This window comes from Pseudophryne corroboree, chromosome 1 (genome assembly GCF_028390025.1).
Source record: "Pseudophryne corroboree isolate aPseCor3 chromosome 1, aPseCor3.hap2, whole genome shotgun sequence".
Taxonomy (NCBI): Eukaryota; Metazoa; Chordata; class Amphibia; order Anura; family Myobatrachidae; genus Pseudophryne; species Pseudophryne corroboree.
The window spans coordinates 1,234,616,010-1,234,688,098 of NC_086444.1; the positions used below are offsets into that span (position 1 = coordinate 1,234,616,010).

The window sequence follows — 72,089 nt, forward strand, 5'->3', positions numbered from 1 at the left end:
ACAACTATGGCACGTATAACCTCCTCCCAAAAAATCGACACCAAGGGACATAGCCATATCATATGCCAAAAGTCTGCTCCCAGACTGCCACATTTGGGACATTTTGAACTGTGGGATCCCCCTTTATGTGACAGTCTCAGAGGGGACATGTATACCCTGTGTAGCATGAACAACTGAATTTGTTGATATCGGACAGATGATGTTGAAAGCCGGCACGATCCCAGAGCACCCTCCCATACATCATCCGACACTGGACCTAGATCAGATTCAAACTTGGTCTTGAGGGCGCTAAGGGGGTCTATATGATGCATTTGAAGTAAACGGCCATATATTTTGGAGACTAAATGACCGGATCCCACCGTCTGCAACAGCAATTTAACCGGGGAATCAGTAAGCGCCGGCGGGCCATCGGGGAATTGGGCAGACATAGCATGTCGCAATTGAAGGAAGCGAAAAAAATACGCAGAGGGGACGTTAAATTCCTGTTGAATCTGCTGGAAGGATCTAAAAAACCCGTCAGTGTATAAGTGTCCCAGTGAAGTTACTCCCCATGGTTCCCACACCTCCCTGACTTGAAGCTGACACAACTCCGGCAATCCATATTTATTGTCCAGCGGAGTGTCAGGGTCAATGCCCTGTCTTTGCATTATCCGATGCGCCAGCCTCCAAACAGTAATATATTGTTTAATGAGTGGTAGTGCCGATACCTTGACGCTTCCACAGAGAAGCAGTCTCAGTGGGGAACCACCTGGATACTCCTGCAATACCAACTGTGAGTGCAGACTTGAAGTGTCAGAATCGTTAACCCATTCCCATAGATGTGCTAATTGTGCTGCAAAGTAATAAAAACGAAAGTTGGGAAGAGCCAGCCCCCCTGAAGTTTTGGGCCTGGTCAAAGTATTAAGTTTCAGCCGTGCCCGTTTATTAGCCCAGACCAAAGAGGACATCAAACCATCTATCTGTTTGAAAGTTTTCTGGGGGATGTATATTGGGGATTGTTGTAGTATGTACAGGAGTTTGGGCTGAAAAACCATTTTCACCAAGTTAACCCTCCCTGTAACTGTCAGGGGCAATTTCCCCCAGACCTTCACTTTATTGCGAAGATAAGATATTTGCGGTGTAATATTAAGGGAAGTAAATTTATGAGGGTCGTTGGATACCCAAATGCCCAGATATTTAAAGGAATTCACCCATCTTAGTGGGAGAGCAACCAATGGGGAGGCAGGAACCTCGCCCTGAAACGGGATAATGGAGGATTTCTCCCAACTGATCAGGAGCCCGGAGTAACAACCGAACTTATTAATAATATCTAAAATCTTAGGCATAGACTCAGCATAGCGATCCACAAATAGCAGGATATCATCGGCATATAGAGCTATTTTCTCCTCCCTGGTGCCCACGGTGTATCCAATAATCTCAGGGTTCGCTCGCAGAAGACATGCAAGGGGTTCAATGGCTATAGCAAATAGGGTAGGGGACAATGGGCATCCCTGACGAGTACCTCTAGACAATGGAAAGGAATGTGACACAAATCCATTCACCGCCACTCTAGCCAGGGGATAGGAATACATCAAGCGGACGAATTTGATAAAGTTGGGGCCTATACCAAACTTGTGCATGATACTCCACAAGTACTCCCACTCCACGGAGTCAAAGGCCTTAGCGGCGTCCAATGATACTACTATGGATGAGGGTGCCTCACGGGGGACATGGAGATGGGTAAATAATCGTCTGAGATTAATGGATGTTGATTTATTGGGCATAAATCCCGTCTGATCTGGGTGTATGATCTGTGTAATGACCTTATTTAATCTACATGCCAGGATTTTGGCCAGAATTTTAATATCGGTCGGTAGAATCAACCTTCCTATGGTCCTTATCGGGCTTCGGAAGGACAATAATCAATGCCTCTGCCATAGATAATGGGAGGGATTCCTGTGTGAATATATGATTATATAGCTCAAGTAATTGGGGAACAAAAAAATCTAAATGACGTTTATATAGCTCAGACGGTATGCCATCGAGCCCTGAAGCCTTCCCATTGGGGGCAGCATTGATCGCATCCACAATCTCCTCTGGTGAAACAGGTGCCTCGAGGAAGTCATGCGCCTCACAAGTCAGCAAGGGGAGCTGTATAGTCTGTAAATATTCGTCTAATTGCATCAGGGTACAGACTAGTTTAGAGCTATATAATCGCCTATAATACGACACGAATTCCGACGCAATCTGTGGGGTCTGCAATACAGTGGTACCGTCTGAGGCCTCTATTTCAACTACGGTGTTAGCGGATCTCTCACCCCGTGCCAGGGAGGCTAAATAAGATCCCGGCCTATCCCCGGAGGCGTAAAAGGCGTGAGAGGAGAAGAGGAGTCTATGCTGAGTCTTTTCCATTAGACATTCCCTCCACTCCCCCTGAGCTGTTAACCATGTAGATTTGGAACTATCCAAGCAATCCTGTAAATATTGTACCTCTGCAGCAACACTTATGGTCTCTAGTTCGGACTCCCGGTGCCTGAAAGAGGTTTTTAAATTAGCCACTCGTTTAATTAGGGTTCCCCGCAAAAAGGCCTTGAACGCATCCCATAAATTAGAGATAGGCTGCCCGGCCTTGTTTATCTCGAAAAATTCCCGCCACGCAGTCACCAAATCGGAGCCATCTCCCATATGTACTAGCCAAAACAGATTAAACTTCCACACTGCCTGGCCTCTAGAGCAATTAAAATCCAGGGTCAATGTTAAAGAGGAGTGATCCGATATACCCCTAGTCTCATATTTGCTATCCTGGACCCTAGGAATCAGATCGCTCGAGAGAAGAGCCAGGTCAATCCTAGAGAACGAGGAGTGGGAGTGTGAGAAGCATGAATATTGTTTAACAGATGGATGTCTCAGTCTCCAGGGATCAACCAGGCCCAGCCCCGACACAACATCCGCAAAATCATTTCTACCAGAATGTGGACCAGAGGGATTAGAGGGATTAGTATAGAATCTATCCATCGCTTTATCTAATACATTGTTGAAATCCCCCACACAAACCACGGGTATACCCAGTGACAAGGCCATAAACCCTGCAACCTTTTTCAGGACATCGGAGGAGTACGGGGGAGGCACATACACGGACAGCAAAAGCAGAGGGGTACAGTGGATTTTACACTCCAAAAACACATATCTCCCCCATGGGTCCGTTTGTACGGACTCCATCACAAAGGGAACAGTCTTCTTTACAAGGATAGAGACCCCCCGTGAGGCAGAAGTGTGTGTAGAATGGAATGCCCATCCTACCCAAGGTCTCTTAAAGGCTAGGGTCTTGTTGCCCACCAGGTGGGTCTCCATAACATATATCACATCAGCAGCATACTGCTTAATTTGTCTAAGCACCAGAGATCTCTTAATCTTGTCATTGAGTCCCCGCACATTCCATGACACTATCCTAAGTCCAACCATGAGGGGTCGTTTTGATAATAATAGAGGCTACAGCCCGCAGCCAGCCAGATCCATCTTCTCTGCATACAAGTACAAGGCACCACCGCTCAATGAATAGGTTTGTAAGCCACACACACTCAAATTCTGAACATCCATACCAAAAACAACCGTAGCCTATAACTTCCCCCCTCCCCCCACCCTGTACACTACTCCCAACCTGCAGCATACTTGGATCCCCTAACCTAACACCGGCTCAAGTCCAGAGCACACAACTTGTTATACTCTGGGTGGAGCCAAAAAAAATAATGGCCCTAAGAAAGAGAAAACAAAACACAAACAAAACATCCCCAGCCTTTAGACTAAATCACCCCCATAATATAGAAAAAGGGGCGAAATATACAAAGTCACTCCCCGGGACTTAAGAGCAAAATACAATCGGGTGTATTCGGACCACAGATATATACCTCCTCTCCCCCATCCCTCCCACCCCACACATCCCAGCAATATAAGTATAATAATTGGCCTGTATGAGAAGGATAACAAGACAGAAAATCAGGTAAGTAATTATCCCCCCCACCACCCTCACATCCTCAGGGAGCAGCACTTAGATATTTATACATTTTCCACATCCTGCATCCCCCCAGTAGATATGCAGATAATCTTATCCTGTACATAAAATCTCTTGCAACCATAGTCACAGGAATTAATCATGGATCAGCAAGAGCCCGTCTCGCCGGGAAGCGTCTATCCAGCCATATCATCGCCTCTCGAGGAGCCACAAAAAATTTGGTTTCACCATCAGCTACCACTCGTAATCGTGATGGAAAGAGCATGGCGTATGGCAAATCAAGTTCCCGGAGTCTCCTCTTAACAGGCAGAAATTGAGCTCTATCTTTCTGCACCTCCACCGCAAAGTCTGGGAAGACCGATATTGGCGACCCGTTCCATTTTAGGGGGCCTTTAGTGCGAGCAAGCTTCAGAACAGTGTCCCGGTCGCGGAAGTGAAGGAACTTGGCGATGAAGGTATGGGGCGGAGCCCCCGGAGACAACGGACGCATCAGAACTCTATGAGCTCGTTCTATGGTGAAATGAGGCGAGATTTCCTCGGGTCCAAATGCCTTCCGAAGCCACTCCTCTAGAAATTCCTCAGGAGATGAGCCCTCCTCCTTCTCGGGCAAACCGATGAAACGGACATTGTTGCGACGTAGGTGTCCCTCCATATCTGTTAGTTTTTTGCGCACATCAGTCATTTGAGACTCCAAAGTATCAGTACGCCGTCCCAGCGGGGTGACAGTATCCTCGACATTGGAGATACGGGTTTCGGCCTCACCCACCCTCTCTCTCACCCGTTGTAGGTCCTGATGTATAATGGAGAGATCAGACTGCACCTGCCCAATTTTATCAGCCAAACGGGCCTCACTAGCTGTCACGGCATCCAACACTCTTTGTAACGCAGCATCAGGGGTTCTGATGAGGCAGAGCTGTATGCTGGAGAAGGGGGCGAAGACTCAGCTTGTGTATTTTCCCTCCTCTGTTGTTGGGGACCGGGGTTGCGGACAAACTTTTCCATTGCGCCCGCCGCCGCGTTTTGTTGGCGGCCTTTCACCATTTTGGATAACACAATGCCGCCGTATTCGACCAGTTATATATCAAAGCAATGCAGGCAGAGAGAGGGGGCGCAGGCACTAACTCGCTGTGTGAGGGCCAAGAGACGCAGGACAAATATATATATATAAAAGGACCAGTGTTCTTACAGTGTTGCTGCGTGTCAGCACTATGAATTGGAAGCTGTGGTCAGAATCAGGGAGTCAGGCAACTTCCCACCTGCACAGACAGTATCTTCCCGAGGCAGAGCAATGCAGGTCTTCTTAGTATCCTTCACCAGCCTCCAGTCATGTCCAGCTGCCCAGGCTGCATATAGTAGACACTTCCAGCAGGAGAGGTGTGGACAGGAACAGAGCCGAGCCTGCTGCCAACCACAAGATGGCGCCCGGAAAACCCCACAGTCAGCCCAGTTGATGTTATAGCCCTCCAGGTACAAGGGCTCCTGTAGCAGGCAGCGGGGGTGTTCTCTGCTCGGCGCATAGGCCGCTCCAGGTTTATCACAGTGCTGTCAGGGGCGGGTGGCGGAGCTCCGTGTACACGGCCCGCCAACTGCAAGATGGCGCCCGGCGGCTTCACGTAGTTTGCACGGCCGCGACAAGCGCCCTGGTCGTCTGGCGGGGGAATGGAGCAGAGCGATGTATTGCTCAGGTGGCGGGGCCCCCGCGGTAACCACTCGCCGGCCGCAGGGCACGTCAGGAAAACCGGGTGGGAGACGAATGGCACAGCTCCCCTGCAGCACTATCCAAGATGGCGCCGGTCTCATGCAGGTCAGGATCAGCTCATCCGTTCTAACGTTCCCTGCAGGGACCCTGGACACAAGATCCACTTGAAACAAGGTCAGATCGGGCAGCAGATAATCAGATAGCCGCACAGGGCCACTTATGCAGTCACTTAGGGGGTGTCAGGATATTATTAGGATGTTGTCGGCTGAGGAGCTGGGAGAACATGTCCTACTCCATTACCCGTCAGGCCACGCCCCCCCATTATAGTACCCTTTATACTAGATTTAGCCTTTGGGTTTTTGAGACCCAAGTGCATGATTTTGGATTTTTTAGCATTAAACTGAAGTTGCCACGTTCTTGACCAATTCTCAAGCCTACCTAGGTCATCAATCATTTGTTTTACCCCTCCCGGTGTGTCTACCCTGTTGCATATCTTTGTATCATCTGCAAAAAGTCATACCTTCCCTTCAATACCATCTGCAATGTCACCAACAAAGATATTGAAGAGAACTGGACCAAGTACAGATCCCTGGGGTACTCCACTGGTAACATTACCCCACATAGATTGCACTCCATTAACTACAACTGTCTATTTCCTATCCTGCAACCAGGTTCTTATCCATTTAACTGTTTTATTATCCACCCCCACGCTTTCAAGTTTATTTAGCAGTCTGCGATGTGGGACATTGTCAAATGCCTTACTAAAGTCTAGATATGCTACATATACAGCTCCCCCTTGATCTATTATTTTTGTCACAGAGTCAAAAAAGTCAATAAGATTTGTTTGGCATGATCTGCCACCAGTAAATCCATGCTGTCTTGGATCCTGTAAGTGGTTTGATTTAAGATATTTCACAACTCTTTATTTTAATAGTTTGTCCATTACTTTCCCCAATACTGATGTAAGGCATACTGGTCTGTAGTTATTTGCTTCTTCCTTGCTTCCACTTTTGTGCAGTGGAACTACATTTGCTTTTTTCCAGTCCTCTGGAATAGCATCTGTATCTAGTGACTGGTTAAATAATTATGTTAATGGTGTAACCAGCACATCTTTTAGCTCTTTGAGTATCCTTGGGTGTATCCCACCTGGTCTCATTGATTTATCCACTTTTAGTTGTGAAAGTTCTCCTCTGTAAATGTACTTTCATCTACCTTATTTTTATGAATGTCCTTGCAACTTAACTGTGGCCCCATCCCTTCTTCTGTAGTACATAGTGAGCAAAAATAATTATTTAGGTGATCTGCTGTTGCCTTGTCACCCTCCAACAAATGCTCACTTTGTCTTAAGTCTTATTATTCCTCCATTTGATTTTCTCCTTTCACTTATATACTTTAAAAGTTTTGCCCCCTTTATCTACTGACTGGGCCATTTTTACCTCAGTTTCTGCCTTTGCACGTCTGATCACTTTCTTAGCATCCTTCCGTCTGTCAAGATATACCTCTTTGTCGTTATTATTTTGAGTCTGTTTGTATTTCCTAACAGCCATCTTTTTTGCTTTCACACAAGTTGATACTTCTTTTGTGAACCACACTGGCTTCCTTTTCCTGGTGCATTTCCTAACCCTTTTGATACAAAGATCAGTTGCACTTAGTATTGCACTTTTCAGTTTTTCCCATCTTCCAAGTTCCACCAGTCCACCAATGAATCACTTAAACATCTCTCCATTTTTGCAAAATCAGCATTTCTATAATCCAACACCTTTGTTTTTGTGTGACAGGAATTGGATCCTGTCTTTATACTAAACCATACTGCTTGATGATCACTGGATCCCAGGTGCTCACCCAAATATATGTTGGATATCCTATCACTATTTTTTAAGAATTAAATATAATATTGAATCTTTGCGAGTGGGCTCCGTCACCAATTGCTTGAGAGATGCTCCCTGTAAGGAATGTAGAAATTTGCCACTTGTAGCTGAACTTGCAAAAGACCCCTCCCAATTTACATCAGGTAAATTAAAGTCTCCCATGATTATGACTTCTCACTTTAAAGCCATTTTAGTGATGTCCAACAATAGGTTCCTGTCCAAATCCTGCCCCTGGCCTGGTGGTCTATAGATCACCCTAATGCGAATAACATCCTTCTCCCCGGTTTCTATGGTGACACAAAAGGCCTCAGTTTTGTCTTCAATATTTTGTATTAAAGAAGCATTTATGCTTTTTTTCCACATACATTGCTACCCCTCCTCCTATTCTTCCTATTCTATCCTTCCTAAATAAAATGTATCCTGGTATAGCTATGTCCCAGTCATGATTTTCATTACACAATGACTCTGTAATTGCCACAAAATCCTGGTTATCCCTTGTCATTATTGCAATTAGCTCTGAAATGTTGTCTCCTAATCTCCTAGCATTTGCACACATAGCTTTGAGAATTTTGTTTTCAGTAGTATCATCATCAGTGCTCAGCATCACTGCTCATTGTCTTGTGATGCATTGTGGTGGTCAGTAACATACAGCACATTACTTATATACTAGTCCAGTGTCTTGTGCTGCATATTGCTGCTCAGTGTCAGTTCTCAGTAGTATCATCATCAGTGCTCAGTATCACTGATCATTGTCTTGTGCTGCATTGTGGTTGTTAGGCACACCAGTGCCTGCAGGAATGTACAGGTGTCAGAACTGTTATGCACTCCAGTGCCTGCAGGAATGTACTGGTGTTTGAAATGTTATGCACACCAGTGCCTGCAAGAATGTACTGGTGTCTGAACGGATAGATATGCAAAACAAATAAACTCACAGACAGACTGGGAAATATGACATTACGTACACAGAAGGTGATAGGGTAACAAAATACACACAAAGTGAACAGAGAAGCCCAGAGGGTAAGGAACTGGGTGACTCCCTAGTATTAGTAATGCTCAGATGGGAAAAGCAAGATGTTGTGTTTTAATACGTAGAGAACCCGAAATGCTGTTGCTAAGGGCAACAGCAAAACCCTAAAGGGTTACCAACGGGTGTGGCAGTAAACTCCTTGGTCAGAGATGGAATGATAGACACAAGGAGAGTCTCCACAATCCTAATTCTCACTTGCAGTGCACAGGTTCAGCTTACTGCCACTAAGCTGACACCTGACACCTTGCACAGTGAGACAGGATTTATGCAGGCAAGTTTTAGAATACAGCCGCAAACTTGCTAAGTTCACAGAGTAGTAAAAAAAACCCAGAAAGCTAAACGACTGACTCCAGTCTTACTGCTAGGTCTGGGTTGGCAGAGTGTAGTACCAAATCCCCAGGCCTATTTGCAGTAAGCAACAACAAATACAAAGCTACACAGTACTGGCTAACTTTCAGAAACTGACTAACCAACAAAGATTCAGCAGCATCTGCTCAACCTGAGAAGAGGCCTTATAAAGCAGGTGCTGTCCACACCCCACTCAGACCCCACAGACTGTGAGCACAAAAACCAGCACCGGATCCCCTGCCGTGCACAGAGCCTGTAACCACTGCACAGCAAAAGACCCGAACCGGAGTATCAGCTGCGCTCAGGTTACTCCGCTAGCACTTGTCTCCCGGTTGCCATGACGACGTGGCAGCACAGGGCAGGAGACCCTAACAGTACCCCCCCCTCTGACGAGGGGTCAAAGAACCCCTACCACCGGGTTTATCTGGGAACTGCGAGAAGAAAGAGCGTATCAGTCTGGGGGCATGAAGATCACAACTGCGCACCCACGACCGCTCCTCCGGGCCATACCCCTTCCAGTGCACCAAAAATGACAGCCGACCCCGAACCATCTTGGAGTCAAGAATCCTTTCAACAACAAACTCCCTCTTGCCACGTATCAGAAGAGGGGAAGGTCTTCCACTGGAAGAAGGATTACTAATCGCCCGTTTTAAAAGGGAACAATGAAATGTTTTATTGATACCCAAAGAACGGGGCAGATCTAACTGAAATGCCACCGGATTGATAACCCTGGTGATCTTATAAGGGCCGATGAACCGGGGGCCTAACTTATGAGATGACTGTCTCAACTTCAAATTCTTGGTAGACAACCAGACAAAGTCTCCTAATTTGAAGCTGCAGGGTCTTTTCCGCTTATCAAAAACCCTTTTGGTCACCAATGACACAGACACAAGGGCTTTCTTCACTTTCCGCCAAATACCTCTAAGGACCGAAACCACAGAGGAACCACCAGGCGTGGAGTCCAGGGGGTCAAAAGAATTGGCCTTAGGATGATGCCCATACACACAAAGGAAGGGAGAGATCCCTGTAGCAGAGTGAGCCGCGTTGTTATAGGCAAACTCCGCCATGGATAGATGAGCAACCCAGTCAGTCTGACACTTGGAGACATAACACCTGAGGAACTGCTCCAAGGACTGGTTCACCCTTTCAGTCTGCCCATTAGACTGCGGATGGTAGCCTGACGACAAGCTGACAGAAATCTGGAGATCGGAACAAAATGCCCTCTAGAATTTGGCCACAAACTGGGATCCGCGGTCAGAGACCACATCAAGTGGCAACCCGTGGAGACGCACAACATGCAGCATAAATAATTCAGACAGGCATCTGGCCGATGGCAGCCCAACCAGTGGAACGAAGTGCGCCATCTTCGAAAACCTGTCAACGACAACCCAGATGGCTGTCATCCCAGAGGATTTGGGCAAGTCCACCACAAAATCCATTGAAATGTGGGTCCATGGCTTAGATGGGATAGAGAGTGGATGTAATGGGCCAACAGGAACCCCTCTAGGAGTCTTATTTCGGGCACAGATGTCACATGCCCGAACCCACTGATCCACATCCTTAGCCACCGAGGGCCACCACACCGCCCTAGATAGCAACTCCCGAGTTCTGGCAATACCCGGGTGACCTGCCGACTTCTTGGCATGGAATTCCAGGAACACTCGCTGTCTTAACCTAGGAGGCACAAACAAAAGACCTACCGGAAGGTCTGGAGGAGCCTGCTCCTGTGCTCCAAAGACTAATGATAAGAGGTCCTGGGTAATGCCCACTTTAATACATGATGGGGACACAATGGGCAACGGCTCCTCAGTGGTCTCCTGGATTGGAGCAAAACTCCGCGAGAGTGCATCAGCCTTGATGTTTTTTGACCCAGGGCGATATGTTATCAAAAAATTAAAGCGAGCAAAAAACAAAGCCCATCGTGCCTGCCTGGTATTGAGACGCTTCGCTGACTCTAAATATGCCAGATTCTTATGGTCGGTGAGAATTGAGACCACAAACTTAGCCCCCTCAAGCCAGTGTCTCCACTCCTCGAGTGCATCCTTAATAGCCAACAATTCCCGGTTACCCACGTCATAATTCTTCTCGGCAGGCGAAAAATTTACGGGAAAAGTAAGCACAGGGATGAAGGCGATTATCAGACACTCCCATCTGAGAAAGCACTGCCCCAATACCCATCTCAGAGGCATCCACCTCCACCACAAAAGGACGCTCTGGATCTGGGTGTCGCAGCACCTTGGCAGATACAAATGCCTTTTTGAGACGGGCAAAAACCGCTTTAGCCTCACAAGACCAGTGAGCAACATCCGCCCCTTTCTTAATGAGTGCCACCAAGGGCGCCACTATAGACGAAAATCCCGCGATAAATCGTCTATAAAAATTTGCAAAGCCCAGGAAACGCTGAAGCGCCTTCAAACTAGTGGGCTGCACCCAATCCAGGACTGCCTGTACCTTGGAACCCTCCATTTGGAAACCTTCTGGGGAGATAATATATCCTAGAAATGCGATATGCTGAACTTCAAATTCGCACTTCTCCAGCTTCGCCCCAAGCCGGTGGTCTCTGAGTTTCTGGAGGACTAAGCGTACATGCATCCGATGTTCCTCCAGGGAATGGGAGAAGATTAGGATGTCATCTAAGTATACAACTAAGAATCTATCCAAATATTCCCTGAGCACATCATTCATGAAATCCTGGAAGACTGCCGGGGCATTACAGAGCCCAAAAGGCATCACCAAATATTCATAATGCCCTGAGTGGGTATTAAAGGCAGTCTTCCATTCATCCCCCTCTCTTATTCGGATTAGATTGTACGCACCGCGTAGGTCAATCTTGGAAAAAATGGTGGCAGTACGAAGCTGGTCAAACAAGACCGAAATGAGAGGCAGTGGGTATGAGTTTTTAATCGTGATACGGTTCAATTCCCTGAAGTCGATGCAGGGTCGCAACGAACCGTTCTTTTTACCCACAAAGAAGAACCCCGACCCAACTGGAGACTGTGAAGGTCTGATAAATCCCTTAGCCAAGTTCTCCTGAATGTACTCTGCCATAGCCTAAGTCTCAGGACGTGACAGGGAGTACATCCTGCTCTTGGGAAGCTTAGCATCCGGCAACAAATCAATGGCACAGTCATAGGGGCGATGGGGAGGTAGTACCTCTGCAACTTTTTTGGAGAACACGTCCGCAAAATCTGCATAACACCCTGGCAATCCTGGCAAACTTAGCTGCGAGAGCCTGACTGGAAGGCTCAAGCAACTCCTGAAACAATCAGTACCCCAACTAAGAATCTCCCCAGAGACCCAGTCAAATTGAGGATTGTGGGCCCTTAACCAGGGTAACCCCAACACCAATGGGGCAAAAGTACAGACAGTAACATAAAAGGACAATTTTTCAGAGTGTGTGGCTCCAATAAACAAAGAAATCTGGCTAGTGCAAGAGGTAATTTTACCCTGGGATAATGGTTCCCCGTTTAACCCACAAATCTCAATTTCCGATGCAAAGGGTACTAAGGGAACAGAGTGTTTCAGGGCGAATTGGCGGTCCATAAAAACCCCGTCGGCCCCACTGTCCACAAAGGCCTCAGTCTTGACAGTTTGACCGAGGATCTTCAAGGTCACCGGAATAATAAAGGTCTTCTTGGGAAATTCTGACTTCTGGCCTGACAGGATATTTCCCATCACCCTCAGGCCCTGAAGTTTTCCGGCTTTTCTGGGCATGATACTACCACATGACCTTTATTCCCACAGTACAAACACAACCCCTGCTGTCTCCTCCGCGTCTTCTCACGCGAGAAGAGGCGGGTAGCCCCAATCTGCATAGGCTCCTCGGAAAATTCCTCAGAGTCTGAGGTTCCCTTGGGAAAGAAGGAAACCTCAGTCTCCCTTTCAAGCCTACGCTCTCTCAGCCGTCTATCCACCCGGATGGATAACTGCATGAGCTGATCCAAGCTATCAGGAAAGGGATATTGTACCAGTTGGTCCTTTATCTGGTTAGAAAGACCTCTTCGGTACTGGTGTCTCAGGGCTGGGTCATTCCACTGGGTATCATGGGCCAACCTCCGAAACTCCGTACAGTAAACTTCAACTGGCCTTCGCCCTTGCTTAAGGATCGAAATCTGAGCCTCGGCAGAGGCCGTCTTGTCAGGGTCATCATACAACATGCCCAGTGCCATAAAAAAAGCATCAACACTTTTAAGCGACGGACAGTCAGGCTGCAACCCATATGCCCAGACCTGTGGGTCTCCTTGTAGGAAGGAAATCACTATGCCCACCCGCTGAATCTCCGACCCAGAAGACTGAGGCCTAAGCCGGAAGTATAGCTTGCAGCTCTCCTTGAAACAAAAGAACTGCGAGGTATCTCCAGAAAAACGATCCGGGAGATTTACTTTTGGCTTTTTAACCCCTGAAGGTGCTGCTGCTGCGGGAGCTCCGCCAGCGGCCTGGGAGATGTGCATTTTAATGGACAAATCATTAAATTGTCGAGTCAGGACCTGCACCTGATCGACCACCTGTTGCAACGTATTTTGAGGGGTATGCTCCATATTCCCACAAAATTTCAACAGGAGTATTAGGCTGCTGAATATGTTATGCACACCAGTGCCTGCAGGAATGTACAGGTGTCAGAACTGTTATGCACACCAGTGCCTGCAGGAATGTACTGGTGTTTGAACTGTTTTGCACACCAGTGCCTGCAGGAATGTACTGGTGTCTGAACGGATAGGTATGCAAAACAAATGAACTCACAGACAGACTGGGAAATATGACATTACGTACACAGAAGGTGATAGGGTAACAAAATACACACAAAGTGAACAGAGAAGCCCAGAGGCTAAAGAACTGGGTGTCTCCCTAGTATTAGTAATGCTCAGATGGGAAAAGCAAGATGTTGTGTTTTAATACGTAGAGAACCCGAAATGCTGTTGCTAAGGGCAACAGCAAAACCCTAAAGGGTTACCAACGGGTGTGGCAGTAAACTCCTTGGTCAGAGATGGAATGATAGACACAAGGAGAGTCTCCACAATCCTAATTCTCACTTGCAGTGCACAGGTTCAGCTTACTGCCACTAAGCTGACACCTGACACCTTGCACAGTGAGACAGGATTTATGCAGGCAAGTCTTAGAATACAGCCGCAAACTTGCTAAGTTCACAGAGTAGTAAAAGAACCCCAGCAAGCTAAACGACTGACTCCAGTCTTACTGCTAGGTCTGGGTTGGCAGAGTGTAGTACCAAATCCCCAGGCCTATTTGCAGTAAGCAACAACAAATACAAAGCTACACAGTACTGGCTAACTTTCAGAAACTGACTAACCAACAAAGATTCAGCAGCATCTGCTCAACCTGAGAAGAGGCCTTATAAAGCAGGTGCTGTCCACGCCCCACTCAGACCCCACAGACTGTGAGCACAAAAACCAGCACCGGATCTCCTGCCGTGCACAGAGCCTGTAACCACTGCACAGCAAAAGACCCGAACCGGAGTATCAGCTGCGCTCAGGTTACTCCACTAGCACTTGTCTCCCGGTTGCCATGACGACGTGGCAGCACAGGGCAGGAGACCCTAACAGTGGTGCTCAGTAATACTACAGTACATTACTAATACTAGTCCAGTGTCTTGTGCTGCATCTTTCTGCTGTAGGGTGCTGTGGTAGTTTTCTTTCACTGTGCATAGGTCATCATCATTCCAGTCACAGTCGTATCTGGTATCTATCTAGTGGTATCTAATTCCAGACATTACCGCCGTCTAATTCCAGATATGTTACTGGCATATAATTCCACACATTAAAAAATGGAGAACAAAAATGTGGAGGGTAAAATAGGGAAAGATCAAGATCCACTTCCACCTAGTGCTGAAGCTGCTGCCACTAGTCATGGCAGATATGATGAAATGCCATCAACGTCGTCTGCCAAGGCCAATGCACAATTTCATAGTAGAGAGCATGCAAAATCCAAAAAGCAAAAATTCAGTAAAATGACCAAAAATTTTAAATCAAAATCATCTGAGGAGAAGCGAAAACTTGTCAATATGCCATTTACGGCACGGAGTGGCAAGGAACGTCTAAGGCCCTGTCCTATGTTCTTCATGACTAGTGGTCCAGCTTCACATGATCATGGAAGCACTCATCCTCCTGCTAGAAAAATGAAAAGAGTTAAGCTGGCAAAAGCACAGCAAAGAATTGTGCATTCTAAATCACAAATCCCCAAGGAGAGTCCAAATGTGTCGACGGGTGCGATGCCTGACCTTCCCAACACTGGATGAAAAGAGATGGCTGCTTACACCATTTGCACGCCTCCTGCAAGTGCTGGAAGGAGCGCCCACAGTCCAGTTCTTAATATTCAAATTGAAGATGTCACTGTTGAAGTACACCAGGATGAGGATATGGGTGTTGCTAGTGCTGAGGAGGAAGTTGACGATGAGGATTCTGATGGTGATTTGGTTTGTTTAAGTCAGGCACCCAGGGAGACAGTTGTTGTCCTTGGGATGAATAAGGCCAATGACATGCCTGGTCAAAATACAAAAAAAATCACCTATTTGTTGTGGAATTATTTCAACAGAAATGCGGACAACAGGTATCAAGCCGTGTGTTGACTTTGCCAAGCTGTAATAAGTAGAGGTAAGGGTGTTAATCACCTAGGAACATCCTCCCTTATACGTCACCTGGAGCGCATACATCAGAAGTCATTGACAAGTTCAAAAACTTTGGGTGACAGCGGAAGCAGTCCACAGACAACTAAATCCCTTCTTCATCTTGTACCCAATCTCCTGCAAACCTCACCACCAACTCCCTCAATGTCAATTTCCTCCTTAGACAGGAATGACAATAGTCCTGCAGGCCATGTCACTGGCAAGTCTGATGAGTTCTCTCCTATGTATCCTTGAGTAGAACGCCTACTGCTGCTTTTGTTGCTGGCGCTGCTGTTGTTGCTGCTGGGAGTCGATCGTCATCCCAGAGGGGAAGTCGGAAGACCACTTGTACTACTTCCAGTAAGCAATTGACTGTCCAACAGTCCATTGTGAGGAAGATGAAATATCACAGCAGTCTTCTTGTTGCAAAGCAGATAACTCAGGCCTTGACAACTATGTTGGTGTTAGACGTGCATCCGGTATCCACCATTAGTTCACATGGACTTAGAGAATTGCTTGCGGTAGTGTGTCCCCGGTACAAATTCCCATCTAGGTTTCACTACTCTAGGCAGGCGATACCGAGAATGTACACAGACATCAGAAAAAGTGTCCTCAGTGTCCTAAAAATGCACTTGTACCCACTGTCCACTTAACCATGGACATGTGGACAAGTGGAGCAGGGCAGACTAAAGACTAAATGACTGTGACAGCCCACTGGGTAGATGTATTGCCTCCCGCAGCAACAACAGCGGTGGCATCAGCAGCAGCATCTTGCAAATGCCAACTCGTTCCTAGGCAGGCTACGCTTTGTATCATCGCTTTCCATAAGAGGCCCACAGATGACAACCTCTTACGGAAACTGAGGAACATCATCGCAGATTGGCTTACCCCAATTGGACTCTCGAGGGGATTTGTGATATCAGACAATGTCACCAATATTGTGATTGTGAGTGCATTACATGTGGTCAAATTCCAGCACATCCCATTTTTTGCACATGCAATTAATTTGATGGTGCAGAATTTCCTGAAAAACGTCAGGGGTGTGCAGGAGATACTGTCGGTGGCCAGAAAAATTGCGGGCCTCTTTCGGCATTCAGCCAACATGTGCCAAAGACTGGAGCGCTAGCAAACACTCATAAACATGCCCAGACATCAGCTGAAGCAAGAGGTTGTAACGAGGTGGAATTCAACCCTCTATATGCTTCAGAGGATGGAGGAGCAGCAAAAGGCCATTCAAGCCTATACATCTGCCTACGATATAGGCAATGTAGGGGAGATGCACCTGACTTAATCGCAGTGGAGAATGATTTCTATGTCGTGCAAGGTTCTCCAACCCTTTGAACTTGCCACACATGAAGTCAGTTCAGACACTGCCAGCCTGAGTCAGGTCATTCCCCTCATCAGGCTTTTGCAGATGCAGCTGGAGAGATTGAAGGAGGAGCTAAAACATAGCGATTCTGCTAGGCATGTGGGACTTGTGAATGGAGCCCTTCATTCGCTTAACCAGGATTCACGGGTGGTCAATCTGTTGAAATCAGAGCACTACATTTTGGCCACCGTGCTCGATCCTAGGTTTAAATCCTACGTTGTATCTCTCTTTCTGGCAGACACAAGACCGCTGATGAGACAATTGTCAAGTCAAGTGGAACATGACCCATCAACAGCTCCTCCTTCATTTTCTACTGCCACTGGAGCTGCCAGGAAAAGGATAACATTTCCAAAACCACCCACTGGCGGTGATACAGGGCAGTCAGGAGCAAGTGCTGACATCTGGTCCGGACTGAAGGACCTGCCAATGATTACTGACATGTCGTCTACTGTCACTGCATATGACTCTGTAACCATTGAAAGAATGGTGGAGGATTATATGAGTGACCGCATCCAAGTAGGCATGTCAGACAGTCCGTAGTTATACTGGCATGAAAAAGGCAATTTGGAGGCCCTTGCACAAACTGGCTTTATTTTTTCTAAGTTGCCCACCCCTTCAGAGTACTCCAAAAGAGTGTTTAGTGCAGCCGGTCAGTGATTGGCGTAGGAGTTTACTTTCAGAAAATGTGGTGAAGATGATGTTCATCAAAATAAATGATAATAAATTTACCAGTAATTGCTTCCAGAAAGTACACAGTGACCTGTGATGGTGTATTCCAGTGGGGACGAATTAATACTCTTTGAGGAGGAGGAGGATGTATACAGTGAACAGGGTGAGGAATCAGGGGATGAGGATGAGGTGGACATCTTGCCTCTGTAGAGCCAGTTTGTGCAAGGAGACATTTCAGCATGTGGCAGACCCTGTTGCTGAAATTATTGGTTTGTTAAAGTGTGCATGTCCTGTTTATACAACATTGGAGATACCTTGTGTTTGCATTATGGAGGCAGTAGAAGTAAAATTCTTCATAGAAGCTGCCATGTTGCTTGCAATTCTGCTGTTTGGTGCAGAGGAGTGTGGGGGTAATTCAGACCTGATAGCTGCTGCAAATTTGTTAGCATTTGGGAAAAACCATATCCACTGTAGGTGTGGCAGATATAACGTGCAGAGAGAGTTAGATTTTGGTGGGTTATATTGTTTCTGTGCCGAGTAAATACTCTCTGCTTTATTTTTACACTGCAATTTAGATTGCAGATTGAACACACCCCACCCAAATCTAACTCTCTTTGCACATGTCATATATTGCTACCTAACAAGTCGCTCCGAGAGCCTCACCATTCAACTTCTATCGATATTATATATCCATGTGGTGAGATACTCTGTAACACTTTATATCTATTATTTACGGTACATGCTACAAGTTGCCACTTGATATTATTGTATCCACTCTGCCTGCATGTTAAGGATAACAACCACAATCTGGTTATTCATCACAGTAATTAAGACTATGTAACATTTTATTTTTTCAACTTCTGAGCTCCAATGCGGTCATCCAGTGATTAAGTAATCCTTATTCAATCAGTTTTATTATATTTTCATTGTGTGATGTTAAAATGTCATATTAGATGTTTCAATTTTATCAGCTCTGCACTCATCTTTGAAGTTATGTTTCCCACGAGCGCTGCTGCTCTCTATCCCGCTGTTTCTACATTTAATTAAAGACACACACATTGCCTTTTACAGCAGCGAACGTGAGATTAACAATTAATATTCATAACCCCGTCATTGGTGCTTTTTAGCAGTAATTTTTTCTTACTTTGGGTTTTTGTTTATCACTTGAACTTTTAATTTCTACTAAGACCTATTTAATTTGAAAATTTACATTTGCTGCAATTAGGTCTGTAATTAATATAAATTCAGTCCGACAGCCCAGAAAAAAAATAGATTTATTATGTATTTATTCCAGTGATTGGTAGAAAACAATACTAACATCTGCAGTTTAATGTTAAATAGAATGCTGTTTGCAATTAACATATTCCACATTTCAGAAGCCAAAGGAAATTTATCACTTTTCAGTCGCTCTGACCTTGTTGACTTGATGTCAAATCGCAAGAATCTCATCATTTCCTTGAATCCATCCCTGGAAATTGTATCACCAAAAATGTGAGGACTCCATTTTTCAGACCACAGATGATTCACAGGTAAGCCCTTTGCGGTATGTGCACCCCTGCCATACAGAAGAGCAATGAATGCATCCAATTCTTCCAAAGAAATAGTCCATGTATTATTATTCAGTTGTCTTTGGGCTTCTGTCTCTGTACAATTTCTTATATGACGCAGCATTGGTTCATCTATCAATAAGCGCCATGCGCTAGCCAAACTGTAAACTGAAATTATTCATTTGGAATAAGGAATCGGACTAGGATTTGGTTGCAGCACATTTTGTTGAGTTAATCTTCCTGGAGCATGTCCAATCCCAATAACATCCCACTCTGTTTTGTCAGGTGCAGTGTACTTCTCCCCAACTGCAGGTGGCACATATCACTTTCTACCATGACCTCTTCCTTGAAGGTAGAGGTGGGCTAGTACCTGCTTGATCTGTTCTGGACTCATTGTCATCAGTGTCAGTCTCATAACTTTGACTGGCTTCAGATTCCTCAGGTATGTATGAAACATCACTCTCTGAATCAGACTGTATATCTTTAGTTTCCAAATCTGCTTGTACTGATGCGTCATCTTCTCCTCCTGGGTCTTCTTCATCTATATTTTGAAGACATTTTAGAATTTGATCATCTGTCAAACCATGTAACCTGGACATTTCTACTTATCATTCTGTGAATACATGAAACTTCAAGCTAGGACTTACAGACCCTCACTTTGTAACTGCTGAACAGGAAAGAAGAACTTTATCAATTCAATATAACTCTTGAAAATATTTTACCTTGTTAGCCTATAACTTCAGTAGGCGTCCATACATCCTTTTAAAGGAATTTATACGCAAAACAACTCAGGGGTCATTTTGACCCCTTCAGTCTTTCTAGGTATACCTTGAAATATTTTCCCCAAAACAAAATTTTGGTGGCTTGTTTGTGACATTTAATTATGAAAAGTCACAAAAAAATCAGATTAGCAGGAAACCAAATTGCTGAAAGGCAACAAGCTTTTCATTGCTAAGGGGTTAAAATGACCCCTTCAGGCTTTCTAGTGTTAAAGTCTCGAAACATTGATGCAAATAATTGCTGTTTTCTATTAATTCATTATCTGAGTGCAACTTTCTTTTGCTTGTATGTTGGATCCTAGACTATGGGATGCCTAGGAAGGCATCAGGACATTGTACACTGATATTGGAGTGCTGCTGACATCTTTTTGTTATATATTACGGTGATAATGGGGCTAAACCTCCTTTTTAATGATGTCATGTTTTGTATGTAATAGTCCAGGGTAAGTCTTTAAACACACTCCCCCTTTCCTTATCCTTGGGTGGCTTACCTTTTTTCAATTGTCTACTATTCCAAACGGGCCTCCACACAATCTGAAAAAAACAAATAAAAAAGGCACCTCCTAGTGTGATAACATAACAATTCAGTAACCTCCACCATCCATAACACCCTATATATGGGAGGTGTACCGTTAATGGTGGAATTCCAACCACCTGCAGACAAAGCATATACACCACAATATCACGATTATGGTACTCGTTCTGGTGTCAAGATAGTCATGACTGTTTTTTGGGATCTCGGAAAGATTCACAAAGTGAGAAGTGAGTGTAGTACACCATGCCCTCAGATTTACCAGGGACAGGAGCAATCGGAGAGCAGTTCAGGAGCAAAAGAATTTTTTTTTATCTCAGTCCCAGTAACCCACTGTGTTACTTCTGCATCCTGTGGCACAGTCTACTCCATACACACACACACACACACACACACACACACATATATATGTGATGCGCTATACACGTAGGGAGGGAACATGGCCAGTATGTTCCAAGTTGCCAGTGCGTCCCCAGTTACAATGGATACTGCTCTGTTAAATGATACCATCCTCCCTGACGCAATTAATGTTAAAGCAGCTGTACAACCAATAGCAGGCTGGAACGCATGCTGGAATGCATATGGTATGCATACCGGAAGTATGCTTTCCCAGTCAGGTGTGGGTTATCTGTGAATGAAATTAAGCCATTAAACCATCCACTATAAGTTTTATTTATCCATGACTAAGTGCTGAGGCATGAAACGCGTTGGACCGTGTGACCGGAAGTACGTCATTGCCGCGACCGGAAGTGCTGCAAAACCCGCAACTCGGCCATGGAGATCGTGAGGCAGAAGCTTGGAAACCAGCCACGGGAGTTAACAAACATCAACACAGCAAGGTACAGATAGGGACAGTTAGCCCACTACTACCTGCTGAGGATATCCCACAAGGCAATTATATGGAATCCAAACTCACTCATTAAAAATAAAATTCCGGACACTCATCTTATCAACTCAAAAAAGAGCTGTAAACATACTGGTATCTCCCCCTCCCCATTCCCTTTTCATTCATAGCGCTTTGATATAACTTTTTATTGTTTAATTTATAACCAAAATCAAAGCAGCTTACACATACAGGCGCAGATTTGGGAATTTTTTGTACCCCAATAAGTTTTATTTTAACTATGGCTGAGCCATATATTTGGAGACACAAGTAGAAGCCAAATATATAGATGTAAATTACATAAATGAAACACAAAACTTTATTTTTAAAATAGTCAATTCGTAAGCTGCCCTTAATTAAAGGAAGTGATGTAAGGGTGAAAGCAGCTTAAATAGCAGCTGCAGCAATCACTGTCTCATTCTGCCACTCCCATGCACAGCCACAACTCTCCAGGGTGAGTCTATACACTATTTTTAACTGTTTGTGTCTGCTGTATTTCTGGAGGCTTCAATTAATCATTATGGATGTATTCTTATTGTCAATTTGATCTTTAAAAGTAAAATATAAGTGATATTGATTTTTGAAAGTAAAATTTAAATGATATTGTTACCATTAGAACTGTGTTGATTTCAACCAGGAACAATGTTTCTGTATCTGCTTCTTGTAAGCTTTAGGTGACCTTTATTTGGAATTTTCTTTCACTGCTAAAAGTAGAAATTACACTGAAGTTGGAATTGCTAGAACTGTGTTCCATCTAATTGGTGGCAATGATTCTATTTTGTGTAAGATCCATTCTGTGAGCTTTACTGAGTAAGTTGCATTGCATTGTGATTGTCAAATCAGCTTTTTACTTTTTGGTATGTATATTTATTTGCAAGCGACTGACTGACACACCTTTCATTAATATTCAATTTTCATCTTTTTTAGAATTATATTTTTATGGGTAAATACCCGAATCTGAAATAATTCTGATTATAAGATCTGGATATTCTTCACAGATATGTCTGATCATTTCTAAACATTAGAATCAATAATATAGGCCTTCTAGTTCTGATATTTTGATAAAAATGTGAATTTTATCCCTTTTTTTAAGTACTTCACCAAAATATGGATGTATAGCTGCCAGTACCTCTAAAAAGAGTTTCAATCAATAGTTGTTATAATGAATTCCTTAAATAGAGTTAGTTTAATTATTTTTAAGGTATGTTTTCTATTTTTTGTTTTCACTATTCAATAAAACATAATACATTATGTATTTCGTTATAAATTCCTGCAATATGGTCATCAGACCTTTCATCATTTTTTTCCCTATCAGGCAGACTGTAGAAATCTTTATCTCTAACATCCCCTATTAGGACCCAATATAGGAGATTACTACCCTTATAATGAAGGTATGCTCCTATATCTTTAGAATTAATTACTGAAGCAGCTGTAAAAATAAATTAAGTAGTTTAAACACATTTATTAAATATATACTTTATTCACAATTGTAGGTTGTGATTTTCCACATTTAAACTCATTCATGATAAGTAAACCTGTCATCAATATTTGGTAGGTACTCACCTTATTTTTTCAATTTGTCATACCATCAATATACCATTCTTCATAAATTCTGGACATCAGTCCTTTGAAAATAATTTTTTCATAAATTTAAAAATATTTTTTTTCATATTTTTCCCCAAACAAGTTACCCCTGATGAAGTCAATAAGATGAAACACGTTGGGTTTGTCAGTCAGAAGTTTCCAACTTAGTTTGTGAAGATAATCCCTTTTGAGCTCACACCTTAAAAAGGTGAGGGAGTATCTAGAGTTTAAATTATTCAACAAATGCAGTGGTTGTCTTTTTTACTGACATTTATTTTTACTATCTGTATACTCAATACATGATGAACTATGTACAAAATTGCATTTGTTCAAATGAATGTTATTAAAATAATTTTTTATTAATTGGCCTTGGGCCTCTTTTTTGAATGACAATCTGGTGAGGGGTTTCCGATACAGGTTCCCGGTCACAAACTTTCTCCAATATCCAACTTACACCTACGGAAACAACATTGGAAGGATTATCGTAAAGACGTTCCTATATAGCGCTCTTAGGAATTTTACTTGTATCTTGTATTCTTTAGAGATTTTCCAACAGAGATCACGCCGCTGTTCTGCTTTGAGTTTGGCGCAACATAAGGGTTCTATCGTGTATATGTGTGTGTATATATATATATATATATATATATATATGGCATGAATGCAGGTAAATAGATCAGGAGGCACTGACTAGTACCAGAGTCAGATTTATACACTATATATGAGCCAAAGGCTTCATGTGTGCATTATACAGAGGAGCAGCAGTATAAACTACTGGAAATGTTGTGAGTTTTGATCAGAGATGTGCGGAAAAGGTAGGCAGGGGAGGCATTGCTTCATGTGCCATAGACTTTTTTCTCCATAGTTTTGGACTATAAAAATGATTAAAATAATACAAAGAAGATATTTCTAATATATTCTTTTTATTTTTCATATTCTTTATACAGTCAAATCTCTGGTCCAAGTGTTAGTATGTTGCCAGATAGATAATTTGTGTAAAATATAATTTAGGAATATTGAGATTAAGAGATATTGTCTGAATTACAAAAATTTTTAGGATGAACAGTGATTTTAACACAAGTGAACAGGATTGAAAAATATTTTATAGTAAGAAATAAATTTAATGGGTTTGAACGTATCAGGTAAATGTTTAGATGATTTAGGAAATAATGATTTGTATATGTGTGTGTATTTGTGTTTACTGTAAGACATTGTGTAGGGAACATGTTTATTCTACTCGTGCCATAAATTAGGCTAGTGAGGTTACAATATAACAAAGAATGTGTTCAGAATCAAATGGACACTGTTATACACAGGTGTATATTTAGATCAGAATGAAGATTTGCAATACAGTACCTTTGGCAATTATAAACTAGCAACACCTAGTACCAACAAGTCCCAATTGTTAATGAGAACATCTGAGGCAAACACATATATTTACGCTTCAAATTCCCAAAAGAAGATCTTTGATGAATAAGGAAGTAACAAATTTTATGACCCCAAATATATGTCCTGTTTGCCACCTTGCAGCAGAACAATTGGACATGTTTTATGACACTTTGGAATCTGGCAGTTATCAGTAACAAGGGAACAATAGGAATACACCAGTTTGAAATGGATATTTTGGAATATTTGTAGATGAGTTCAGTCAGTAAATTAGTTAGGGTCAGGAGATTAAGGAGATCAGAAGGACAGAGAAAGATGCAGAGAAGAAGCTAAATGCAGGAGAAAGGGAGACATGGTCAGACAGACAAAAAGATCTCAAGATGGTAACTATGGACTTGCAATTACAATTTGTGTTAGTAATTATCTAATAGATTCAAGTTTTTTTAAGGAAACATAAATATAAATAATATCAGTGTATATATATATATATATATTCCTACTGTGTATATCTTATTCTGTGTGATTTGATTTAGCCTGTAAATAAATATTCAGATGATAAGAGCTGTAAATTCCATACTTCAACTCATTTTGGAATTATAATTTCATAATTAATATGTATGAGAACTGCATATACTGTATGTATCAGCTACCTAGTTTGTAAGTCTGACATAATATATTTGCAGATATACATGATAAACCTATATAATAAAATATAAATATATTATTATTGAAGAGTTCACTTTTCAATAATTGGCACCTCAGACATTAATATAAAAAAATAAGATAATATAAGATTCCTTAACATTTTTCACCCCAGGTGGGACTTGGAGATCCCAGAATCTGATGTCTGATTATAACATTTATAAGGAGTAGCAGATGTTATAAGCTGGCTACCAAATATGCAGAATCACAGTTTGTATATATCTATGAAAATGTATTACCGTTGTGTTTTCTTATCCTTTATTTTGTTTAACCTAGAATAAATGTATTGGTGAAGAATAGAGCTGACATTCCATTTTTCAAACTTATTTTTGGAATCTTTAAAGTTATACGTTAAAATCTGAAAATATTATATATGTCTCTGTAAGGTTAGACAATAGAATTGTACTCCTAAGGCAGATCATTTGTATAGGTATACCCACATAGTCAATGAGCCAGGATTATATATCTTTGTAAAGTATATTTACACTTTCCCTGGATATTTTTCCTGGACAGTGGAGATATAGCTCTTTTATACCCCATGAGCCAATCACATGCACATGTATAGAAATATGTTTATGTGACATACACTGCTGCATGACTGGACTAGTGATAATATCACCAATATTGTTATTAGCAAACCTATTGGTAGTCCTATAATATACGTGCAGATGTAAGATAAATAAAACATATCCACATATGATATAATAAATATATATATAGACATGATTCCAACATACAATATTGGTGACATTGAATTGTTCAGTATCTTTTATAACTGAATACAATATTTATTGGGAGCAGTACAAAGGGCTGTATGCCTGCTGCCAAAATTCACAGTGGAATATGGTACAAATACAGAATTTAAAGACCTAGAAAAAAAAAATTATGTGCACAGGGGGAATGTCAATGAGTATTTCCAAATAAATGAATGTATGAACCAGATATTAGAAGAACCTTAAGAAACCGGTCACTCTTAGGAAGAGGATATCTTGAGTACTAAAATAAGTAACATATACATATAGCATTGTAAAATGAATGCAATGTCAAATATGCACAGGGTTGTAGAATATGGATAAATGCACAGACGTGCTGAACAGAAATGTAAGGAGAAATCAGGTTCTTGTGTGTACAAAGCAAAATTGCATTTAATGTTAAAGTCCCTTAAAGGGAAGAAAAATAAACAGAAAAAAATTGGAAACAAAATGCCAGGAAATTTGTAATTAAACTGGCAAGATCTATCATGAAGTAGAAACACCCAACAAGTGAGGTGAGATTATAGAAGCACCCAATGCTACAAAGAACATTGTAGATGTATTTGAGACTGTGGACAGCACTGTCCATGTGCAGCATACAGAGTCTGTTATGGTCACACATATCATAAACAAGCCTATTTAATAGTGACATTTTGCAGGATGTATTATCTATCCTGAAAAAGTGCATTGATGCAAAGAAGGTAAGAGGAATAGGGGGTATCCCCCATACTGTCTCTAGCAAGGGGAAAGATCAATGCAGCTCAGAGTATGAGAAGGAGGGTGGTTGTACTGAATCCACTCTGACAGTTCCCATTATGATGGTACCATTTTTTATACCCTTAGGCAGAGGTGAACTGTCAACAGCCTTAGACACATACAGCAGCATTGAAGTGCACACAGGAGTAGATAAGTTTTTTATGATACAAACTCCAATGGTAACTGAAGATTTTGTCAAAATGCAGCAACAAAAGCAAATAAGGTGTTAGCTTGCATAAAATGGGGAATGGAGGAAAGGGATAAGAGTGTAATGCTGCCATTGTATAAATCATTGGTACGGCTGCACCTGGAATATTGTGGACAGTTCAGGGTACCACAATATAAAAAAGATATCTTGGAACTATAAAGGGTTCAAAGGCGAGCCACCAAACTGGTTAAGGGGTTAGAGGCACTGAATTATGAGGAAAGACTCGCAAGTTTAGATATGTTAAAAATGGAAAAGAGGAGGCTGAGAGGGGACATTATTAATATTTATAAATACATGAAGGGACAATACAAGGATTTATCAGATAATCTGTTTATCACAAAAACGCTACACATGAAACTAAGACACACCCTGAGGTTAGAAGATTTTTTTATACACAACAGAGGAAAGGGTTCTTTACAGTAAGAGTAGTAAGAATTTGGAATTTTCTACTAGAGGAGGTAGTAATGGTGGACTCACTAAATAAGTTTTACAATGGATTAGATAGATTCCTAAGTGACAGGAACATCCATGGTTACAGCATCTAAATGACATTTACTTTTATAATACAGGTTGAACTCTATGGACATTTGTCTTTTTTCAACCTCACCAACTATGTAGCTATGTAACTATGTAACATGTAAACCCTGAAATGTTCACCCAGAAATGTGTTAAAATGGAAAATCTATTAAATACATTCAGGAATGCATGTTTACAAACAAAGTTCCCAAACTTTTGTAACCCCCACTCAACATTCAGAGCCATCTAGTGGTGGAGAACATGTTTTCAGTCTCTCAGAGACACCACATGCAAAGTGTCATTCTGAAAACACCACACCAATTTCCAACAATGACACAAAGTATCACCAGGAGAAGAATGTTTTTGTTCCCTGGCATCCTAACAAACAGAAAGTCCTCCTGGGGCCTACAAAATGTATATGGCATGGATTATCAAGCTTATCTCCCCACAAGAGTATTTTTCAGAAGCTCCAAGATTCTTTCAGACTACGGAGCCATGCCAAACTGCAAGTGCTATATGTGAAGAAAGGCTGGATCTCGACTATGTCACATTTGAGTATGGTAACAAGTGAAGATGGCAGTCTCATTCATTTACTTTTGAAATACAATGTAGCCATTGTTTGGTTTGAGAAGATCCCACTTGTTCAAACAGCAAGCAATATTAAATTAGTTTGTAAATAGCTGTTATTCATTGTAATTTTTTTTGTTTGAAATCATAGTTTAAAAGTCCTGCATAGCAGCCTGAATACCGACTAATGCAAGAATCCAAATAAGTTTCCAATTCACATACAAGGGACAAGTTCCAGTAATCCTGTCATCGTTGCAATCCAGCAAAATCCACATAGCAGCCTTAAGGACTGACATGGACAAATCTAAAAGTTTTCCATTCTCACAAGAAAGGGTAAAAAAGGTTAACCCTTTAATTACAGCAATCACCATATTTCAAAATACATGCACACACATTCATTATAGTGTGCATCTCGCTACTGCAATTATGCAGAATTGTTTTATTTCTACATATGCCTCCAGTCAAAGATAAGTTCACATGCCTGGTGTACATTTCATATTGTCACAATATACCATGTAAATATTAAATTTTTTATGTTATATAGTAATTATTATTTATGCTTCCTACATAAATAGCTTCAAATAAAATGTAATATCTAATAAAGGATGGTATACCTCTTATAATAAATTGGGCCAAAATTAATTGGGATGACTATCTTTCTTAAAACAGACTGCACCAAGTCTAAGATAATTAATTGAAGTAAAGAGGGGTCATTGTGTACTGTATATGCACAACTGCTAAAGACTGTATAAAGACTATGGGGGTAATTCCAAGTTGATCGCAGCAGGATTTTTGATAGCAATTGGGCAAAACCATGTGCACTGCATGGGAGGCAGATATAACATGTGCAGAAAGAGTTAGATTTGGGTGGGTTATTTTATTTCTGTGCAGGATAAATACTGGCTGCTTTATTTTTACACTGCAAATTAGATTGCAGATTGAACACACCCCACCTAAATCTAACTCTCTCTGCACATGTTATATCTGCCTCCCCTGCAGTGCACATGGTTTTGCCCAATTGCTATCAAAAATCCTGCTGCGATCAACTTGGAATTACCCCCTATATTACTATGGCTCATCACAGGTACTGAGTTAAAAAAAACTGTGGTGAAGAAACAAATCAAGACCACAGCACCTAAAGTACACAGTCCTCTGTGCCAAACAGCAAAATTGCAAGCAATGTGGCAGCTTCTATGAAGAATTCTACTTCTACTGCCTCCATAATGCAAACACAATGCATCTCCAATGGCAAACCACGCAGATGACAGTCCTCTAACAGCAAATCGGTGCTGGCAACAATACAGGAAAAGTGCCTCCAAGCCATGGACCAACGATCAAGCTACATTATGGTATGGTGTTCAAATGCATGTCCAAAATATTTTCCTCATGAATACTGAATAAAACCTCAGTCATGGTCACAGTAGGTTAGAATAAATTAAAATAAGGTTAATTTAAGATAAGACAGTTTAGAGATTTTTAAAATTACAGTGGTTATTCTCATGGTTAAAATTGTGGTAAAAAGTAATGTGTTCAAGAAATGTTTTACAATGTGTTGAAAACTACTAAATTAGTTTAATGTGCAGACAATCAAAATAATGTATCATGGCCACAAGAGAACGACTGATGACAGATATGTAATTTGCGTAAAATATAATATAAGAATATTGAGATTAAAGAGATATTGTCTGAATTTAAATATTGTTAAGGACGAAAGGTGGTTGTAACCCTAGTGAACAGGATGGAAATATATTTGTTAGTAAGAAAAATATTTAATAGGTTTGAACATATCAGGTTAATGTTCATATGATTTAGGAAATAATGTTTTGTATACAGTATGTGTGTGTATTTGTGTTTACTGTAAGACATTGTGTAGGGAACAGGTTTATTCTACTCAAGCCATAAACTAGGCTAGTGAGGTTACAATATAAAAAATAATGTGTTCACAATCAAATGGACCTTGGTATCAACAGGTGTACATTTAGATCAGAATTAAGATTTGCAATTCAGTACCTTTAGTAATTACAAACCAGCTGGCCTTTTGCCCATGATAACTGCAGACAGGAGACAATGACAACATAAGTTCATTTGATCTACTACCAACAAGTTCCAATTGTTGATGCTGATGCACAAGGCAAACACATATATTTACTCTTTGATGATTAACACATTTTATGACCCCAAAATATATGTCCTGTTAACCACCTTTGTGCAGAACAATTGCACATGTTTTATGACACTTTGGAATCTGGCAGCAATCTGTTACAAGGGAACCAATAGGAATATGCCAGTTTGAAATGTTTCAGTTAGGTAAAAATGTATATGTATTCAGTCAGTAAGTTAGAGTCAAGAGATAAAGGAAATCATAAGGACAGAGGAAGATGCAGAGAAAAAGCTAAGTGCAGGAGGAAAGGAGACATGGTCAGACAGAGAAAAGTATCTGAAGATGGTAACTATGGAATTGCAAGTGTACAATTTGTTTTAGTAATTGTCTAACAATTTCATGTTTTTTATTAAGGAAGCACAAGTATAAATATTTTATATATATATATATATATATATATATATATCACTATTGTGTATAACTTATTCTGTATGATTTGCTTTTGCCAGTAAATAAACAATCAGATAATAAGAGCTGTGAATCCCATGTTTGAGCTCCTTTTGGAATCATAATTTCATAATTCATATGTATGAGAACTGTTCTTGTTACTAACAGCCAGCAGAGTGCGTGGGAAATATCCCTTTGTTTTTCTTGTGTAGAGTAACCCCTTCCCACAGCACCTGAGGAATGTTACCAGCTTGATTAGAGCAGCTTGCCATTATTTATTGCAGTTCAGTGAGGCATATATGGAGCCAGCATTAGGAGGGCATGCTGGGTCCTGTAGTGCCATTTGGAGGATATAGGGGTGCCTCCAGGTAAGCTAGCTCTCAATATGGATATGTTTTGTATGTGCCATTATCATGCGCTGTACATTAAGCAATTGTATGACCCATAGTGGATGTAATTATCATTATTATTATTATGCTGTGTGTGAGTTTGGGGAGTGGTGCCCCCCAGGTCTGGTGTGACCGGCTACCTTGGGGTAGCATGCCATAATATTTATTTATCACTTATGTAACACTTCTATTTTTCCACTAATGTTACTCTTTTGAGTATTTTATTAACACCCTTTTTCTGTATCACTTTCTAGCACATAGCTTCTGCTTCTTTCCTATTAACACATATTGCCACTATAGTATTTCAGTGGAGTGCTGCCCTGGGGTGGTTGGGCCTGAGCCGACATTGTGGGGTCCAAGCCCTGGACTTATGCTTAGTTTTAGGGACCTCCAGCAATAGAGCAGCCGTGAAGTGGCCTGGAGGCTTATCATATCTTTTGCAAAACATATGTAACGAAGAGATCTAAATTTCCTATTATTACATAGTGTATAGTTCTTGTTACTAACAGCCAGCAGAGTGCGTGGGAAAAAATCTCTTTGTTTTTCTTATAATTTGTGGACCCCAGGAAATAAATATATCTGAACATAATGGATAAAAAGAGGGCGCCCATAGTGCAAATCATTTTTTTTTATTTAAAAAAAAGTTATTTTAAAGCACCACAATACAAATTGCAGTCTCATACCAAGTATCATACCGCTGTAGGCTGGATACCACCGGATGTAAAACAGAAAGCCACGGCAATACTGGAATACTTCTCCAGGGAATGAAATTAGAACAAAAGACTTTATCCACTGGACACTGCTCACTACCAGCATGACAATATTCTGGGCATACTGTACACAACATTGGATAGGCCAAGACCCTACGTGTTTCGTGTAATCACTTAGTCAGTATAACAAGGCTGCAATCTCTCTTGTTGTATTTTAAAAGAACTGTTTTTAAGTGAATAAAATAATGGACTTGCACTATGGGCGCTGCCTTTTCCCACACACACCACACACACACACACACCCACCCACACACACACACACCCACACACACACACACACACACACACACACACACACACACACACACACACACACACACACACATATAGATATAGATATATATATTTTTTTATTTTTTATTATTATTTTTTTCCTTTGTCCATGTCACTAAATCCAGATCTTCCTATACTTATTTACATAAAGCAATTTTGATGCAGGTCTTATTAATTAAGCAATGTTTAAGGAAAACAACAGGTTTTGCATAATATCATGTTCAAGTACAGTATCTAATGGTTTATGTACTATTTTTCCCCAGTATTGTTTTTCTGGAGTTAAATTCAGGTTTTATAAGCAGAATATACAGCTTTGGGAAAAATATACAGCCCAGAACTCCAGCACATGAGGTCAGTATGGCGAATATCTCCACAGCTACCATGTATTTCCCTTTGGTGCTCAGATAGGCCGGGATCATTGCAATCCAGACACTGCAGAACACCAGCATGCTGAAGGTGATGTACTTGGCCTCATTAAAGCTGTCCGGTAATGTCCTCACCATGAAAGCCAGAATAAAGTTCACAGATGCCAGGATCCCCATGTAACCCAGCATAGAGTATAACCAAAGCACTGACCCCTCATTACACTGAATGATGATCATTCCCTTATAGGAGTGATGGTCATACTCCTGGTAGGGAGAAGATACAGTCAGCCAGATACCACAGATCAGAGCTTGGAGAGAGGAGAACACAATGACCACATGTTTAGATACTTTGAGTGTGACCCACTTCCTCCAGGAGCTGCCGGGTTTGGTGGCTTTGAAAGCAATGAAGACAGTGACCGTCTTGGCTAATACAGAAGAGAGAGCTGTGGAGAAGAAGATCCCAAATGATGTCTGTCTGAGTCTGCAGGTTATATCCACTGGTCGGCCGAGGAACAAGAACACACAGAGGAAGCTCAGCAAGATGGAGACCAGGAGAATGAAGCTTACAGCCCGATTATTGGCTTTCACAATTGGGGTGTCCCAGTAATAAATAAAGTTCCCTAATATAAATAATGTTATGGCAGAGAAAGATAAAGATGTTACTGCAGATATTTGCACCACAAGGTCCTTTTCATAGGACAGAAAGTCATATATTTTGGGTACACATCTCACTCTTCTCTCATCCGGCCACTCTTCATCAGGGCATCTATGGCAGATCTCACTATCTAAAATGTAATATAAAACCATACATATAATCTCAGTGGGTCAGTTATTTTGTTCATTATAAAACAATTAAACAGTACAGTATGAATGTTCAATATAAATCTGCAAAAAATAAATAAATGTGTTTTGTCAGCAATGGGAGCACTGGACATTTGTTCTACTGAAATGTTTCATGGGGTATGTACCAAAAAGGGGGGTATCAGAGTTTTTGTTTTATTAATGTAATACTTATGTCTCTCAATAAAAAGTGATAATTACAGTAACTGAAACAAAGTACTGCAATATAATATGTAGTGAATTTGGAATGTGGTATTTTATACTTTAATGGGAGAACACCAACATAGTTTTGTGCTATTTGCAATATGTTTTTATTCTATGGTACAGTTTGTCTTATATACTGATATTTTACTATGACAATTGTAAAATCTTTACTCTCATATGATGATTTATCTTATGTATATACTGTAACACATTCCTACCTGTTGTATTAGAAATTTCTCCCTCAGAACATGGGACACAGTCATAGCAGCAGACATGGAATCCTCCATTAAAAGCTTTTCTGTATCCAGGAGGACATCTGTCATTGCACCGAGATTTTGTGATCTTGTACATGCATTAAAATATATAATATGATTCAGGATTTTATATAAATCATTTAATTTAATTACTGTTTCTTTTTATTTGCAAAACAGTTTACTATTTTTTTTTTCTCTTAGGGATATTATAATATGCTGATATGCCCTAATCCTCCAGTGATAACATGACCATATCTTCTGTCCCTCAGGTTTGTTGACTCTTTTTCATCCTAAAATTCACTATTTCCTTAACTCCCCACATTAAGGCTTTATATTTATACATATTTATTCAGGCCATCTTCAGTAGCATAAATAATATATAAGATTGCAGAACCAACAATTGACAAGAATGTGAGCAAAAGGGATAAGTAGTACTCACTTGAGGTACAGATGTAGCCATGCTCATCATTGCTGAGATGTAGAATGCTGCAAGATGTCTTTCTGCATGACACTATGGGCTTTGACTATAGATAGCAGCAATTGCTCCATCAGCTCCTTTAATTCCATTAGGAATTAAAGTAGCGATCACTGGCTGCAAATAATCACAGACCAGCATACCAAGCAGAAGGCAAAGATGAACATGGTTACATCTGTATGCCAGAGCATTCATTTGAGAAAGTCATGCAGAGATGAAGTGTTAGGTAGGTACCTGCTCATGAAAGCTTACATCCTATAGGGAAGAGGCAGACAAACTTAGTGTGAAACTATGAGGAGAGTTGAAAAGGTATCAAAGACTGGAGGTTAACAGGAATGACAGTAGAAATTTATTCTGAAAGCATGCTTGAAGCCTTGGAGATTAGTGTAGGTGGCAAAAGGTTACAGATATGTCCACCACATTTAAGCTGTATGTCTGTATAAGGATGTATACTATGCCTTTTGATTTTTCTTAAGATATGTTACATTAATTTGCTGATTTATCTGAATTATTTTGCAGAAAAATAAAACTGGGAATCCATCCAATCACTAGTCATGGTGGAGCATCTTAGGTGCACGAGGACAAAGAAGTGGATGAAGATTTTGTAAATCAGGGTAAGGAGATGGAACTTGTAATGTACTGTAGGTGACAGAGAACCAGTGTAGTGATTGGCAGACAGGGTAGACTGATGCAGAGTAGCAACAGAGAACAATTATTTGAGCATGTAAAATATATTGATGGTGTGATATTGTATGGCAAGAAAAAAAATAAGTTACAGTAATTGAGGCCAGAGATGGAGAATTGGCAGAAGTGGATTCTACAGGAACAAGGACGGTCTCAATAAGCGGAATAAAGGAAATGGAGGAGTTAAGGATTATTCACAGACAGTACACTTGAGAGACAGAGGAGATTGTTTCACCTTTAAAGTACGGGGAGATGAGAGGAGGAACATATTTAGTTTCAGGTTGTCCAAAAGACAATTGAAAACATTAAGCATGAGAAAAGGTAGAGTTCAAAGGAAGAGGGATACATTTAGATGTCATTATTGAACAATTCATGTTGGTGAACAATAAAGCTGCAGAGATCATCAATGGAAGAGGTGTAGATGGAGAAGTGTAGAGGGCCACAAACAGATACTTGGGTAACCCATATTGTTAAGTGATAAAGGGATAAAGTAAATTAATGGGGAAAAACAGAAAATAAGCACTTGGTTAGGAAGAAGCTCTCACAGGAGGACACTGTCACAAAGGCATATGGAATGGAGTGTCTATAAGAAAATATGGTGGGCAAAAATAACAATGGAATAAAAGCATTTGAGAATGTGAAGAACAGAGATGTGACCATTAGACTTAGCAGTCTGGTGAAAGTAGGAAAGGTTGTGTTGGTGAGATGGGAAGGACAGAAGTGGAGAATACAGGAATGAAACCGCATTGGAAAGACAAGTGGAAGAGGATAAGGTTAAAAAGGTCTGAAGTAAGAGATGTCATAATGTGTGTACTTGGAGCATAATTCAGAGATGTACGGTATGTTTACCTAAGGTTTAGACACATATCCAATTTTTTATAGATCTGCACATGCACATAACCTGCATATGCTCAGATCAATTTAGTTTGATCCACCCAGAAATGAATCATTTATCCTCATTGGCTATTAAAAAAAACCTAAACTTTGATCATTTATTTTCCATTCTCTTACAAAATTCTCACTGAATTACATATAAAGTAATTCTTTAAATAGAGCATGAATAGTTAATTATAGAGGTCAAAGATATAAGTTACAAAAAAAGTTATGTATTTGAAATACAAGAAAGAGATTAGCCTGACAATGTGGGATATGTATGATGCAGTAAAAATAGCGGAAAAGTGAGCCACTGGCGAATTTACCCACGGCAATCAATTATATGCTGTGCATAATTGTATAAAATGTACTTGATAAATGTTATCTCTCAGCTGATTGATTACAATGGACTACTTCTCCATTCTCTTCACTGCTTCATCCATCTACCCCAACGTGTTCTAGTATTACACATAATTATGCACAAGGCTGTTCCTAGACAGCTGAAACTTTCTTAAATCTTTTTCTTCCACTTGGTTAAGACATCACATTTCCAGGTGACTGACATGAACAAGACTATTGATGCAAGACAATACAGGCAAACCAAACCCTCCAGTCATGACCTGTATAATTCATGACAACAGGAGGTGGGGTTCATGTATTAGCCTGTGTGAATGGGAAGCAGAAACCTATAACATTGCGAAGATTCAGGGAAAAAAACAATATGGAGATACAGAACTAAAAAAAAAATATTAAAAATAACTGCTAATTTTAGTAAGCATCTTAATTTTACTAAAGATGTGCATATTGTGTATGTGTACATTTCTTAAAGCAAAATCAAAAGAACAAAACATGTACTGTATTACATTATTTTCAATATAAGTGCAATAATTCCTGTAGGCTTCCACTTTGTCAGGTCACCCGTTAAGAGCAAAAGAAACAAACAGTGAAGAGGGGCCAAAGTTATATGAAATAAAAAAATGAATAAACTGTTAAATGATGAAGTATAAGTCAAAATATTTAAGCATAAATGCCTTTGGACTTGATAATTTGACAGTAAAGGGATTGATATATTTTAGGATTCATTAGATCATTGGGAACAAGTAGAATTGATTTGATGTTATAAGGAGTGCTTTGGAAGAATAAATGTTAAGTTGTGTACACACGGTGAGATATATCCTTTTGATTTTGACTATATAGTCAAAATTGTAGGGAAAGTTAGTGGAAATCACAAGGGGTTAGGCAGCTTACGATACTGAATCATCATGATGTGCATCACATGGGGTCAGTATCGCAAGGTTAGATAGACTGTGCAGGCAAGTCAACCTTGAATATCTAGTGTATATAGTACAAAGTATAGTGAAAATTGACACTTAGTCAAAATCCTACATAGTTGAAAGTACAGATAATCAAAACTGGTTCTTCTGGGCTCTGGTGGAGTTCAAGGGTCATCACATAGTCAAAATCAGGCTTAGCAAGTATCTCACTGTGTGTATGCATCTTAAGATGAAGTCTGTGATTTACTTCTGTACAGAGCAAAGATTTTCAGATGCAAACTAAATACAGCAATGTAAAATTCATCAGCCTTATAGTGTATGCCAGATGTGTTTACTCAACGTTCCCCAAATATACCCTCAAGTATGTCTCCCAATCTCATTATTATAATTATGATACAGTATGATATATACAAATGTTTTCTAACTACACCTTCCTAATTTATCTTGTAAAGTTTCCATCTGTCATATGCCCATGATTTATTGGGTCTGGTATATAATACTGGCAGTCGGGATGCCGGCAGTCACAAGAACGACAGTGGCATCCTAACACTGAAGATACAGACAGTGGACAGGGTAAGTATTTTTACACTACACTTTCCCCTAACCTAACCATTCACCCTTCGGTGGTGGTGGCTATGGCTAATCCTCTGGGGGTGGTGTCTATAACTAACCACCCTCCCAGTGCCAAACCCTAACCCCACATAGTGCCTAACCATAACCCTTCCCCGTGCTCTAACACTGAGGAAGCCACCAAAGTCTAATAGGCGGGGAAACGCGTCTGTTTCATCTCCCACACACACGGGATAGCGGAGTTACATTTACCAGCCGGCTGGTTAATAATATACCCCTGTGCAAAGAGGTGCACAAGGTGGAGAAGTGACCATTACCCCCGAGAAAGCTGAGGGTGAGCAAACAGCCGTCAGGAACATCGCTGCTATAGATGTGATTTACGGACTCCAGATAAGGCAGAATGAAAGAGCTGCAGCCGGGAGGGTAATCATCCAACCACGGTGAAATAGGTTTGCTGACTGATCCATACACAATATGCTAAGATATTTTATCTGCTAACAACAGCTTTGGATTTAGCACAGATATATTATTTGCATGGCCATGCATGACTGCTTTCTATCAAACTAATATTGCAGTTAAAACTAACAAAAAGTGACTAATTGCATTATTAAAGTAACAGGCATTTATCAACTGCAAAGAAAGGAACTTTCAAGTGTATGCGTTTATTGCTACATTGGATATATGGACTGAACAGTAAACTTGTAGCCATAATAGAAAGTATCATTCAAGGACTTTTAAACAGAGACTTGGTTTGCATTTATAATACAGCTTTTGCAGGTCACTGTCTATGTGGATGGGTGTAATGTACATGTGTTTTACTAAAATATGAGTCAATTTTATTGATACTGGCCGGTACTAATTTTTAGTTTTTAAAATCAACCATTTAATAATAACATCTACTGCAGATTAAATTAGCGCTTTCCTACTGTTTTTCTTGTTCTATTGATTTTTAGGGGTTTTCAAACCAATTAACCCTGGGAAAGCAGCAATTTCTTCTGTGGAATAAAGGTGCCTGTGTTTTTTTGGTTTTGTTTGCATAATAACTAGACACTTTGGGGTGTATTTACTAAGATCCCGATTTTGACCGAGATGCCGTTTTTTCTTCAAAGTGTCATCTCGGTAATTTACTAAACTCAAATCACTGCAGTGATGAGGCCATTCGTATTTTTTTGGAAGTCCAAGAAAAAAATTACGAATGAATACACCATCGGTCAAAACGCGGCTGTTTAAGTATGAATCTCGGTCATTTACTAAGAAGTGCAAAGCAAAAAAAAAAAAAAAAACACTGCCGTGAAAAATTACAACTCGTAAAAAAGTGCTAAAAAAAAACAGACCTGCTTTTTTTTTTAACGTGATTGGATAGGCATGCACGGATCCATGAGATCCGTGCATGTATATCAGTGGGAAGGGGTGGGAAAGTGGTTATTTTCAAAAAAAAATGCGTGGGGTCCCTATGACACCTATGATAGTATGGCACATCTGCATGTATCAGACATCAACTGCATCCCTACTGTATATGATATACTGTATTTCATCTTCTCTTACCATGCCATTTCTCCACGTGATTTCTCCTGCTTTGATATTAGAAACCTGGTCATCTTCTGATTCTTCAAAGGTGGTCACAGGCTTTATAACAAGTTTATATGATGTGTTAGTTTTATATATAACACAGTTTGCAACTGACCACTTAGAGGGCAGATCTCCTCTCTCATTGAAGGTCATCTCTTCTCCAGTGGGATCTGTGTAATGAAGGTTTCTCATAGAGAGTCGCTTTCATTAGGAGATAAAAATGTCTGTATAAGTAATGGCACAAACACAGTAAATGTTCTGTACATACACATCCACTTATAGCATAACTGTGGCCATAGATTGTATAGGTAATGAGAGAATGGGTCTATTTACTAAACATAGGAAGGAGATAAAGTAGATGGAGATAAAGTACCAACCAACCAAATGCTGTCATTTATCACACACAGCCTGTAACATGACAGATACGAGCTGAGTCTCTGGTACTTTATCTCTGTCCTCTTTATCTCTCTCCAATGCTTAGTAAATAGGCTACTTTGTTCTTAAGGGGGGCATGTACTAAGAAGTGATAAAAGTGGAGAAGTGAGCGAGCGGAGAAGTTGCCCATGGCAACCAATAAACTGCTCTGTATGCTTTTATGGTATGCAAATTATAAATGTTACGTCAATGTTGATTGGTTGCATGGGCAGCTTCTCCACTGGCTCACTTCTCCACTTTTTTATCACTGCTTAGTACATGTCACCCTTAGTTTAGTATGTGCCACATGCTGATCCTGGTAGTCCTGATCTTTCTGAATATCCCTGTTTTTCCCCTGACCAGGGATGGTGTGGTAGTCAGCAGTTTGCCCCTTTTGTATTCTGTCATCTTCTATGACTGCACAGATACAGTAGAACATATTGTAATGATGATTTTTTTTTTTTTGGGGTACAAAAAATTCCCAAATCTGCGCCTGTATGTGTAAGCTGCTTTGATTTTGGTTATAAATTAAACAATAAAAAGTTGTATCAAAGCGCTATGAGTGAAAAGGGAATGGGGAGGGAGAGATACCAGTATGTTTACAGCTCTTTTTTGAGTTGATAAGATGAGTGTCCGGAATTTTATTTTTAATGAGTGAGTTTGGATTCCATATAGTTGCCTTGTGGGATATCCTCAGCAGGTAGTAGTGGGCTAACTGTCCCTATCTGTACCTTGCTGTGTTGATGTTTGTTAACTCCCGTGGCTGGTTTCCAAGCTTCTGCCTCACGATCTCCACGGCCGAGTTGCGGGTTTTGCAGCACTTCCGGTCGCGGCAATGACGTACTTCCGGTCACACGGTCCGTGTGACCGGAAGTACGTCATTGCCGCGACCGGAAGTGCTGCAAAACCCGCAACTCGGCCGTGGAGATCGTGAGGCAGAAGCTTGGAAACCAGCCACGGGAGTTAACAAACATCAACACAGCAAGGTACAGATAGGGACAGTTAGCCCACTACTACCTGCTGAGGATATCCCACAAGGCAACTATATGGAATCCAAACTCACTCATTAAAAATAAAATTCCGGACACTCATCTTATCAACTCAAAAAAGAGCTGTAAACATACTGGTATCTCCCCCTCCCCCCTCCCCATTCCCTTTTCACTCATAGTGCTTTGATACAACTTTTTATTGTATGATTTTTTTTTTACCTCTGTTCAGTCTGCTGAAATAAGTAACTTAGGTGGTCATTCTGAGTTGTTCGCTCGCAAGCTGCTTTTAGCAGCATTGCACACGCTAAGCCGCCGCCTACTGGGAGGGTATCTTAGCATCTTAAAATTGCGAACGAAAGATTCGCAATATTGCGATAAGACATCACTGTGCAGTTTCTGAGTAGCTCTTGACTTACTCTGCCAGTACGATCAGTTCAGTGCATGTCGTTCCTGGTTTGACGTCACAAACACTCCCAGCGTTCGCCCAGACACTCCCCTGTTTCTTCAGCCACTCCTGCGTTTTTTCCGGAAACGGTAGCGTTTTTCCCCACACGCCCATAAAACGGCGTGTTTGCGCCCAGTAACACCCATTTCCTGTCAATCACATTACGATCGCCTGAACGAAGAAAAAGCCGTGAGTAAAATTCCTAACTTCTTAGCAAATTTACTTGGCGCAGTCGCAGTGCGAACATTGCGCAAGCGCACTAAGTGGAAAATCGCTGCGATGCGATGAAATTTACAGAGCGAACAACTCGGAATGACCACCTTATTCTGCTGCTTTAGTGGAAACAATGTGCTAGTTCTATGCCAAAAACAACCCCAAGCTACTGTAGATGCTAGATTTCCTCCATATGCATATTGCTAGGGTAAAAAGGTACTATTTAATGTAGATTTAATTTATGTAATTTATGTAGAGGTTGTTGCTTCGTCAGACAACTTTATTGCTGTTTGTCTTTATGTTTTCCACAGAACTAAGAAAAACTATTTGACAGAGCAAATGTGACTGATGTAGGACCTTAGAGATTGACATGTTACCATGTGACTGCAAAAGTCAATGCCAAACAATTATCTCTTCATTTATTACATACATGCAAATAAAATATCTGGAGTGTTTACTGGGATTGTAACGCACAGCAGAACATTGGGAACTTAATTCCAGTGCTCCAGCCAGTTGCTACTAGTATTTTGGAGTTTTGGAACAAGCCCTGTTCTTTACCTACAGTACTTTCTAGATACAGCAAATCTTCTACAGTATATACGGACATACACCTACATATCCAGTTCTAGTGATACTGGGGGTAATTCAGATCTGATTGCAGCAGCAAATTTGTCAGCTAATGGTCAAAACTATGGGGGTAATTCAGACCTGATTGCTAGGCTGCGTTTTTGTACAGCCTGCGTTCATGTCTGAACTGTGCATGCCTATGCAACACAATACACAGGTGCGTCGTACGGGTAAAAAGCAGATCGCCGCTCAGCAATGGGTTTGTGCAAACAATCCATTTGCACACGTGAATGCAAGGAGATTGACAGGAAGAAGGTGTTTGTGGGTGGCAACTGACAGTTTTCAGGGAGTTGTTGCAGGCATGTCCAATTGTTTGCAGGGAGGGTGTCTGACATCAATTCCAGTCCCAGACAGGCTGAAGTAATCGCAGCGGCTGAGTAAGTCCTGGGCTGTGCATACTGCACAAGATCTGTTTGTACAGCTCTGCTACACATGCGTTTGCACACTTGCACAGCGAAAATACACTCTCCCTGTAGGCGGCGACTATCTGATCGCAGCAGTGCAAAAATCGCCTGCTAGCAATCAGGTCTGAATTACCCCCCATGTGCACTGCAGGGGGGCAGATATAACATGTACATGGAGAGAGTTAGATTTTGGTGGGTTATATTGTTTCTGTGCAGGATAAATACTGGCTGCTTTATATTTACACTGCAATTTAGATTTCAGTTTGGACACGCCCCACCCAAATCTAACTCTCTCTGCACATTTTACATCTCCCCCACCTGCAGTGCACATGGGTGATCATTCCGAGTTGGTCGCTATGTTTTTCGTTCGCACAACATATTCGCAAAGTTGCGATAATGTTGTAAAATTGCAAACTTCCGCCGCCAACGTATTTTTGCTATTTCGTACGCAGTATTACACAAGGTAGGCTTATGCCATATTACAACGCAGTAATGCGAATCCAACGTATACGCACAAGCTTCATCGCAAAAATACGATGTCATCTTAGATTTACACATTTCTCTTAAATGTGCTAAGGCTTTAGCAAAAAAACGCACAGCAATGTTTTTTTGCCACTAATTAAGATGACACCTTGCAAGTCAAACTCAACAAGCGTCTCTCAATTTAAAAACCAATTAGTGTACTGATTGATTGTGTGCATGACCAATTAAGTCTGCAAAGAATACCTCAAGAACACTTTGTAGTCCTAATTGGACATTACCATGTTTTGTTTTAAGCAAGTGCAAGAGATGTGTAAACTGTGCCTGACATAAATGTAAATAGCATAATTTTGTGTGCTTGTTTAGTGTGTGAATGTATGTGTTTACATTTTGTTTAAAAAATATAACCTACTAAGTAACCTAATTTGTATGTAATAAATAAGACTAATGTTTAAAGTATTTTTGTATTTTTGTTGTTGTTGTTAGGCAACCAATTTTTGCATCGCAATATGATTTATTTTTTTACAATTAAAAACATCATAAGCGCATAATGGAGTAAATGTTTTTTATTTTTTAAACATAATTTTTTATTTTCAAAACTTAAATTAACTTTTTTTAAACTTTTTTGTTAAATTAATTTTCTCAAAATTTCAACTTCACATAACATGCCCTCAAAATGGGCCTTCATGCGGTCAACGATGACTGCCAGTCTTCTGGGATCTCCAACGGCAACATCTGAAATGCAGAGTAAAAATGCAATTTTAAACATAACTCACATTACCTATTACTTCACAATTCCACAAAGCACACTTCCATATAAAATAATATACATCATGGATGTATAAAAGACAAAACAGTAGCATACCAACACACAAGCATACTCAGCAATGTTTGTCATAGCAAAATTAAAATGTGTAAAAGTCTAACACACCATGATGTACATTTACTAAGATGGGAGTTATATTTAGGTTGTGATGTTGTCCATAGCAAACAATCACATTCGACTTCTCTTCTAGAAAGTTGGAAATAACTGTAACTTTGTTTTGTTTTGGTTGCTATGGTAAACATCCAATCTTGTATCAAACCCCCAAATTAGTACATGTAACCCCATACTGGTCTTCATTCACATCTGTAGTGAAACAGACTTGTTTTTTGTTCAGTTTTGACCTGCATCATCACAATGCATATCAACATCTTCAGAAGGACAACATATCCTAGCATGCCCACACTCCCTGAAAGGCTGCCTTACAAAATAGATAAGTTAAAACTTGTTTGTTTGTTTTTTAAATTGCATTTTGTGATTGTAACTTACACAACACAAATCATTGTGTCGTTATGCTGGATAACAAAGTGACTCCTGCGACTTTTGAATTAAAATATTGCAACACCCAAGCTCAATTGTTAAAGTTAAAACACTCACAAATTAACACTCTGGTCTAAATGTGTTGCATATAATGTTTCATATCCAAACCGTGTTGTGCATGCAAACCTGTCGACATAGTGATTATCAACCAGATGTAGACACTGTACATATAATGTCCCACACACAAATGTGAATGCATCATCCATACCATGATGAAGAAGACAAGCATTTAACCTAGAGAAAAGATTGGCCACTGTACCACATTTTTATTTTATGATTGTTTGTTGTATATTTCTTAATTTAAAAAAAGGAATGTGTCCGAACTTACTTTCCTCAGCCACTTGTCCACCTCCCTCTAGTGCCTCTGGTGCCTCTGCTGCCCATTCTGTATCAGATGTAGGCTTGCTTGGTGATGGAGGCTGGATGGGGGATAGGTGCTGGCTGGGAGATGGAGGCTGGAGGGGTGAGGTTGGCTGGATGGGGGCTGGATGGGGGAAAGAGGCAGGATGGGGGAAGGAGGCAGGATGGGGGAAGGAGGGTAAAATTATGTGACAGGATGGAAGGGGGAGGTAGTTTCAGAGTGGGTTTGGGAATGATAGGGTGAGGGTGGGGGTGTGTTTTTTTGGGACACAGAGGGTGAGGGGGGCAGAGAGGGGAATTTAGCCAAAGAGTGGGCTTGGGCTGGAGAGGGGGTGTGGGCTGGAGAGGGGGATTGTGCAGGAGAGGCTGAGGTGGGTGGAGAGGGGGATTGTGCAGGAGAGGCTGAGGTGGCTGGAGAGGGGGATTGTGCAGGAGAGGCTGAGGTGGCAGGAGAGGGGGATTGGGCAGGAGAGGCTGAGGTGGCAGGAGAGGGGGATTGGGCAGGAGAGGCTGAGGTGGCAGGAGAGGGGAATTGGGCAGGAGAGGTGGTGTGGCGTGAAGAGGGGGATTGTGAAAGAGAGTGTGCGTGGGCTGGTGAGGGGGACTGGGAAAGAGAGTGGGCTTGGGCAGGAGAGGGGGATTGGGCAGGAGAGGGGGTGTGGGCTGGAGAGGGGGATTGGGCCGGAGAGGGGGATTGGGCCGGAGAGGGGGATTGGGAAGGAGAGGGGGATTGGGCAGGAGAGGGGGAGGGTGATCGTGAAGGGGATGGGGATGGGGAATGTTGCTGGGGTTGCCTCCCAGCACCAGCACCTTGCCGTTGTGCTCGCCCTATAATGACATATGTTAAATTTATTAAAAAACATAATCATTTTGAACCACAGCATATTCCTATTACTCTGTTCTGTACCATGTTAAAGAGACAGGGGTAACATTACTAAGTTAGTAAAATATATTTTATGGTGATGTTGGCCTTATCAAACAATCATATTCTAACTAAACTATTAAATACCTTCTATCAATTAAAAACTATATTCACATTTTTAAGTCTAAACAACATCCCCAGTTCAAAAAAAAAAAACACATTTAGTAAAAAAAAAAAAAAAACCCCGCTGAGCAGGTTATTTTGTTCAGTTTTCTGCCTGTGTAGTAATTATGCACAACAACATACAGTCAGTACCATACCTCCCAACATGAGTCTCTCCAGGAGGGACAGAATGTTCTGCTCCGTCACTTCACTCTTAATGTATGATTGCCATCACTTGTGCAGAGAAAACTTGAGAATAAAAATTAAGTGACAAATCCCTAAGCAGAGTATTCTGTTCCTCTTGCAAAAGGTCATGTTGGGAGGTATGCATCACTGCTTAACCTACCTACACACACTCATGCTAATTGTAGTTGTGCACATTTTTGCACTCACACTTAATGAAAGTATGCAAAGGTTATGCGTAAAACCCATCATGGCACAAAATGTAACTTACTGCGGACACGTAGGGTCCGGATCTGTTGGCGGAGCTCCGCCAGGAGGTCTGGCGTGCGCCTTCGCAGGTCGCTCCAGCGCCTCTCCAATTGTATGATGCTCCTGCGGCTGCGGAGGCGGCTCCGAAACAGGCGGCGGACCTCCGCGTAGGCCTCGCGTTTAACACTATTTGGGACAAATCGCCCTACGCGGCCTACGCGTCGGTCCATCACCGCCACTAGTAAGCGGAGCTCCCGCCGGGTGAAGGGTGCTGCACGCATCATGGCAATGGCGTTTTCCTTATTTGGGCATATATTTATAGTGTGTGTTAGCATGTGATTGGTCTAAAATCTATGCTGTCATTAAAATAAACTTTATTGATGTCTGCAATGCTGTGAAGAGCAGAGTGGTTAGTTCGCTAGAGCGGAAATACGCAGTCGCGGAAGAGCATGATAAAACTCAAAACTATTCTCATAAAACCCCCAACACAAACACCCAAACAAACACACACGCACACACACACACACACACACACACACACTTTGTATTAAATTAACACATAAATCTGTGTACTCACCACATTTTGTGTGATAAATCAGCTGCACAGTCACAAAGTGCCCAACATTTAGTAACATATATTGTTGTTTAATTAAAAAAAAAACAGGATAATAAAAAAGGACACTATTTAGCAACGTCACATTATTAAATTCAAAGAAAAAACATTGTAAGCTTAACATGTTTTTTTTTTAACAAAAAAACATAATATATTCTCACACACCCTAACAATTACACAATGACCTTACAATAGTGACCTAAATGACATCTGAGCAAAATGAGCATAAGCATACAGTGTTTTTTAGTAATTTCTAAAAGTTGATCAAAATACACTATACCTGAAATATTCTTGCACAATACTTGCCCTTACTTCACTTCTCCTCCGGGAAACACTCCCACCACCAAATCTCCGCCCATCCCCTGGCTCCTGATCTGGCAATTCCTCTGTGTAAGGAATCTCAACGCGACTCCTTACCGCGATGTTATGGACTATAGCGCACAGGACCACTATTTTACTTGCCATCTCCGGCGAATACATGATGTCGCCACCAGTGCGGTGGAGCACACGAAAACGTCCTTTAAGGACCCCAATTGTGCGCTCCACCTGCTGTCTAGTGGCAGTAAGCGCGGAGTTAAATGCCGTCTGTGGTCCTGGCCTGGGCTTACGGTAAGGAGTCATGAGCCAGGTGGTGCAAGGATATCCACGGTCTCCTGTTTGATGAGAAGATTAAATTAGAATGAGAATATTATTTAGTTATAAAAAATTTGCATTAAAATATGTTTAAAAACTCACCCAATAACCACATGTCTTGTCGTTGACTTGATCTTAATCTCTGCCATATCCCTGATTGTCTAATGACATAGGCATCATGTGAGTTTCCAGGAAACTTGGCATTCAGGGAAAGGATCTGGAGGGATGGCCCACAAACAACCATTACATTCAGAGAATGAAACAGTTTCCTGTTTCTATAAATTTCTTCATTATGTCTTGGTGGCACAATAGCTACATGTGTGCCATCCACAAACCCAATAACATGTGGGAAGCGACTACCACCTTCCTCAAATTGCCGCTTTACCACATCTAAGGCCCCATCATCCAAAGGCATAGCAATAAATTGCTTCACTCTCTATTATGGAGATAGTGTCTAGGATTAGATGTGGTGGCAGCCTGTATCTTCGCAAAACCACATCATCTGGCATCCCAAAAAGGAGGACACAGGTGCGGAAAATTGGTGGCCTAGCACGCCTCCGTTGCCTTGGTTGATAAGGAGCCGGTTGCGGTTAGCTGGCTGGCGGTTGGGGTGGGATTGCTTCCGTGGGTTGGGGTGGGAGGGCTTCAGCAGCCACAAATACTGACATCACCAACTTAAAATAAAGGTAAGAATATTGAGAATAAGACAATTTAAAAACACACATTGACAACCATAATCAAAGTAAAATTGTCTGGGTGTTAACTTACTGCAGGAGCATACGACATTTATTCTGGAATCAATTACGGACCAAGTATAAATTTAGAAACAAAAGTGAAAGCACAAATTAGAATTTTGATTCAAACATAGGTTAACCAAACCAATTCTCAATGTGTAAACAAGCCAAACATACACATATAATAAGAACAACAAAATATATTCAAACAACTAAGTATAAATAATGAAAATTATGTTAAAAGTTTAAACAACATTCTAGACAAAACGGATCCCTTTAGTAGCTATTACAGGCAAGAACAGCACTACTTTGAGGCAAAATCAATAAAAAAAACAAAAAAACAAAAACAAAAAGGAAATCAAATTGTGATTACAAACATAATATATAACACTTTGAACACACACATACTCCACAACACACAGGCCTAGGCTACTTACCTGCTCAAGAAAGCAACAGAGATTAATTTCTTAGGCAGAACCAAATAAATCAGGCTAATTTGCCACCAAAAGAAAATTGGATCAAGTCTCCACAAATAAATACCTACAAGAAACACACAAGGAGTCCAAGAGCACATATAGACAATTACCACAAAGAGACACAAACACAGGCATAGGGTACTTACCTGCTCAATAATACAGAAGAGAATTTCTGCTTAGGCAGGGCCAAATAAATCAGGCTAATTTGCCACCAAAAGAAAATTGGATCAAGTCTCCACAAATAAATACCTACAAGAAACACACAAGGAGGCTAAGAGCACATATAGACAATTACCACAAAGAGACACAAACACAGGCCTAGGGTACTTACCTGCTCAATAATACAGAAGATAATTTCTGCTTAGGCAGGGCCAAATAAATCAGGCTAATTTGCCACCAAAAGAAAATTGGATCAAGTCTCCACAAATAAATACCTACAAGAAACACACAAGGAGGCTAAGAGCAACAATAACAAAACAAACAAATATAACATAAACACTAAAGTACAGGTTAGCCAAAATAAAAAATAAAAAATTAGAAACAGATATCCTACCAAATTCTGAAACACACCTGCATTGCACCAACAAACATACTTGCATAAAAATAAAAAACGAATGCAGGAATACTCACAAACGAAACTTCGCAAAACAAACGCAATACTCTGTACATGCTATAAGCTAATAAATGGAAAACTGTATGCTTGACAATGCTAAAATTACTCACTCTGCAAAGTTCAAAAGACCACCTTCTCACACCAGACACAGCAACTCCATTAATCACACACACACTCACAGCGTGCAAACCAGGCCCTTAAATAGGCAGTACAATCAGTAACACTATTAGCATACTGTACACCTGTGTGAATGAACGCGGCGCACGTAGGTATAAATAGCCACACACCTGGGCGTACAGACGTCATCTCCAACATGGCTACTCGTGAGGATTTAGCAGCAGAGATGGACCACATTATGCAGCAGCAGATAGCATTGACAAAAAAACGCATACAATGCCAGAGACGAATGCTGGAATCCGCCTCTGCGGATTTGGAAGAGACAGGACCCAGTACTCAGGAAATTCCAGCTTCTGAGCCCCAACAATTAAGTGGGGATACCCTGGCAGACACACATACTGGGCAAACTGAGGGAGAATCATCATTAGCCACACAAGCACAACATACAGAAGCTGCTAGTGACGAGGAAGATGGTGAGGAGAAACAGGAGCAAAGCTCACAGGTTACCTCCAGACGTAAAAAAAGACAGCCAGCATTCACTAAGAGGGAGTTGCGTGTTTTGGTCACGCAGGCCATGTCCAAAATACATAGAGGACCGAAAAACATGGGTGCTGCTACGAAAGATCGCATCTGGAGGGACATCACACATTCTGTGAATGAAGTCGGCTATATCGTCAGAACATCACAGGAAGTTAGACGACGGTAAGTGCATCTTGGCAGTCCATTCTCTGTGCTAAGTAGTCTTAAAAATGTAGTTACATGTGATGTTGTGTATAGCAAACAAAAGCAGAACATGTGTCCTATATATTTATTACCTTAAATAATAATACTTGCCCCTATTTTACCAAACATATGTAGTTGGGCCGACTTCAAATCCCGCCTGAAGGGCAAGAGGTCTGCAGAGTGGAATGCCTCAAGGGCTGCAGGTGGAGGACCAGCTGTCGCTGTGGAGTATACAGAGTTGGAGAAGATGGCGATGGACTGTGTGAGTTCTGAGGAGGGCCAAGGGGTGTCTCATATGGACACGGACCTGCCTGAGATCCTGACGGAGCATGACTTGCCAGGTAAGTTTACACACTTATTTGTCTGGTATTTAAACTGTATTACAAAAACAATAACTAATTCTTTATTGTACTCTTTTCCCACACATTCTTCTATTTGCTTGGCACAAAACACAGCACAGGGGGGTGAGCAGTTTGAGTCACAGGAGGGTTATGTGGCTGAGGCTGAGGTGGAGGGACCTAGTGGGTCTGGCAGTGTGGGGCGACAAATCCCACCTCTGCAGGTTCCAACTGGCCCCCCCACCCAACCCTCTGCTATCCCGGAGAGAGCCTAAATGCTTTTCAAGACGGGGTCATCCGGGAGGTAAGCCAGATAGCTGTCCGGCTCACTGAGCACCGAACCAGTGTTGAGCAATGTGTTGCTCAACTCTGCCAAGGTCTGGCAGTGATCAGGCAGGGACAAGAACAACTTGCCTCCTCATTCCAAAGCCTTGCAACTAACATCTTGCAAGGGCTCCAGGCCATCGCTGTCTCCCTTGCCCACAGTGGCAGAGAGCCACCCACATCGGCTCCCTCCCCTGCCCCTGCCCAGGAAGAACAGCCCACTGGGCAGGGCCAACGAAGGTCGCTCCGCAGACCAAGCCAAGAAGAACAGCCTCAAGCGGGGAGAAAAAAAAGAAAGTGATGTCTCTCCAGATGGGCAGCACCCATGTTTTTCATGTTGTCTCTATATTATTTTGGAGTTGGCTTGTGTGGCCAGAATAGCTAACTCCCTCTTAGTGAAATGTATTAATAATGTTTGGAGGTATTGTAGCCTGTGAGCTTTTTTTCAGAAACACCAGAGCCATCGTCCTCTTACTAGTGTGCTATGTATTGATGTGTTTGTGTGGTGGATCCTAATTCTTTCTCAGTTGGCCCAATATTTTTGTCTGGCAGGGTGTTTAATATTTTTTTTTGGACTTCAAATTATAATTTGGTCAGAAGCTGGAGTTTTCCGAGTACTGAGTTCTGCTATATCATTTGTGTCAGTGGCATCTGCTTGCTGCTTGGTCCATCTCTGCCTGTGAGACTCACCTGTAGCCATGTTGTTTTGATTTCAAAATATATTACTACAGTAATAAAAAAAAATAATACTTAAAAAAAAATGTGTACTTTATTCAAGGTAATGCATTAGGTAAATCTTAGTTCCAGGAAGATTAGGTAAGCATATAGACACTTGGGTAACAAGGGAACAATCTGCAAATTATAAAAACAATTGCATCTTTAAAAATCCTACAGGTATGCCTTGCACCACACTTTAAGGTCCATATTAATTAAAATGACACAACTCTTTTTATTATTTTCTATGGGCAACAGAACATCATTTAAAACATTGACAGATATTAAAAACAAAGATTAAAGTATCATTTATGCACAAAATTAAGTGTATGCTGCATTATGTTGGTCTCAGTTTATTTAGGTTAAATGTTGCTGCTTTTTAATTACATTTTGGTTAATTTCACTTGTTTGCATTTGGTAGTCTTACACACATTAAAACCTGCCCATTATAAAAATATTTACACACCAACTTGAACACAAATAACAACCTTATTTGGCAGTGTGACAGATTTATATGTGATTAGAATAAACATGTAATGTGGGTTCAGACAATTGCTGTTTGCTAACTTTCATCTGAGCAGTATTTAACAAGTAATTGGCCAACAGATGAATGTGCTCTCCAATTAACTGCTAATTAGTGCATACACACTTGTAACAGTACTTCGCACATGCAGAGTAACTGCAGACCTACTCGGCTGCTGCGTGAAGATTGCAACGGATTCCTATGTTAGGTTTAACAGCGACAATGTTTTTTTGCGAAAAACACGCCTATTGCTAGTTGCATACTCCCACACTGTACGCCCACTTTCACGCCCATGTCAGACCATTGCGAAGTCTCGCCTCTGCCACGCCTCCACCACTCCCCGTTTTCGTTTCTGAGTAACGTGAGGTTTTTTTAAAGTATTTCTGCACAAGTGTCATTTCGTTGTGCTCGCGCATGCGTATTTACGCTTTTGCGCATGCGCAGTTAGTTGGCTTCTTGCCATTTGCGATGCAATGAATCTCTGCAAACAACTCGGAATGAGGGCCCATGGTTTTGCCGTTAGCTATCACATTTGCTGCTGTGATCAGATATGAATGAGGGTCACTGCCCTTTAGTTGTGTCTGAACATGCTACTGCGTATCTGCCAATTACTGCTAATGATCTCTGTGACTTATCTGGCCTCTCCAGTCCTGGCTTTAGACTGATGACTTATCTTCCTGAGATGACTGCCTCAGACATAGATTGTTTCCCATCTGCTCTTCCCACCACCCATGACCATATGTAGATCACTACTTGACTTCCAACTACATTACCTAATTACTTTGTCTATGCCTCCTGATTTCATATACTCCCCTCTTATTTGTCACATTAGCTGCTTACCTGGGGGACTATGACATGTGCAACACAGCAGAAAGGACAACATGCAGGGATCAGTGACATGTATATACTGGGTGCGGTATGATATACTGACAGCTACAACCCACCTGTTGGTATATAAGCAGTGAGGCATCCTGTGTTTGCTGTTCTTGCTGCACTTTGGGCCCGGTGGTGAGATTTACTTACAACAGATTCTATTCCCACTCTGTAGGTGGCATGAAACCAACAACCGAGTGTGAATTAGAGAAGGTGTAGGGATTCTGACTGCAGGTAAAATGTCAGAGGTTTGGATTCCGGAGTCACTCTCCTGAACACCGGGATCCTGACCACCAGCATTATAAGTACTTCCTATTTATACTCTATACCCTGAAGATAAACAGGACAAATACAGACTGATGAGTCTGCAGAACCACTGACTGGATTAATGATCTATAATTATGCCACCAACCAATCGATTTGAGCCTAACATCATGGCAATATTGTTGGCAAATCAAATTCAAGAACTCAATACGGACAATTCTCTCGTCACTCTCTTACATACACACAACTTACTGTTTGCTTTAATTCAAAAGATTTATCTTTATTTTTATGCAGATTCATTCTGTTCAGAGCATGAGCCAGAGCATATACTGACATGTATGTATAGTGGGGCTTCGATTGTGCAACGCCATAAAATTTCTCTGGAATATAACTTTTCCTACTGCAATTATGTCCAGAAACGTTATACATAAGCTGATATAACTTATTTTTGAAAATGTTTTGTGAAAGACAGTGATGACACAGGAGCCAAATATCTTCCAGTATGGGGTCATCAGGTCTTTCAAATGGGTTTACATTGAGAATAAAATTATTAATGTTGGGGATTTTTTTAGGAGGCAATATAAAAATTAAGCTACAATTTATGGGTGGGAAGTAGATACCATTAAAATATTTTACATTAGTCCACGCGTCACTGAGGATTACTGTGACATCCTCATTAATAGCTTGATTCTCATAAATAAAATAAGCAAAATATATGGAACCAAGACCACATATTACTATAATTCTAGCTGTAAATTGTTTCATCTCCTGAAGTTTCCTTCTATTAATTCTTGTATTAATGGAAAGTTTAATTATATACTCAATGCAGATCCCATGCTGGCTCATCAGTTTACTCAGTTCCAGTAATTCCATGTCCCCACTATCATTACTTGGTGTAATGACTCCAACCCAGTTCCAACCAAAATGGAGCAGACACTTAACAATAGCTGCATAACGGTCCTGATCATCTGGGACAATCCGGGAAAAAGTTGGATATAATTGTCTGTCATTTAGGACAGGGTCAGTGGCTCCATAATTGATCTATGGAAATAAAGTATACTGTTAGAAGTAGTACATTAGTACAATAGCAGTAAAAAATGTAATCACTGGGGTAATTAGCAGTATTTTAACATAGTACAGTATTTTGTGAATTTGAGATAAGTGCTCCAGACAGTTTTTTCTAGTATACTTTAGCTTTTGGAACATCCCCTGCTCTCCAGCTATTATTTGCTACAGTCAATATCCTACACATGGTGAATATATAAGGAAGGAAGTATATGTATCCAGTTCTGGTAAAATTTCCTTCTCTTTGGATTGTGTGTGAACCTGCTACTGCTTACTTGAAAATTACTGTTTTTGGCCCAGAACTCTTTGAATTCTCTAGTATCTGCAATCCTGACCTTGAACCTTTTCTGGACTTATTTTCACTAGCTTCTTGTCCAAAACCCAGATTGTTTCCCATTTGCTCAGGTCTCCTGACTATGCCTCTGTCTCCTGAATTCATATAATATGGTATTTTAGTCATCCCTAGTTTGTCTCATCTGGTGCTTCCCTGGGGGATTATGTCCTGTGTAGCACAGCAGCAAATTCTATATGCATTACAGAGATCAGCGGTGAAACCCTGTGTTCCTGTATGTTTATACTATATACTGTACCATAAATACAAGCAGTGCCAAACACTGCCGAGTCAGCAGAAACATTACCTTGAACTGTGATTCATAACTATGCCACCAGCTAATTGATGTGAGCGTGACACAAAGGCACATGAGGTGCCGAATCAAATTCAGATACTGAAGTGTTGCTCCAGCAGTGGAGAGAGAGATTAGGTTGCTAAACATGTATTTTGTGGAGACTGAAGACTTTTCAAGAACTTAAAAACATCTGTCAACCTTATTTTAGACCAGAGTTTGGGAACCTTCAGCCCTCCAGCTGTTGTTAAACTACACATCATAATAATAATAATAATAATAATAATAATGATAATAATACTAATAATAATAATAATAATAGCCATCCCAGCATACCCTGCAACAGTTTTAGCATGGCCAAATAGCAAAACTGTAGCAAGGCATGCTTGTATGTGTAGTTCAACAGCAGCTGGAGGGCCTAAGGTTCCCCATCCCTGTTTTAGACTCAGAGCTAATTCCTCTTGATCTGAAGTACAGCAAGTGGAAATCTTAATTTTCATTACCATGGTGATCAAGAAATCTGTGAATTTGTTCTCCGTCAAAGTCATTCCATTTTACAGTCTTTTGGGGACATTCTCTCCACCCTACTTCTACTATGTGATGATCCAGACATTAAAGATTCTTTTGAGACAAACTTTTGTGCTTTATGGGAGTGACAGATCAGTGGAGGAGTATACAGATGTGTCCACATACACCTTTCCAATATCCTGTCACATACAGATGCGTCCACGGTTGTCTTGACTAGTTTTCTGCTCCTAGGCACAACATGATTTATTAGCATAAACCCTTCATCTATTGTTCTCAGCTGCAATACAATACAGAGAACAATGCAGCAGGGGATTAAGTCATTACAGCAGGGGATTAAGTCCGACTGGCCAGTCTCAGTTAATCCTATTAAGGTCAAGATTAAGGCTGACCCATCTTTATGGCACAGTTTAGCATTCCATGGACTCAGAGATTTAGCTATGTTTTGTGATTTTTCTTTATTGGCTTCTTTAACATACTACTTTATACATATTATTATGGAAAACAAACATTCTAAAATCCACCCACTCGCTACTCGTAGAAGAAAGATTAGCTGTGCTATACAAGACATTCCAAATGTAGCAAAATATATAAGGTGAAAGTGGTCACATCTGGAGCGCAGAGTCCTGTACTGCAGGAGATCATCTTGAGACTGTGAGTGAAATGATCCAACCTTATGTAGTCAGTAGAGGACAGGTACACACCATTTCCATTTCGGAGAAGTCTGGCCAGAAGTGGTCTTCATGGAAGAATTGGGGCCAAAAAGTTATACCTTTGATGTGGAAACTATGCAATCAGCTCCACTATTTATGAAAACATAGGAACTGGGGTACAGAAAAATGGCAGCAGGCGCTCTAGACTGATGATTCAAATGTAGAAATAATTGGCAGTAACAGAAAGCAGTTTGTTCACCAAAGGGCTGGAAATCAGTACAATAATGAATGTCTGCAGGCAACAGTGAAGCATGGTGGAGGCCCCTTGTAGAATATGGGCTGCATTTCAGCAAATGGAGACATAATGCATGGTGTCCTGAATGCTGATTAATACAGACAGGTACTTCTCCAGCATCATGACTATCTGGAATTACATGATGAGACTGAAGTATTTGAGCAAGCCTACATCCACAGTAGATCTGTATCCAACAACTTAAAAAACCTGCACCGTGAGGTGCAATCAAGTATAAAAATCTTTCTACCAAGAAAAGACTACAGTGCTTCAAATGGATCTAAATTAGTGATGAGCGGGTGCGGTTTCCTCGAAACCGAACCCCCCCGAGCTTCACCCATTTTACACGGGTCCGAGTCAAGTTCGAACCTTCCTGCCTTGCTCGGTTACCCCGAGCCCGCCCGAACGTCATCATCCCGCTGTCGGTTTCTCACGAGATTCGGATTCTATATAAGCAGCCGCGCGTCGCTGCCATTTTCACTCGTGCATTGGAAATGTTAGGGAGAGGTCGTGGCTGGTGTCCTCTCCGTTTATGTTTATTTGTGCTTGCTTAAGTTATTACTTAGTTGTGGGGACTGGGGAGTGCAGAGTTTTGCTGATCAGTGACCAGTGACCACCAGTTTTATCCATTCTCTGCTGAAAAAAACGCTCCTTATCTGTGCTCAGTGTGCTGCATATATCTGTGATCACACTGCTTAATTGTGGGGACTGGGGAGCAGCTGTATTATATAGCAGGAGTACAGTGCAGAGTTTTACTGACAGTGACCACCAGTATATGTCTGCCTGAAAAACACTCCATATCTGTGCTCAGTGTGCTGCTTTATTGTGAGGACTTGGGACCACCAGTATAATATTATATAGGAGGAGTACAGTGCAGAGTTTTGCTGACCAGTGACCACCAGTATATAACATATAGCATTATGGTACAGTAGGCCACTGCTGTACTTACCTCTGTGTCGTCAAGTATACTATCCATCCATACCTGTGGTGCATTTTAGTTTTGCAGTTTGTTGACACAGTGACCACCAGTATATCTAGCAGTACGGTACGGTAGACCACTGCTGTACCTACCTCTGTGTCGTCAAGTATACTATCCATCCATACCTGTGGTGCATTTTAGTTTTGCAGTTTGCTGACACAGTGACCACCAGTATATCTAGCAGTACGGTACGGTAGGCCACTGCTGTACCTACCTCTGTGTCGTCAATTATACTATCCAACCATACCTGTGGTGCATTTTAGTTTTGCAGTTTGCTGACACAGTGACCACCAGTATATATAGCAGTATGGTACGGTAGGCCACTGCTGTACCTACCTCTGTGTCGTCAAGTATACTATCTATCCATACCTGTGGTGCATTTTAGTTTTGCAGTTTGCTGACACAGTGACCACCAGTATATCTAGCAGTACGGTACGGTAGGCCACTGCTGTACCTACCTCTGTGTCGTCAATTATACTATCCAACCATACCTGTGGTGCATTTTAGTTTTGCAGTTTGCTGACACAGTGACCACCAGTATATATAGCAGTACGGTACAGTAGGCCACTGTTGTACCTACCTCTGTGTTTTCAAGTATACTATCCATCATACCTGTGGTGCATTTTAGTTTTGCAGTTTGCTGACAAAGTGCCCACCAGTATATATAGAAGTAAGGTACGGTAGGCCAATGCTGTACCTACCTCTGTGTCATCAAGTATACTATCCATCCATACCTGTGGTGCATTTTAGTTTTGCAGTTTGATGACACAGTGACCACCAGTATATATAGCAGTACATAACAGTAGGCCACTGCTGTACCTACCTTTGTGCCGTCAAGTATACTATCCATCCATACCTGTGGTGCATTTTAGTTTTGCAGTTTCCTGACACAATGACCACCAGTATATATAGCAGTATGGTACGGTAGGCCACTGCTGTACCTACCTCTGTGTCATCAAGTATACTATCCATCCATACCTGTGGTGCATTTTAGTTTTCAGTTTGCTGACACAATGACCACCAGTATTTATAGCAGTACGGTACGGTAGGCCACTGCTGTACCTACCTCTGTGTCGCCAAGTATAGTATCCATCTACATTCTATACCTGTGGTGCATTTTAATTTTGCAGTTTGCTGACACAGTGAACACCAGTATATATAGCAGTATGGCACGGTAGGCCACTGCTGCACCTACCTCTGTGTCGTCAAGTATACTATCCATCCATACTTGTGGTGCATTTTAGTTTTGCAGTGTGCTGACACAGTGACCACCAGTATACATAGCAGTAAATTTCGGTAGTCCACTGCTGTATCTACCTCTGTGTCGTCAAGTATTCTATCCATCCATACCTGTGGTGCATTTTAGTTTTGCAGTTTTCTAACACAGTGACCACCAGTATATATAGCAGTACGGTACGGCAGGCCACTGCTGTACCTACCTCTGTGTCATCAAGTATACTATCCATCCATACCTGTGGTGCATTTTAGTTTTGCAGTTTGCTGACACAGTGACCACCAGTATATATAGCAGTACGGTACGGTAGGCCACTGTTGTTCCTACCTCTGTGTCGTCAAGTATACTATCCATCTACATTCTATACCTGTGGTGCATTTTAGTTTTGCAGTTTGCTGACACAGTGACCACCAGTATATCTAGCAGTACGGTATGGTAGGCCACTGCTGTACCTACCTCTGTGTCGTCAAGTATACTATCCATCTTCATTCTATACCTGTGGTGCATTTTAGTTTTGCAGTTTGCTGACACAGTGAACACCAGTATATATAGCAGTACAGTACGATAGGCCACTGCTGTACCTACCTCTGTGTCGTCCAGTATACTATCCATCCATACCTGTGGTGCATTTTAGTTTTGCAGTTTGATGACACAGTGATCACCAGTATATATAGCAGTTCGGTACGGTAGGCCACTTCTGTTCATACCTCTGTGTCGTCAAGTATACTATCCATCCATACCTGTGGTGCATTTTAGTTTTGCAGTTTGCTGACACAGTGACCACCAGTATATATAGCAGTATGGTACGGTAGTCCACTGCTGTACCTACCTCTGTGTCGTCAACTATACTATACATCTACATTCTATACTTGTGTGGTGCATTTTAGTTTTGCAGTTTGCTGACACAGTGACCACCAGTATATATAGCAGTACGGTACGGTAGGCCACTGCTGTACCTACCTCTGTGTCGTCAAGTAAACTATCCATCTACATTCTATACCTGTGGTGCATTTTAGTTTTGCAGTTTGGTGACACAGTGACCATCAGTATATATAGCAGTACGGTACGGTAGACCACTGCTGTACCTACCTCTGTGTCGTCAAGTATACTATCCATCCATACCTGTAATGCGTTTTAGTTTTGCAGTTTGCTGACACAGTGACCACCATTATATATAGCAGTACGGTACGGTAGGCCACTGCTGTACCTACCTCTGTGTCGTCAAGTATACTATCTATACATACCTGTGGTGCTTTGCAGTTTGCTGACACAGTGACCACCAGTATATATAGCAGTACGGCACGGTAGGCCACTGCTGTACCTACCTCTGTGTCGTCAAGTTTACTATCCATCCATACCTGTGGTGCATTTTAGTTTTGCAGTTTGCTGACACAGTGACCACCAGTATATATAGCAGTACGGTACGGTAGGCAACTGCTGTACCTACCTCTGTGTTGTCAAGTATACTATCCATCCATACCTGTGGTGCATTTTAGTTTTGCAGTTTGCTGACAAAGTGCCCACCAGTATATATAGCAGTATGGTACGGTAGGCCAATGCTGTACCTACCTCTGTGTCATCAAGTATACTATCCATCCATACCTGTGGTGCATTTTAGTTTTGCAGTTTGATGACACAGTGACCGCCAGTATATATAGCAGTACTTAACAGTAGGCCACTGCTGTACTTACCTTTGTGCCGTCAAGTATACTATCCATCCATACCTGTGGTGCATTTTAGTTTTGCAGTTTGCTGACACAGTGACCACCAGTATATATAGCAATATGGTACGGTAGGCCACTGCTGTACCTACCTCTGTGTCGTCAAGTATACTATCCATCCATACCTGTGGTGCATTTTAGTTTTGCAGTTTGTTAACACAATGACCACCAGTATATATAGCAGTACGGTACGGTAGGCCACTGCTGTACCTACCTCTGTGTCGTCAAGTAAAGTATCCATCTACATTCTATACCTGTGGTGCATTTTAATTTTGCAGTTTGCTGACACAGTGAACACCAGTATATATAGCAGTACGGCACGGTAGGCCACTGCTGCACCTACCTCTGTGTCGTCAAGTATACTATCCATCCATACCTGTGGTGCATTTTAGTTTTGCAGTTTGCTGACACAGTGACCACCAGTATACATAGCAGTAAATTTCGGTAGTCCACTACTGTACCTACCTCTGTGTCGTCAAGTATTCTATCCATCCATACCTGTGGTGCATTTTAGTTTTGCAGTTTTCTAACACAGTGACCACCAGTATATATAGCAATACGGTTTGGTAGGCCACTGCTGTACCTACCTCTGTGTCATCAAGTATACTATCCTTCCATACATGTGGTGCATTTTAGTTTTGCAGTTTGCTGACACAGTGACCACCAGTATATATAGCAGTACGATACGGTAGGCCACTGCTGTACCTACCTCTGTGTCGTCAAGTATACTACCCATCCATACCTGTGGTGCATTTTAGTTTTGCAGTTTGCTGACACAGTGACCACAAGTATATATAGCAGTACATAACGGTAGGCCACTGCTGTACCTACCTCTGTGCCGTCAAGTATACTATCCATCCATACCTGTGGTGCATTTTAGTTTTGCAGTTTGATGACACAGTGACCACCAGTATATATAGCAGTATGGTACGTTAGGCCACTGCTGTACCTACCTCTGTGTCGTCAAGTATACTATCCATCCATACCTGTGGTGCATTTTAGTTTTGCAGTTTGCTGACACAGTGACCACCAGTATATATAGCAGTACGGTACGGTAGGCCACTGCTGTACCTACCTCTGTGTCGTCAAGTATACTATCTATCCATACCTGTGGTGCATTTTAGTTTTGCAGTTTGCTGACACAGTGACCACCAGTATATCTAGCAGTACGGTACGGTAGGCCACTGCTGTACCTACCTCTGTGTCGTCAATTATACTATCCAACCATACCTGTGGTGCATTTTAGTTTTGCAGTTTGCTGACACAGTGACCACCAGTATATATAGCAGTACGGTACGGTAGGCCACTGCTGTACCTACCTCTGTGTTGTCAAGTATACTATCCATCCATACCTGTGGTGCATTTTAGTTTTGCAGTTTGCTGACAAAGTGCCCACCAGTATATATAGAAGTACGGTACGGTAGGCCAATGCTGTACCTACCTCTGTGTCATCAAGTATACTATCCATCCATTCCTGTGGTGCATTTTAGTTTTGCAGTTTGATGACACAGTGACCACCAGTATATATAGCAGTACATAACAGTAGGCCACTGCTGTACCTACCTTTGTGCCGTCAAGTATACTATCCATCCATACCTGTGGTGCATTTTAGTTTTGCAGTTTCCTGACAGTGACCACCAGTATATATAGCAGTATGGTACGGTAGGCCACTGCTGTACCTACCTCTGTGTCGTCAAGTATTCTATCCATCCATACCTGTGGTGCATTTTAGTTTTGCAGTTTTCTAACACAGTGACCACCAGTATATATAGCAGTACGGTACAGTAGGCCACTGCTGTACCTACCTCTGTGTCATCAAGTATACTATCCATCCATACCTGTGGTGCATTTTAGTTTTGCAGTTTGCTGACACAGTGACCACCAGTATATATAGCAGTACGGTACGGTAGGCCACTGTTGTTCCTACCTCTGTGTCGTCAAGTATACTATCCATCTACATTCTATACCTGTGGTGCATTTTTGGTTTTGCAGTTTGCTGACACAGTGACCACCAGTATATCTAGCAGTACGGTACGGTAGGCCACTGCTGTACCTACCTCTGTGTCGTCAAGTATACTAATTATCTTCATTCTATACCCGTGGTGCATTTTAGTTTTGCAGTTTGCTGACACAGTGAACACCAGTATATATAGCAGTACGGTACGGTAGGCCACTGCTGTACCTACCTCTGTGTCGTCAAGTATACTATCCATCCATACCTGTGGTGCATTTTAGTTTTGCAGTTTGCTGACACAATGACCAGCAGTATTTATAGCAGTACGGTACGGTAGGCCACTGCTGTACCTACCTCTGTGTCGTCAAGTATAGTATCCATCTACATTCTATACCTGTGGTGCATTTTAATTTTGCAGTTTGCTGACACAGTGAACACCAGTATATATAGCAGTATGGCACGTTAGGCCACTGCTGCACCTACCTCTGTGTCGTCAAGTATACTATCCATCCATACTTGTGGTGCATTTTAGTTTTGCAGTGTGCTGACACAGTGACCACCAGTATACATAGCAGTAAATTTCGGTAGTCCACTGCTGTATCTACCTCTGTGTCGTCAAGTATTCTATCCATCCATACCTGTGGTGCATTTTAGTTTTGCAGTTTTCTAACACAGTGACCACCAGTATATATAGCAGTACGGTATGGTAGGCCACTGCTGTACCTACCTCTGTGTCATCAAGTATACTATCCATCCATACCTGTGGTGCATTTTAGTTTTGCAGTTTGCTGACACAGTGACCACCAGTATATATAGCAGTACGGTACGGTAGGCCACTGTTGTTCCTACCTCTGTGTCGTCAAGTATACTATCCATCTACATTCTATACCTGTGGTGCATTTTTGGTTTTGCAGTTTGCTGACACAGTGACCACCAGTATATCTAGCAGTACGGTACGGTAGGCCACTGCTGTACCTACCTCTGTGTCGTCAAGTATACTAATTATCTTCATTCTATACCCGTGGTGCATTTTAGTTTTGCAGTTTGCTGACACAGTGAACACCAGTACATATAGCAGTACGGTACGGTAGGCCACTGCTGTACCTACCTCTGTGTCGTCCAGTATACTATCCATCCATACCTGTGGTGCATTTTAGTTTTGCAGTTTGATGACACAGTGATCACCAGTATATATAGCAGTACGGTACGGTAGGCCACTTCTGTTCATACCTCTGTGTCGTCAAGTATACTATCCATCCATACCTGTGGTGCATTTTAGTTTTGCAGTTTGCTGACACAGTGACCACCAGTATATATAGCAGTACGGTACGGTAGGCCACTGCTGTACCTACCTCTGTGTCGTCAAGTAAACTATCCATCTACATTCTATACCTGTGGTGCATTTTAGTTTTGCAGTTTGGTGACACAGTGACCATCAGTATGTATAGCAGTACGGTACGGTAGACCACTGCTGTACCTACCTCTGTGTCATCAAGTATACTATCCATCCATACCTGTAATGCGTTTTAGTTTTGCAGTTTGCTGACACAGGGACCACCATTATATATAGCAGTACGGTACGGTAGGCCACTGCTGTACCTACCTCTGTGTCGTCAAGTATACTATCCATCCATACCTGTGGTGCATTTTAGTTTTGCAGTTTGATGACACAGTGACCACCAGTATATATAGCAGTACGGTAAGGTAGGCCACTGCTGTACCTACCTCTGTGTCGTCAAGTATACTATCTATCCATACCTGTGGTGCTTTGCAGTTTGCTGACACAGTGACAACCAGTATATATAGCAGTACGGCACGGTAGGCCACTGCTGTACCTACCTCTGTGTCGTCAAGTATACTATCCATCCATACCTGTGGTGCATTTTAGTTTTGCAGTTTGCTGACACAGTGACCACCAGTATATATAGCAGTACGGTACGGTAGGCCACTGCTGTACCTACCTCTGTGTTGTCAAGTATACTATCCATCCATACCTGTGGTGCATTTTAGTTTTGCAGTTTGCTGACAAAGTGCCCACCAGTATATATAGCAGTACGGTACGGTAGGCCAATACTGTACCTACCTCTGTGTCATCAAGTATACTATCCATTCATACCTGTGGTGCATTTTAGTTTTGCAGTTTGATGACACAGTGACCGCCAGTATATATAGCAGTACTTAACAGTAGGCCACTGCTGTACTTACCTTTGTGCCGTCAAGTATACTATCCATCCATACCTGTGGTGCATTTTAGTTTTGCAGTTTGCTGACACAGTGACCACCAGTATATATAGCAGTATGGTACGGTAGGCCACTGCTGTACCTACCTCTGTGTCGTCAAGTATAATATCCATCCATACCTGTGGTGCAGTTTAGTTTTGCAGTTTGTTGACACAATGACCACCAGTATATATAGCAGTACGGTATGGTAGGCCACTGCTGTACCTACCTCTGTGTCGTCAAATATACTGTCCATCCATACCTGTGGTGCATTTTAGTTTTGCAGTTTGATGACACAGTGACCACCAGTATATATAGCAGTATGGTACGGTAGGCCACTGCTGTACCTACCTCTGTGTCGTCAAGTATACTATCCATCCATACCTGTAATGCGTTTTAGTTTTGCAGTTTGCTGACACAATGACCACCATTATATATAGCAGTACGGTACGGTAGGCCACTGCTGTACCTACCTCTGTGTCGTCAAGTATACTATCCATCCATACCTGTGGTGCATTTTAGTTTTGCAGTTTGATGACACAGTGACCGCCAGTATATATAGCAGTACTTAACAGTAGGCCACTGCTGTACTTACCTTTGTGCCGTCAAGTATACTATCCATCCATACCTGTGGTGCATTTTAGTTTTGCAGTTTGATGACACAGTGACCACCAGTATATATAGCAGTATGGTACGGTAGGCCACTGCTGTACCTACCTCTGTGTCGTCAAGTATACTATCCATCCATACCTGTAATGCGTTTTAGTTTTGCAGTTTGCTGACACAATGACCACCATTATATATAGCAGTACTTAACAGTAGGCCACTGCTGTACTTACCTTTGTGCCATCAAGTATACTATCCATCCATACCTGTGGTGCATTTTAGTTTTGCAGTTTGCTGACACAGTGACCACCAGTATATATAGCAGTATGGTACGGTAGGCCACTGCTGTACCTACCTCTGTGTCGTCAAGTAAAGTATCCATCTACATTCTATACCTGTGGTGCATTTTAATTTTGCAGTTTGCTGACACAGTGAACACCAGTATATATAGCAGTACGGCACGGTAGGCCACTGCTGCACCTACCTCTGTGTCGTCAAGTATACTATCCATACCTGTGGTGCATTTTAGTTTTGCAGTTTGCTGACACAGTGACCACCAGTATACATAGCAGTAAATTTCGGTAGTCCACTGCTGTACCTACCTCTGTGTCGTCAAGTATTCTATCCATCCATACCTGTGGTGCATTTTAGTTTTGCAGTTTTCTAACACAGTGACCACCAGTATATATAGCAATACGGTTTGGTAGGCCACTGCTGTACCTACCTCTGTGTCATCAAGTATGCTATCCTTCCATACATGTGGTGCATTTTAGTTTTGCAGTTTGCTAACACAGTGACCACCAGTATATATAGCAGTACGGTACGGTAGGCCACTGCTGTACCTACCTCTGTGTCGTCAAGTATACTATCCATCCATACCTGTGGTGCATTTTAGTTTTGCAGTTTGCTGACACAGTGACCACCAGTATATATAGCAGTACTTAACAGTAGGCCACTGCTGTACTTACCTTTGTGCCGTCAAGTATACTATCCATCCATACCTGTGGTGCATTTTAGTTTTGCAGTTTGCTGACACAGTGACCACCAGTATATATAGCAGTATGGTACGGTAGGCCACTGCTGTACCTACCTCTGTGTCGTCAAGTATAATATCCATCCATACCTGTGGTGCATTTTAGTTTTGCAGTTTGTTGACACAATGACCACCAGTATATATAGCAGTACGGTACGGTAGGCCACTGCTGTACCTACCTCTGTGTCGTCAAGTATACTATCCATCCATACCTGTGGTGCATTTTAGTTTTGCAGTTTGATGACACAGTGACCACCAGTATATATAGCAGTATGGTACGGTAGGCCACTGCTGTACCTACCTCTGTGTCGTCAAGTATACTATCCATCCATACCTGTAATGCGTTTTAGTTTTGCAGTTTGCTGACACAATGACCACCATTATATATAGCAGTACGGTACGGTAGGCCACTGCTGTACCTACCTCTGTGTCGTCAAGTATACTATCCATCCATACCTGTGGTGCATTTTAGTTTTGCAGTTTGATGACACAGTGACCACCAGTATATATAGCAGTACGGTAAGGTAGGCCACTGCTGTACCTACCTCTGTGTCGTCAAGTATACTATCTATCCATACCTGTGGTGCTTTGCAGTTTGCTGACACAGTGACCACCAGTATATATAGCAGTACGGTACGGTAGGCCACTGCTGTACCTACCTCTGTGTCGTCACGTATACTATCCATCCATACCTGTGGTGCATTTTAGTTTTGCAGTTTTCTGACACAGTGACCACCAGTATATATAGCAGTACGGTACGGTAGGCCACTGCTGTACCTACCTCTGTGTTGTCAAGTATACTATCCATCCATACCTGTGGTGCATTTTAGTTTTGCAGTTTGCTGACAAAGTGCCCACCAGTATATATAACAGTACGGTACGGTAGGCCAATGCTGTACCTACCTCTGTGTCATCAAGTATACTATCCATTCATACCTGTGGTGCATTTTAGTTTTGCAGTTTGATGACACAGTGACCGCCAGTATATATAGCAGTACTTAACAGTAGGCCACTGCTGTACTTACCTTTGTGCCGTCAAGTATACTATCCATCCATACCTGTGGTGCATTTTAGTTTTGCAGTTTGCTGACACAGTGACCACCAGTATATATAGCAGTATGGTACGGTAGGCCACTGCTGTACCTACCTCTGTGTCGTCAAGTAAAGTATCCATCTACATTCTATACCTGTGGTGCATTTTAATTTTGCAGTTTGCTGACACAGTGAACACCAGTATATATAGCAGTACGGCACGGTAGGCCACTGCTGCACCTACCTCTGTGTCGTCAAGTATACTATCCATCCATACCTGTGGTGCATTTTAGTTTTGCAGTTTGCTGACACAGTGACCACCAGTATACATAGCAGTAAATTTCGGTAGTCCACTGCTGTACCTACCTCTGTGTCGTCAAGTATTCTATCCATCCATACCTGTGGTGCATTTTAGTTTTGCAGTTTTCTAACACAGTGACCACCAGTATATATAGCAATACGGTTTGGTAGGCCACTGCTGTACCTACCTCTGTGTCATCAAGTATGCTATCCTTCCATACATGTGGTGCATTTTAGTTTTGCAGTTTGCTAACACAGTGACCACCAGTATATATAGCAGTACGGTACGGTAGGCCACTGCTGTACCTACCTCTGTGTCGTCAAGTATACTATCCATCCATACCTGTGGTGCATTTTAGTTTTGCAGTTTGCTGACACAGTGACCACCAGTATATATAGCAGTACATAACGGTAGGCCACTGCTGTACCTACCTCTGTGCCGTCAAGTATACTATCCATCCATACCTGTGGTGCTTTATAGTTTTGCAATTTGCTGACACAGTGACCACCAGTATATATAGCAGTACGGTACGGTAGGCCACTGCTGTACCTACCTCTGTGTCGTCAAGTATAGTATCCATCTACATTCTATACCTGTGGTGCATTTTAGTTTTGCAGTTTGCTGACACAGTGACCACCAGTATATATAGCAGTACGGCACGGTAGGCCGCTGCTGTACCTACCTCTGTGTCGTCAAGTATACTATCCATCCATACCTGTGGTACATTTTAGTTTTGCAGTTTACTGACACAGTGACCACTAGTATACATAGCAGTTAATTTTGGTAGTCCACTGGTGTACCTACCTCTGTGTCGTCAAGTATACTATCCATCCATACCTGTGGTGCATTTTAGTTTTGCAGTTTGCTGACACAGTGACCACCAGTATATATAGCAGTATGGTACGGTAGGCCACTGCTGTACCTACCTCTGTGTCGTCAAGTATACTATCCATCCATACCTGTGGTGCATTTTAGTTTTGCAGTTTGTTGACACAATGACCACCAGTATATATAGCAGTATGGTACGGTAGGCCACTGCTGTACCTACCTCTGTGTCGTCAAGTAAAGTATCCATCTACATTCTATACCTGTGGTGCATTTTAATTTTGCAGTTTGCTGACACAGTGAACACCAGTATATATAGCAGTACGGCACGGTAGGCCACTGCTGCACCTACCTCTGTGTCGTCAAGTATACTATCCATCCATACCTGTGGTGCATTTTAGTTTTGCAGTTTTCTAACACAGTGACCACCAGTATATATAGCAGTACGGTACGGTAGGCCACTGCTGTACCTACCTCTGTGTCATCAAGTATACTATCCATCCATACCTGTGGTGCATTTTAGTTTTGCAGTTTGCTGACACAGTGACCACCAGTATATATAGCCGTACAGTACGGTAGTCCACTGCTGTACCTACCTCTGTGTCGTCAAGTATACTATCCCTCCATACCTGTGGTGCATTTTAGCTTTGCAGTTTGCTGACACAGTGACCACCAGTATATATAGCAGTACGGTACGGTAGCCCACTGCTGTACCTACCTCTGTGTCGAGGTTGCAAAGAAAAAGAGAGACTCTTTGTTGGGGCACGCTTGAAAAACTAAAACTTAACTTTTAATACAAATTACATTATAATATAGTACACAAGATCGACACACATATAAACATTTTTTATAACTTTTAAGAAAAGACCATAAGTTTGATATAGTCTTTCTCACTTGTGTTTTTTTTTTAAATTGTTAAAAGAAATGATTCTCAATCATGGAATAATTAAGAGTAATCAATCTACAATTAATGTAGCTGATAAGGATGACAGTGACACCTGAGGTGAAAATATTAGAAATTGAATTTGAATGTCACAGGATAATGGATAATCTTTAGCATAAAGTGCATAGGCATTACATATGTTGCAAATATGCTGCGATTATGATCCTTACATAATTACCTGTGGAAAAGATATAACCTGGTAAGTGTTTGATCTGCTACTTAGAAGTTTATGTCAATGAAGTACAATAAATAAGAGAACAAATACTTATCGCAGATAAGTAGAAAATTAGAGAAGCTACATGGATAAGAGAAGGGAAATAAGGTGTGAAAATGGTAATGGTCAAAGGTTGCTCCAACACCTCCGTTTTTCACAAACACAGAGATATTTATTACTACACCTGATATTCCCTAGCAGTCTCCCAAATAGGTACTAATCAGGCTATTCACTGCTTAGCTTCCAAGATCAGGCGAGGTTGGGCGTACCCAGTGAAATATGGTAGTAATGACACCTAGATTGTGAATACAATGGTATATGGTTATTGGCATATACCAAAAGAAGTACTTCTATTGTTCATTATTGTGCACAGTCCTTCTGTTGCTTTTGCTCTGCCGAATGGACGTATGACTGGCATCAAAAAATGAGAGAGTACTGGAAAAGAAATATAGTGTCTAGGAAACGTATAGGTACAGGTCCCGTCTTCTATTATCCACTGTCAGCCACATATCTCATATGGTAGACATAGTACCTCTGTGTCGTCAAGTATACTATTCATCCATACCTGTGGTGCATTTTAGTTTTGCAGTTTGCTGACATAGTGACCACCAGTATATATAGCAGTACAGTACGGTAGGCCACTGCTGTACCTACCTCTGTGTCGTCAAGTATACTATCCATCCATACCTGTGGAGCATTTCAGTTGTGCGCAGTATATATAGTAGTAGGCCAGTGCTATTGAGATACTGGCATATAATTTCACACATTAAAAAATGGAGAACAAAAATGTGGTTTTTAAAATAGGGAACGGTCAAGATCCACTTCCACCTCGTGCTGAAGCTGCTGCCACTAGTCATGGCGGAGACGATGAAATGCCATCAATGTCGTCTGCCAAGGCCGATGCCCAATGTCATAGTAGAGAGCATGTAAAATACAAAAAACAAATGTTCAGTAAAAATTACCCAAAAATCTAAATCAAAATCATCTGAGGAGAAGCGTAAACTTGCCCATGTGCCATTTACGACACGGAGTGGCAAGGAACGGCTGAGGCACTTGCCTATGTTCAAGGCTAGTGGTTCAGCTTCACCTGAGGATGGAATCACTCATCCTCCTGCTAGAAAACTTAAAAGAGTTAAGATGGCAAAAGCACAGCAAAGAACTGTGCGTTCTTCTAAATCACAAATCCCCAACGGAGAGTCCAATTGTGTCGTTTGCGATGCCTGACCTTCCCAACACTGGACGGGAAATGGTTGCCTCTTCCACCATTTGCACGCCCCCTGCAAGTGCTGGAAGGAGCACCCGCAGTCCAGTTCCTGATAGTCAAATTGAAGATGTCACTGTTGAAGTACACCAGGATGAGTATATGGGTGTTGCTGGCGCTGGGGAGGAAATTGACATGGAGGATTCTGATGGTGAGGTGGTTTGTTTAAGTCAGGCACCCGGGGAGACACCTGTTGTCCGTGGGCCGAATATGGCCATTGACATGCATGGTCAAAATAAAAAATAAAAATCACTTCTTCGGTGTGAAATTATTTAAACACAAATGCGGACAACAGGTGTCAAGCCGTGTGTTGCCTTTGTCAAGCTGTAATAAGTAGGGGTAAGGACATTAACCACCTAGGAACATCCTCCCTTATACGTCACCTGGACCGCATTCATCAGAAGTCAGTGACAAGTTCAAAAACTTTGGATGACAGCAGAAGCAGTCCACTGACCACTAAATCCCTTCCTCTTGTAACCAAGCTCCTGCAAACCACACCACCAACTCCCTCAGTGTCAATTTACTCCTTACACAGGAAAGCCAATACTCCTGCATGCCATGTCACTGTCAAGTCTGACGACTCCTCTCCTGCCTGGGATTCCCCCGATGTATCCTTCAGTGTAACGTCTACTGCTGCTGATGCTGCTGTTGTTGCTGCTAGGAGTCGATCGTCATCCCAGATGGGAAGTCGGAAGACCACTTGTACTACTTGCCAATATGCCATTTACAACACGGAGTGGCAAGGAACGGCTGAGGCCCTGGCCTATGTTCATGGCTAGTGGTTCAGCTTCACATGAGGAGGGAAGCACTCATCCTCCCACTAGAAAAATGAAAAGACTTAAGCTGGCAAAAGCACAGCAAAGAACTGTGCATTTTTCTAAATCACAAATCCCCAAGGAGAATCCAATTGTGTTGGTTGTGAGGCCTGACCTTCCCAACACTGGACGGGAAGAGGTGGCACCTTCCACCATTTGCACGCCCCTTGTAAGTGCTGAAAGGAGCATCCACAGTACAGTTCCTGATAGTCAAATTGAAGATGTCACTGTTGAAGTACACCAAAATGAGGATATGGGTGTTGCTGAAGGAGTTAATTGACAAGGAGGATTCTGATGGTGAGGTGGTTTGTTTAAGTCAGGCACCCGGGGAGACACCTGTTGTCCATGGGATGAATATGGCCATTGACATGCCTGGTCAAATTGCAAAAAAAAATCACCTCTTCGGTGTGGAATTATTTTAACAGAAATGCGGACAACAGGTGTCAAGTCGTGTGTTGCCTTTGTCAAGCTGTAATAAGTAGGGGTAAGGACGTTAACCACCTAGGAACATCCTCCCTTATACGTCACCTGGAGCGCATTCATCAGAAGTCATTGACAAGTTCAAAAACTTTGGGTGACAGCGGAAGCAGTCCACTGACAACTAAATCCCTTCCTCTTGTACCCAAGCTCCTGCAAACCCCACCACCAACTACATCAGTGTCAATTTCCTCCTTAGACAGGAAAGCAAATAGTCCTGCAGGCCATGTCACTGGCAAGTCTGATGAGTCCTCTCCTGCCTGGGATTCCTCCGATGCATCCTTGAGTGTAACGCCTACTTCTCCTGGCTCTGCTGTTGTTTCTGCTGGGAGTCGATCATCATCCCAGAGGGGAAGTCGGAAGACCACTTGTACTACTTCCAGTCAGCAATTGACTGTCCAACAGTCCTTTGCGAGGAAGATGAAATATCACAGCAGTCATCCTGCTGCAAAGTGGATAACTCAGGAATTGTCAGCCTGGGTGGTGAGAAACATACTTCCGGTATCCACCCTTAATTCAGAGGCAACTAGAGACTTGTTTGAGGTACTGTGACCCCGGTACCAAATACCATCTAGGTTCCATTTCTCTAGGCAGGCAATACCGAAAATGTACACAGATGTCAGAAAAAGAGTCACCAGTGTCCTAAAAAATGCAGTTGTACCCAATGTCCACTTAACCACGGACATGTGGACAAGTGGAGCAGGGCAGACTCAGGACTATATGACTGTGAGAGCCCACT

At 41.8% G+C, this 72,089-nt stretch overlaps 1 protein-coding gene and 1 pseudogene across 1 annotated transcript; both read right to left on the reverse strand.

The window, feature by feature from the left end:
* Positions 1 to 32,015: 32,015 nt before the first annotated feature.
* On the reverse strand, positions 32,016 to 54,102 carry LOC135052529 (vomeronasal type-2 receptor 26-like). Its single transcript, XM_063957437.1, has 6 exons — positions 53,929 to 54,102; positions 52,830 to 53,618; positions 38,858 to 39,082; positions 34,146 to 34,166; positions 33,401 to 33,524; positions 32,016 to 32,923 (listed from the first exon to the last, which is right to left on the reverse strand). The coding sequence occupies exons 1-6, from the start codon at positions 54,100 to 54,102 to the stop codon at positions 32,016 to 32,018; spliced, it is 2,241 nt and encodes a 746-aa protein (XP_063813507.1).
* Positions 54,103 to 68,969: 14,867 nt separating this feature from the next.
* LOC134949583 (5S ribosomal RNA) lies at positions 68,970 to 69,088 on the reverse strand (annotated as a pseudogene).
* Positions 69,089 to 72,089: the final 3,001 nt, after the last annotated feature.

Bases quoted from the DNA above. Each gene is read 5' to 3' on its own strand.
- LOC135052529 (XM_063957437.1), bottom strand. From the start codon at position 54,102: ATGACTAAAATACCATATTATATGAATTCAGGAGACAGAGGCATAGTC. The intron at 53,619-53,928 runs GTAATTTTCAAG...TTATTTCCATAG, and splicing joins AGAGTTCTGGGCCAAAAACA to ATCAATTATGGAGCCACTGA. The intron at 34,167-38,857 runs GTAAGAGAAGAT...TCTTCCCTATAG, and splicing joins TCACGTGGAGAAATGGCATG to GATGTAAGCTTTCATGAGCA.